At 40.6% G+C, this 72,089-nt stretch overlaps 1 long non-coding RNA gene across 1 annotated transcript; it reads left to right on the forward strand.

Moving 5' to 3' along the window:
* Positions 1-32,847: 32,847 nt before the first annotated feature.
* Positions 32,848-33,653, forward strand: LOC128743824 (uncharacterized). Its single transcript, XR_008412323.1, has 3 exons — positions 32,848-32,913; positions 32,974-33,541; positions 33,597-33,653. It is a non-coding gene; the product is annotated as an uncharacterized LOC128743824 (long non-coding RNA).
* The last annotated feature ends 38,436 nt before the right edge of the window (positions 33,654-72,089 follow it).

Below are 72,089 nucleotides of genomic sequence, written 5' to 3' on the forward strand. Positions count from 1 at the left end.
TCTCACACTTGACACAAGTTCATGTTTAGTGTGCATGAGACTGAACAACCTTTGGGGAGAGGGTGTGAACGCACTCCATCAAAGTACATCTTTTAATCGCTAGGGGGACATTAACTGGCAACTTTACTTAACGGTTACGTAACCGAACGGATGTGGCCAGATATGTCAAAATTCGACATTTTGTCAATTTGCGACCCATCTAATGATATTTAGCTTCCAAAGCTTGGCATCGGGTGGACACTTTCTTTCCGTCCTCGACCCTTCAGCAGTACAGAAGTGCGCGTCGGAAGTCCTAGCGTATTTAGTAGTGATAAAAGCTAAAACTAAATTAAAAAGTACAAACTAAAATTGGAAAGTGCTTAAAATTAGATTTAAAATATTATGGTTAAAACAAAGAAATTAAATCAAAAAGCTGAATACCGAAGTAAAAGTGAAACGAATACCTCGTGTAAGCAGGAAAAACAAATTAAAAAGATACAAGAAAAGGTCCGGGTAAGGGCCTTTTTTTGTATCGGAAACAACTTTCCGAGGTTTCTTCATAGCGCATGAACAACCCCCGGCTCTCCACGCGATTTGGTGAAAATAGAGTCAATTCCACTTGGTCGAATCTGACGGAAATCCACTTTGTATTATACTTAGCGACGGATAAAGAGACATTCGTTGATACGAATACCCTGGCACCATAGACATTGGCACCGTGAACAGTATTTCATCGGAGATAAGACTACGTCACGGGCATACAGCAGAGTGCTCAGGTTATTCGACGTTAACCTCTAATTTCAACGGTGAGCCTTGGTCGTGGAACACGTGGTATTATCTCCGACCTTCAATAACCTCAAAAGTGCGTCATGGTCGAACATCCCCGAGGATTGAATGGTGATCGACTCCCGGCTGTTAAGGAAATTTACGTGCTGGAACTGCGGGACTATCACCTGTATGCAGGCCCGTGAGCCGTGAGTGTTTAGGGTTAAGCCTAGAAATACTAAGTTCGAGATAGAACACATAAGTTTCCGGATATTTACCCTACCCAACGGTGTGAGTTAAATGTCAGCTTAGTGTGCGTATAGAATTGAGTTTATCCGAAAGTATTTTATTAATTTCGCATTACGCGTCCTACCGTGGAACGATAACTTGAATCTATCTCCATACGTACAACGTTGCAAGCTTCTTGACATCGATACATTAGCAACCAGGTGAAAACTGCTTCAGCGAATGTTTATTGTCTGCCAAATTAACGGGGAAAATGAGTCATGGGCAACTGCGTAAATGCACATTACTCTATGACGTCGTTCCCACCGTACCAACTATGGCCAAAATGGACCGTGGACTATGTGCTGCCGTGCTTTTAATTAAACTTTTATCACGACAAATATGCAGACGCTCCCACACGCTTGAGACTTTTATTAGGGGAAATGTGTATAATGTGCCCCCCCTAAGAATAAATGGATATATCTCCGTTATGCTTCCCCAAATTAACGTGACAACTACGAGTATATGTTGGTATTTAAGCTGACAACCAATTGCAATTGTTTATTTCATTTAGTATTGTGGAATAAATATGCTAGGAATTATTTAATAAAAGCACCTAAATGTTGTGTTTCTCGTTTGCGCGGAGTAAAATGCCCCACCTGCAGTATAATATGCCCAATGCGGTAATTTGAGTATTTCTACCAGTGACAGACCAACTCTATTTTGTATAAAGTAAAACTATAAATAAACCTAGTTTCAACCTTCTGGTGCACTTATTCTTTTCTGCATGGGGCACATTATACTGCAGCTGAGACATGCGCCGCGTAATTAAATTACCTGGAATTTGGACGTTGGTAATAAATTATTCCCACCACGGTTACTCTACAATACTAATTGAATTAAATAATGGCAATTAACTTGAACTTAGATCTTTTTACCTATGTTTATAGCCACATTTGCAAGGGGGGCAAATTGCACCACCTCAAGTGGGGCATATTGGCCTGCTTTTACTTATTTGAAAAAATATTAAATGCCAAAGCAAATCAAGCGTTTCATACCGTAATTTGTGGCAGAGATGTCTTTTTGAAGTTCACTTCACGCAATAAAATTGCAATAACGGGTAATTTACAGATTTTGACAAGAAAATAGCTTATGGAAACGACGTCAAAAGTTACATCGGATGCAGCTCAAAAACAAATTTATTTTTGTTTTGTTTTTACAGCATGTGACAACTGTCATACTTGCATAGTGGTCTGGTTCCATCAAATACTATGATTTCTGGGTGGTTTTGCATTTTAATTTTGCTTGTTTAGGGAAAAACGAAGGGAGGGCACGTTGGCCAGGGGGGGCACGTTATACACAATTCCCCTACCGCCATCACGATTGAATATTCTTTGCTCTCTGCATCACTGTTGCCTGCACATATTATTTTACGAATAACATCGTTTGGCGAACTACAGCTCCCGAATACGCCACAGTTTATGCGACCAAAATCATGTTTTGCATTTCATTTTGAAAATTAAAATTCGTGGACAAACAAACCTAATGTAGAACCAAGCATAGAACTACAGAATACAAAAGAAATCAAAATTCGGAAATAATAACTTATTGTCGTATTCCCACTAATGAGTTTCAGCAACACTGAAAGCGATACCGCGTTATATTTTTTAGTCAACGGTTGCTCGTCGCTTTCAGCCAATCAGAAATTGAGTCAATTTTGGGTCAACGCCGCGGTTGACACTTGGCACGTGCTGTCCTAGAATCAAACCACCAAAACAATAACAAAGAGCAGGGCGGCCAATTCATACAAGTTTCAACATATTTAGGGTTGCCAGTAGTTCAAATTAAAAACTAACCCCGTTAGTTTGCATGAGCAATCGTTCAAACGAACGGGGGTCCACTGTACAACGTATTTGAACTTAAATTCAATTCATGTTATGGATTGGACATTTATTTCTAAACACTTGATAAAACATAACTACAGGCGTCCCCCGAATAAGGCTATGGGTGGTGCTGTCTATCGGTCAACAAAACTGATTTTTGGTATATTGTTAGAGCCCGTTATAAGCTTGTTAACTATTAAAAATCAACTAAATTGATCAAAACGAAACTGAGAAAATGCATTGGGCGTGTAGCACCACCCACCGCCTTATTCGCTGGACTGCTGTAGTCTCACGCACATCCACTCTTGTCCGTCGCACATCCGTCTTGTTAGATATACTACTCCGCAACGTGATGGAATACTTTGACGAAACTTGCACCAGTTGTTCTTCATAAACGCGTAAGCAAACAAAGTTATGTCTAATGGTTCCAGTTCTTATCATTAGGGGCGTACCGGTGACGCGCGAGGGGCGTCCAAATTTACTTTTAACCAGGCTTTAGTCCCTAAGTTGAGCATTTCCTCTTACCAACGCAAATATGTAGAGATACCAGCAAAATTCACGTACTACCTAAATATACATTTCAAAGTTTCACAGAAACTAATTATGTGATCAAGTAATTTCTGTCTCGCTAGAACGGGGATTTAAAGTCCGTCCCCTATCTTTGCGTCGTCTACGTAACTAAAGGGCGTGATTTATCGATGCACTACTAGCAGGCCGTGAAACTTTTGGTGTTTTTGCAACACGTAGCAACGAAAACTGATAGTGTTTTGTGTTGCATTTTAGGTTGCCTGGAAGGACTCAGCATAAAAGGTAAAGCTGCGAAATTGAGATCTTAAATATCAAATATTCAATAAAATACTATTAATTAGAATAAAAGGTTATAAAACGATGGATTTCACTCTCACATCTATCTGATAGATGCAATGGAAGTATCAATTTCACACCTGAAATGCTCAAACGTGATTGGCTAGAAGCTCATGTAAATTGACTAAAATTGTTCAACTTGTAAAATTTCCAGCAGTTAGCTGTAAAGCTGTGATCACCACAGAATAGGCATACGTTTTGTGAATCGATTGGTATGCCACCCAGCAAAATTCGTACAGAACTGACTGAGTCATTGTCGTTCAAAATCTATCACTTTTTCGTGTCACGATCATTTTTATTTTCACAACATGCTACCCTATTAAAGTAAGACGTCAAAAAATAAAAATAAAAAACTGATTTTGTCCACCCTCAATTTATCATGGGGGGGGGGACAAAATCGGGCCATTACTGTATTTAAGTTAATTTAGAAGACATTAGGTCAAAAGATCAGATTTTTTCTGAATGACTGTGGGACATATTTAATGACATATTATTTGCTAAATTGATTCTGTAGTGAAGCTCGAGTTCTTGACGCACTGTTTATTTTATTGCAGTGCTCCTAGAAGTTTTTACAGCAGTTTGTTTTGAAATGTTTCCTCTTTCAGTGCTGGATAGATTAAATTTATATCAAAGAAATTATACTTGATTATTTTTGGACCCACTTCGAAAATGCAACGTGGTCAGCCTCAAAAATCGTGAAGACGTTAACTGTTATAACGATATCGGATATTCCCGTCCTATCCAGCACAAATTATTAAAAATATCAGCATTTTTATGACACATAATGCAAAACTAGTTATTCCCTAATAATTTAGTTTGTTGTCTTTCATACGCGATCAATCAAAGTGAGCTGAGATCTATTTAAATTCTTTTTATCATTAAAAAAGTCCTACCAGCCAAATTTCCTACGTTTTTTCGTGCGACGAAGAAGAAAATGTCGACTAATCGTTTTAATTTCCGTCATTCATAAATGAAAATAACTCATGGAAGGCATTATTGTTATTCTACAGCCAGGAAAACTTGCCTGACCTGCAGAAATTTTGTAGAATAACATTTGTCATGCCGTCCTACACAAATACATGCGCGTTAGCTTCGTAACACTGTTGTAATTTTTAGTTCGGACGATGAAAAATTTTGATGGACGGATTTTAAAACGGTACGACGAATTTTAGAAATAAAGTCAATTGCGTAATTTCATTAATATGCTTTAATAGTCGCTTTTCAGTGATTTAAAAGTTCACGGATCGGAAGGTAAGTGTGTTTTAGTCAAATCAGCACAAAAACTAGTGGAATATACATTAAATCCATCCAACAAATGAAGAAAATTTGAATGACTTTACTTATTACGACGGGAATTAGAAAAAAATCCATGTGATATAATTTGAATAAAAATGCGCAAAATAACAAATTTGTTCTAAAATTTCATTTCGTAACTGCAAACACGTGGTGTTTGGCAATAGATTTTAAAGCTTTCCATCATCACTTTCTGAAAATCGCAATGACAATAAAAACAAGTTGAAAAAGCCTACTTTTCCGATTCCTGATTACACTGGTTAGACGTGTACCGTCATACTTTAGCAACTCACAGCATAAACCAATCGCCCTCATCTAGATCCAGAAGATGTGGGTTTCAGACTTTTACGAAACATAAATGCACAAAACAGTCAACCATACACCACCGGCAGGCACCTAAAAAACCTATAGTTCACAATGGCACATTAAAAATGTAGATTATTTTTTACCAAGTACCTAATTCCCATTCAAGGATTATAATAATCATCATCAGCTAATGGTTCGAAAAAAAATCTACCGGACCATATATGAATGTGCAGTAACGCATTACTTCGCCGATGACGGGCTTCTCCTACGGTCGGCAAAGGAGAAGCCTCGATAAGACCTCTCCTGATCCGCTTTTTTTTCCTATACTCTTCTGCCCACAACGGATCGTGCATGGAGCAGAGATCACAATTTTCACGTATGTGATCCGCAAAATTTAAACACTTCTCAGAATGGATGCTGAGCCTTAGGAGAAGCCTATATGCTCTTTGTATTTCTCTGCTCTTTAATCCGTGGTTCAAGTCGGTCCTGTCTTGCATCTCTCTTCGGAATGATACACCCCGGGCCGTTTACGGCTAATCTTCCAACCTAATGATGCTCGACAAATGTGCCCTCGGACAGTTGAAAGCACGCCCTGGCCATAAAGCCGGTTAACCATGTGTAAACAAGCACAGTCCAAACGCATATGAATCAGCGGCGGAGGCCCCGGAAGACGGAATTTTAAAGCACCCGTTTAATGTCCTGTCCTCTTCTTTGGGCTGAATTTCGCCGACGGCGACCGATTTACGCATGCTGTAAAAACGAAAGACTTCATCTCTCGGCGGCTACGAACCTGCTGTGAGCAACCTTCAAATCGCGAAATGCTCCATATGGATCGGTTCGAATTCAGGTCTTCTTCGGGGATTCAGGTGCTGAAAGAGCATGAATCGTAATTTATTTATTTAAAATTAATTAAAATTTATTATTATTTTCTCGCGTTTTATGGTACACCGTTTTATCTACAGAGGCGAAATGTGAAGACTTTAAAGGCAGGCTGCAGTCAGCAGTTGCATGAGCAGCGTATAGTTTTATTGCACCGTATAGCGGACGACCGAGATTATTAATGAAATGATTGGATTTATTAGTATCACGTTATATATATTATTTTTCATTATGTTGGTGCGGATGAAAATTTGATTAGATTTTTCTAACGTTGCGAATACAACGAAGGGTTGGTTTTACCGTTTGTGAAATGTCTATTACTGCGACCATACGAGGGCACATTATTTTTTCCGGTAATTCGATTCGATCAAAGTATTTTAATATGTGAAACATTATTTATAGAACTATTTGTAGCAGGTTCAAAGGAAAAAAGCGTGTTTTTCGAGGTGAATACATAATTTTACAATTATTTTCTGAGATGAAGAATTTGATCATCGAGTAAAATTCCAACAACTTTTTACGGCCTTAGCTATATCGGCAGTCAATAAGGTAAACACCCGCAGTTAAAATGTTCTTCCTTTTTTCCTGTGGTAGTAATTCGCACCTCTTAGGAAATCAGATAAGTAATGTAATAATTTCGAGCAATTATTTCGATCGAAACGAGAGACTCCCAAGCAACAAGCGCAATTGAAGACATTCGATGGACGTAATCATACGTCGAAATTTATGATCAATCAGGCAGTAAAAGCTTAAATTATCATAATAATCACAATCACAGCGTAATAAAACAGATCGTATTTTTTACAATTTGGGGAAGAATTGTGTGCAGTTTTATATACATATTAATATTTATCGATAGATTATATTGTGCAACCAATCAACCAATCAATGGTAACTTTTCAACACTGCTAAAGATGTATTATTTTGTAATGCAGGAAATATTTGCTTTCACAGTTAGACTATCCCTTCCAAGAATATAATATAGTTAAATTTCGAATTTATTTGCTTTCACCATTTGCAATTATTAGTAAAAGCTGTCAAGTAGGGGAAATATAAAAAATGAAATTAACTGGCTCACATCACATGAATTATTAATGTTATTTAAATTCAGAATGAGGAAATCATTGAGTCAAGTAAATAAATATATTTCTATTGGAGAATGCTCAAGAAATTGGCTAGTCATAGTTACATTTGAAAATTTGTGCAGATGCTTGCTGTATTGATTTTTAGTTTAAACTAACGACTTCTAATTATTCGGTATTCTGTGTTTTGTATCGCAAACTCAAACACTTTTATCTCAGGCCCTATATGCATAACAACAATACTGTCATTTTTATAACTTCTCGTAAATACACTAACCGACCGACACACAGGTAAGGATAATAAATAGTTAGCTTACATAATAGCGATGATGCAAAAAATGAAATGCGGAATACAGAAAAACACTTAAACGATATCACAGTAGACCAAAATACTGATCGGTAAAATTGTAAAATCACCATACACCTTCTTCATTTCAATTACAGTCGTTGTCATTCTTCGGAATTGATAAAAGTACCGTTGTCCTCTCGATAATTAAAATAATTGCTTCAAATTTTAGCAATCGAGGTTAGAAAAGATTAAGAAAAAAGCATCTTTTACAAGTTTACTATAACTATTTCACATTTCGAGAATTTAGCTGAATTACGCTAGAAATTGGATTCTGCATCGTGAGCTTACATTATGGTCATTAGTTTTCAAAAATCATTCCTGAAATTGGCAGTTAATTGGTTTCTTCAAACTTTTCCCTAAGCTCAAATGTTTTCTTTTTCTCAAACGACCGCACCATAAGCACTAAAATCAATCACATCCGAAGAAATGATACACCCAGATTGTAATCGATCACCGATGGCGGTCAAAACTCCAACGGATCTCCCTCGCCAGCCAAGTGTGTTCGAGCGAAAATAACAATTTCACAGTTCGAAAATCAATTGTCACGCTGTTTATAAGTGAGCAAAAAAAACGAGTTTTGCCGCGACGAACTGACTCAAACGCATTAAATTTTAAGCTTTTCCAGAAATGATCCAGCAGAAGTTTCATTTTTGTTGTTCTGCTCCTCGCCTCGAAATAACCATTTATCCCTCCAACACACACCGACCGGAGTGATGCTGGGACGCTAAGCGACGATCGATAGCACTGAAAGATTCTTGCTCAAATCAGCAAGAACTGTTTATATCTGGTGACATGAGCCACTGTGGGTAGATAATAGTCAAAATTTGTGATGGACTTTTCCGCCTTCAGATCTTTATAAATTTACTTTAAAATTAAATAAGATTCAGAAACTAAAACTGACCCTAAATTACCGGATTTTACTTGTTTTTTGTGACCGTCAAGCGCCCACTGTGGATCAGCTTTTGCCGACTGACTGGCTGGCAATCCTAGAACAATGCCCAGGCTTCAGGGTAATTTTTCATCTCTCCCGGTGCGTTTTGCGTTCACGTTCCGAGACACATTGGCGGCATTCTACATACAGAACACACCTTCACTGCCATTGCCGATCGTAACATACGTGCATGAATGCATGTGTGGTGGATGGTGGAAAGCCGACGACGCATCAGCACTTTTTTTCGAGATCCATTCATTGGCAAGCAAAAGTGGAACGAAATCTTCAAATCCTCTTAAGTTATTCCGAAATGCAAACTGAACTAATTTGGATATCTAAATTCATCATGATGCTGTGCTCGACTCGGCTGGGTCGGCGAGATGACTCGACCGATCCGAGCCAAGATCATCGAGGATCATGCGAGCGCATTGATGAAGTTTCCGCCGGGATTTGCTTTTTTCCGTGCATTCCTAGAACAAAAATGGTTTCAAGGTTTACGGATTAATCGAAAATCTTGGGAATACATGACTGAGCACAAATGGACTTCAAACGAGCGGTAAACGATTAAGATGTGAGCTACAGTTTGCCATTGCGGTTTTTTTTGTTGTTTTTAGTTGTTGACCTTATCAAGTTTTTGAAAAAAATAAAATGTAGATTATTTCCTGCACTGCCGTTAGACACATTGTTATATATATCAAAATGTGGTGACAATTGAATTCAAATTTATTTTACAAATTTAAAAAAAAATAAGACTCGTTATAAAATCATAAATTAAGAACTTAACGTACTTTGATCAACCCTACTAGGAGTGCTCACCTAGTAATTCCTAGCGGTACCAAAATCATCATCACCATCATCAAAAATCATCATCCGTCGTGTATTTACGAAGTTACATGCCCATTTGTAACGATGTATCAGAGGAAATGAAGATGGAACGCAAAACTTTGAATGCGTGTTTTCTGTCAAAACTGTGTTCTCAAGTCAGTGACCAATATTTCTCGAAAACGACTCGACTAAGACTCGAACTTAAATTTTTTGCGCAAGCTTTCTAAGGACACTATCTAGCAATTAAGCAATAGTTTTTCTTCACCGATAAACATGTTTTATTTTATAGCAAAATTCATGCCAACATATCGATTTTTGTGTATAAGAAGACGCCATTTTGTCAAAAATTATTATTTCGTTTATTCCCTCAAACAATTGTAAAATAATATATTATATTGCCGATTTTTTTTGCATTTTTGGAATTCCAATGATTCAGTGCTTACCACAAGACGCCTTATTTTAGAAGTGTTCCAAGCGAGTAAATATAACATTTGAATACATTTGAAAGTTACCGTAACGTAAGAGAATTTTAACCATTTACAAGTTTGCCTCTAGAAAAACTCAAAAAAATTAATGTTTTTAGGTCCTGTTTCAATCCACCTGCCATTATCGTCAGCATTGAGTCGGGGTGACTCGTGCTGTTTCAACATCCGTCTAGCTTCAACTCGTTCTTGAGGCACTCGACACCAATTTCTCAAACAACGCAGAAACACGAGTCGCTTGCTATCTAGTGAGTCAATCCATCTTGTACGTTGGGCCCCTCTGTTTCTGTGTTGCCGGTGGGATTGTTGAAAAGAATCGTTTTCGTCCCACTGTCGTCTGGCATTCTCACGATATGTTCGGCCCACCGTAGCCTACCAACTTTTGCCATATGTACGATGGGAATGTTTCCGCAAGGCCTGTAGCTTGTGATGCCTATGCATACGGGGTCCACTCCCCGCAGCACCTCACGCTTGTACACGGCAATAGCGTGTATGTCCTCCATGAGCAGCGCCACAGCTTCAAGTCCATAAAGAACTAACCGTCTAATGAGCGTTTTGTATATTGTCAGTTTCGTCATGGCGGCGTATGCTTCTTGGTCTCAGCGTTTTGCGAAGAACAAAACAGGTCCGATTTCTTGCTTGAAAGCGCCAGTGGCGCGTCACTGGATCTCCTTACTACGGCTGTTACGTGTGGTCTCTAACGATCCCAAATACACGAGCTCATCTACTACTTCTGGTTCGTCGCCGTCAACTATTACCGTTCATGTGAGCCTCTTCTTTGCATTTGGTCTTCGACGCATTTATTTTTAACCCAATCCTCATAAGCTCCGCTTTCAGTCTGGCGTTGATTGCCTACGCCATCAGAAAGATCCTGGCAATGGCTATATCAAAGTCATCTGCGAAGCTAAGGAGTTGGCTACCTTTGGTGGAAATCGAACCTCTCTTTTCGATGCCCGCTCGTCGGATCGCCCTCTCAAACGTTGAATAGTGACGTTGAATAGCATGCTAGGATAACCCGTCCTTTTCTCTCAAGCCTCGCCGCGTCTTGAAGGGACTCGACAGTGTCTCCAAGAAGCGCACTAAACACATCACTCGATCCAATGTAGCTCTGATCAGTCGCGTTTGTTTGTCCGGAAAACTGTGTTATTGCCTTATCTATCATAGCTGGTCTAAATCGACTGTATTATATGCTGCTTTGAAATTAGCAAAGATGTGATGAGTGGGCACTGGGCACGTTTTACTTCGTACATTTCCGCAAGTTATGCCGGACGATAAAAATTTGGTACGTAGTTACGCGAGCCCTTATGAAACCCGCTATCGGTGTGCTATAGGTGACAGTCAGCGTATCAGAATCTGGGAGAGTATTTTGTAGGTAGCGTTTACCAGCAGTCAAGCCGATCACCCTTTTTGTAGATAGGACAAACCACTCCTTCCACCGATTCCTCCGGTAGCTTCGCCTCCTCCGAAATCTTGGAAATAATCCAGCATAGAGGCGTTGCCAGCATTTTTCGACCATGTTTATATAGCTCTACTGAAAGGCGGTTCCTACCGGCGGCTTTGTTGGTTTTAGGCTGGCACTGGTCATTTTGTTAAATGAACGGTACCAATCAACGGCGTCAAAGTTTAGCGATTTAGTATATAAGTTTAGTCGATAAGTGTAGTCTGTAAGTAAAATTTGCCAATTAGTTTCGTTTTGTTTATCTGGCTCTTGTTTATTGTTAGTAGTTTATTTTGCTTTGTTATTTGAACATTTATTGTATTTTTATTTAACATAGAATAAGCTTACTTTATTTTTTACTATTTTTTTACTTTCTCGGCGACAATCCGCTTATCGAATCAATGCCGAATTCAGGAGCCGTCTCCACATTACTCGGTCTTGGGCTGCCACTCTCCAGTCGCCCCTAACACCCGCTGTTCTAGCATCCTTGTCAACAGCGCTCATCCAACGGGTGCGGGGTCTGCCTCGAAGTCGTCGGCCTCTGTCGGGTTCTCTGCTAAATATTGTTTTCGCTGGTCTCTCATTCGGCATCCTTGCTACGTGGCCAGCCCACTGTAGCCTGCCGTATTTTAGTCGCTTCACAATATCCACATCTTTGTACACTTGGTATATTTCATGATTCATGCGCCTGCGCCACACTCCTTCGTCTAATATGCCGCCAAGAATTGATCGCAGGATCTTACGCTCGAAAACGCCAAGAGCTCGTCGGTCGCTCTCTTTCAACGTCCACGCTTCGTGACCGTAGAGTACCACCGGGAGAATTAGCGTCTTATAGAGCGCGAGTTTTGAACGGAGTTGTAGGCTGCGGGACCTCAGCTGGCTACGTAGTCCGTAGAAGGCCCTGTTGGCAGCCGCTATCCGCCTTTTTACTTCATGGCTCACATCGTTGTCACATGTCACTAACGTACCAAGGTAAACAAATTCGTCGACCACTTCAAAAGTATCTCCATCTATCACCACCGCAGTTCCAACACCCGTAGGGCTACCACGCTCTCTACCAGCCACCATATACTTTGTTTTGGTAGAATTTATGATAAGCCCTATCCTCGCAGCTTCCTCCTTAAGATGCGTGTACGCTTCTTCCACAGCTCTACGGTTAACACCAATGATATCGATGTCGTCCGCGAACCCTAGGAGCATATGAGATTTCGTGATGATGGTACCGCTTCTCTGCACGCCGGCCCTTCGAATAGCACCTTCCAATGCAATGTTGAACAGCAAGTTCGATAGTCCGTCACCTTGCTTCAAACCATCTAACGTCACAAACGAGTCCGAAGTCTCACCCGCTATCCTGACGCTTGATTTTGAACCATCAAGGATAGCACGTATCCGCCTAATCAGCATTGTTGGAAAACCATGTTCAAGCATAATCTGCCTCAGCTCGTTTCGTTTAACTGAATCGTACGCCGCCTTGAAGTCTATAAACAGATGATGAGTCTGCAAGTTGAATTCCCGGAATTTATCGAGGATCTGTCGCAAGGTGAATATTTAGTCCGTCGTGGAGCGTCCCTCTCGAAAACCGCATTGGTATTGGTCAACAAAGGTTTCCTGTAACGGCCTCAGTCTGAGAAACAGGATGCGGGAGAGAATTTTGTATGCAGAATTGAGGAGAGTAATACCTCGATAATTGCTTCATTCGAGTCGATGGCCCTTTTTGTAAATTGGGCATATGAGACCTTCCAACCAGTCCGTAGGTAATTCCTCCTCAGGCCATACCTTTAGTATAACCTGATGGATTGCACAATACAGCCGTTCGCTCCCGACTTTCAAAAGTTCGGCGGGGATGCCGTCCTTTCCAGCTGCTTTGCCGTTTTTCAGCTCTCTCGCTGCTTTCCTAACCTCGTCCAAAGTTGGTGGATCCACAGCTTGTCTATCATCCTCAATCGTTATCCTGTTTCTGTTGACCGTTCCATCTTGTTCACCATTCAACAATGCATCGAAATATTGTTTCCAACATCTAGCCACCTCCGATCTTTCGGTAATCAGGTTCCCCTCCTTGTCGTTGCACATGACAGGGGTTATCACGGTCCGGTTCCTGATTCCGTTGATCGTATTAAAGATGCTTCTTGTATCGTGCCTCTCGAAGCAATTCTCCGCCTCCGCAAGAACGCGATCCCAGTGCTGACGTTTCTTACGACGGTGAAGTCTCTTTTCGGCATCTCCAGCATCTTGGTATCTCTCTCTGCTCTGGCGTGTCACAGTTGCAGCCAAAATGTGACTTCTGGCTCGATTCTTCTCATCAGTCACTTGCTGGCACTCTGCGTCAAACCACTCACTGGAAGTGGTTGCAGCAGTAGTACCCAAAACTTCTCGCGCTGTAGTACTGATTGCGTCGTGGATGTGTCTCCACTGTTCGTTTAGGTTCTCTCCGAGAGGTTCACCGATCCGCTCATCAGTCTTCCGAGAGTACTCTGCAGCAACTCCCTCCGCTGATAACCGCCGAATGTTCAGTCGTATCTTCCTCGTTGGCTTCGATTTGAATACGTTGGACAACCGGGCGCGGATCTTGCATACTACGAGATAGTGGCCCGAGTCAACGTTTGCGTCCCCGGACGTCTGCGACATCAGAAAAGTGGGCGCGAAAGAACGGGGCAAAAGAACTCTTCACGTCCGACCTGTGCATTTGTATCCCCGATGACTATCTTTATGTCATGTCTTGGGCACTCTCTATATGTTCTGTCGAGAAAGTCATAGAACGCCTCTTTTACGTCATCGGGCATGTCGTTCGTCGGTGCGTACACATTTATCAGACTGTAGTTAAAGAATTTGCCCTTAATTCTCAACACGCATAGACAGTCATTGATGGGCCTCCACCTAATGACACGCTTCATTTGTTTTCCATGTAATACGAATCCGACTCCATGCTCTGCTTTATCGCCGCCACTGTAGTAGATGTGATACTTGAATGTCGTGCCCGCAATAGGATCTACTGCGCGGAATTCGCGTTCTCCCGTCTTCGGCCACCGAACTTCCTGGATGGCTGCAACCTCGACCTTCATCTTCTGCAGCTCTCTTGCCAGGATACCCGCGCGTGCCGGTTCAAGTAGAGCCCTGACATTCCAAGTACCAAGTTTCCAATAATCGTTGTCCTTTTTCTTTTGCCTGGTTCCATGCCGATTATCCCGTTTTAGTTCCTTTCCTGAATTTCTCCTACCGAAAGTTTTTTAAGCATACTGCCTTACTGGGGCTGCGATGCCTAGTCTCGCGGACAGGGCTGCTGTCTTGGGTATAGCTGGCGAGACACAGCGTTTCATAAGTCAGCCGTCCGCTCCGGATCAGTCGCTGTTGTATGCCACCCCTAACCTGGGATACAGCCGCATACCTGGTACGAGAACGGCGATTCACCGTGCAGTGGAATCGCCGTCGCGAGCCGCCTCTAACGTGGAGTCAGACGCTCACGGCTGGCAAAGCTGTTCTTTTTGCCAACACACTCAGCAGATGCATGAATGCCTCCTTCCCTGTCGGTATACGACCTTAGCTTCCACCGGGGTTGGTTACCTGATCTCCTCCAAGGTTGCTCGTATTCCGGCTGGTACCACGAGGAGGTAGGGAGAGGAGTTGCTGGATAAGAGGCTAATGACCACTGCGGGGTCTATTTTATAACTGCAGGTACGCGAGGTACCGATGTTACGCATTACCCAGCCATTTACCAGCCGAGAATAAGCTTACTAACCCTTCAAAGCTCATCCAACAATTAAGCGACGAAAAATTTGCGAAAAATCGATTTATGTGAGCGTTACGATTTAATAACCTAAGGTGACCCTGTCTACATTGATGACTCAGAAACTCAAAAGAGCCCTTTGCGCCCACCCCGGAACATCCAGACCAGGTGTTGGGGCTTAGCATGAAGGCTCTAAAGGCTCCGTAAATCATTCGCCGAGTCAGGGACAGTCTTACCTATTAAATGGTAACGCCCTTAAAACACGTTCCCTACTAGCACAGTTGTTATAAACTAGCTGTGGTAACCGCTGTGATTAACGACTAATTTCAGTCATAAATAGGTTGCAGCAACCAGAAATGACAGAAGAGTGCTACTTGGGTTTGTAACGGAAATACCGCAACGTAAAAGACGGCAAAAAGTCCGCACTAAATTAATAACCCCGTAATAGTTCCCGATCGTACAGCCAATTTTATATCACTTTGGACTGCACGAAAAAGTGGTATCCGGTGGTGATTACGGAGGGAGACGGAGAGTGAGAGGTAGAGGTAGAGAGGAGACAGGAGAGAAGCGAGTCTGTTCGGGATGATCGATTGAAGGAAAGATCGGCTCCAGAGAGTAGGACGAAAGCCGTTATCACGTATGGAGGGGCTAATTAATTTCCCCGTCGAGTATTGAAAAATCTCTTGCGAAGTGTAGCTTCGCGAATCCGTCACGAAACCTAGCAGTGTGTACGGCTGCGCGAGTGGTGACATAGTCCTCGAAGAGCAACCAATCGAGTGCCCAGGAGTTTTTCCTTCTTATATCACCGAGAAGATCTCGGAATACTACCCAGCTGTATGCTGTACCAGCATCGTTCAGCAACAAAGTCCAGCGCTTCGTAGTAGCCAATTCTAGCCGTTATGTGTGCGACAAAAAAAACACCTTTAGCAGGGCGACAAGGGTACCCGGGTACCCAAAATTGATATTGTTATAACATCAACAATTTTAAACCGATTTCGACGAAATAGGTGTCATTTGAATCGTTTATTTATCTAGTTTTGAATCATTTGGCCATTTGGCCACTAAAAGACATACGGAGCCCGAAAATCCGGAATTCCGACAGAGTGTCCGCTGTGAGGAAGAGAAATGATTGTATTGCAGCAAAATCAGTCATGCGGATATAAAAACTCTAAAGATTCGTACAATGTACTATTTCATATAATGAGATGAATCAGGTTGGCCATTCCGAAGTAGGTTCCTGTGGGGTCATGGGTGGCCAGTCCAGGATTGGAGGTAAAACCTAGCAATATGGGTATCAAAGTTCTTGGAATTAGTTCGGTAGGTGATATTTTTTACATTTCGATGTACTTTGATTGGTTATTTCGAAAATGGTTTCTACGGGGTCACAGATGATACCGCAGGATTCAAGATAATGCTTAGCATTATCAGAACCGTTCAAAACGTAGAACCATCCGTTATACATTTGGTACCAGTTCCGAAATTATTAATCAGTACTAAACTGGCCATATCCGTTCAAAACATCTAAAAGATCCGCTAAACCAATTCTAATATTGGATTAGGCACCCAACTGGCCATCTGTAATCCTACAGGGACCCAATTCTGGAATGGCCAATGCGATCTAAAGTCACCAATTTATATAATAAGATGAAAAAAGGGTCCACAATGTCAAGTTCAAAACTAATAGCTTTACTGAAGGCTGATATTCTTTCAAAACAAGCGGCTTTCCACGTTTTACCGGACGTTGCTCCGGAATTACCGATTCCCGGGAACTACATGTCATTTGATGGCCAAATGCTTTATCTAATCAAAACTAGATAAATGTACGAATCAAATGCCACTGGTTTCAGCCAAATCGGTTCAAGATACCCAAAGTTATGAGCATTGCAAATCATGGGTACCCGGGTACCCTTGTCGCCCTCCTACGTAATAAAAAAATTCAAGTGACTCTCATTGCTAAACCCCTTTATGGATATGCACCAAAAAAACCTCAATTACTTAAGATCAACGAGTTTTACGATGTTGCAAAATTTCAATGACGTATGTTTTAAATTGAATGAGTTATAACTATTTTAAAACTGAAAAGGTACCCGGGTACCCTGTCGCACACATAACGGCTAGTGGTTTAGGCGGAAACCACATACCACTCAACCAAACCTGTGGAGTGTTGAGCACGTGGGCGGTGTCGTTAATTATTCCGGCCACAATTGGCACCGTACGGTGCGCCATAAGCGTCCTGTCAACGTCCTGAGCGAGCCTACAGCCATCTACAGTCATTACGGTCATCACGGTTATCTCTTCAGGTACGTTCGTCTCCTCTCCCTTCGTTCGTCGGTCATCAATAGGTCCCAACATTTGACGTCAGGAGCTGCATCGTTAGATTGGAGAAATAAATCTGAATGCCTGAATTTTCCTTCTTTTTCTTTTATACAAAAGAGTCAGATTTCTCTTTAAAACCTTCTCTGGCGCTTTTGATTGGTCCGCTTCGTTCTTGGTAAGTAGTCGAGTTGCGCGAGTCCTCCGAAGGTCGGTTGCCGACCCAGAGATAAACTTACATTGAGCTAGCTGGGTTGAGTATTCGGAACCAAAACTTATAAGCCAAATCGGGTTGGCTCGTTTGACTTCTTGGATATCAAGTCCCAAGTAACACACAAAACAAGTTAGAAAATAATCTTCTTGGAAAGTAGTCATTTAAGTGTACTATAAACGTACTTTGAAAACATGTGTCGTTATTATTAAGGCTTTGAGATGTTTTGTGATAACATGAATTTATTTGAGAGCTCATATCAATGTTTGTTTTTGTCAGCATGTCAACACGAAGTTTTTATTATGTCTCCATTACTAAATTTAAACTACTGGAAGAGCAAGTTGCAGCTTATGCTATAATAACGTTTTAAAATGGTATGAAATAACCTGATACATACTTCTTTCAATTGTTGTTGCATTAGACTTCAATTTTTTGCGCTTTTCTGGTAATAGAGAAGTTCTGATGTATGTAATGTTATACTATTCTATAACAAGCTGTGTTGCTTGGGGTGCTGGAACGTTACTATATTCCATCTGTTCCATCTGTTCCATCTCCATCTGTTAACCACCTCGCCCACGTTTGTGATCAGATTCCCTTGCTCGACACTACAGATATCAGGTTTTAGTATATAGCCCTCACGAGATTGGTTCATATTCACTTATTGGTCCATATTCGCCGATTCGGCAGAACAAAGAAATGAAACCAAAGATATTCACTACTGACGGTTACTGGCTGCGGCTTTTATCTGTCACCAGGATATATTCTAGTGAACAGCCCTGATATCGTTGGCTAAGCTGCGTTGCCATGAGTCTCTGGGTCTGCCTCTTATTCGTTTTCTTTAGGGATTCCAGTCGAGTGCTTCTCTGCAGACCTCATCTCTACTAAGTGTGTCCGATCCACTTCCACCTACGTTCACGAATTTCTGTTGCGATCGATGGAGTTCCTCATTGGATACCCAGCTGTCAGGCCACCAGGCACGAATAATAAATCACAGGCAGCGATAAATACCTGCAGTTGTTCATTATCTCCGCTGAGACGCACCATGTTTCATAGGCGTGCAGCAATACGGATTTAACATTTGAGTTGAAAAGTTGGGTTTTTGTATGTAGAGTGATCTGGTTTGTGCGCCAAATGTTTCGCCGTCCTGCAAAGGCATCCCTGGCCTTGGTACCACCACCGGGAATTGTCTTCTTACTAAGATTTTGAGAGGCTTTCACCTGCTCAACCTGTTGTTCTGCTACTGTGAAGTTGGCAAGAATGTCAGTGTTCACTACCGTAGACTTAGTCTTTGTTACGTGGACTGTGACCTGCTGCCTTGGAGCTCCACGAAAGGTCAGTGCGTGCGAGTAAGATAATGTCCCGATGTCCCGATGAGAGAGTTATGGATTTTCCAAATGCTTGCGCAACATCATTTCGCGACGCTGCTTTTCGGCTGACGCCATTTATTCCAATTTTCGAAAAACTGACAGCGATAAAAATACAGTGTAAATAATACACTCTAAAATACTTTTACCCAAATTTTCAAGAGAAATTACCCAATGGGTAATTTTCTACAGCGTTCTTTCCGTGATGCAATTTGATGTGTGACACTTTTTACCATTAAAGCGGTGTGAAATATCGTACAACAGACGGATATTACCATTGGGGACGACGGTTTTTCCTTGTTTGGCAAGCTCGATTAATAGCCTTCTCCATCTCCAGTTCGGCATAACGTTGACGGGCAGCTGTCTTAGCCGATCTGGTTCGCGCACGTTTAATGTCGGCTTTCGCTCGTCGATCTTCCTCCAGGTTCCATCCGTAATTCACTTTCTATGCTCGGTACGCGGTTTGACGAGTGTTGGCCACACTGGCCATCATGAACGCACCTTTCGTTAATCATGTAACGTAATTGACAGTACACTGAGAGGTATGCGTCACAAATCGGTGAGTAAACAATAACAAAGAAAAACTAAGTGTAAAACAGCAAAAGGAATTTACTACGATTAGTTTGTGAATAGTTAAACTAGGTCTATTTAATTACTATTTAATACCTGAAACTTACGACTAAGCTAAAAAGGTATCCTATTGTTAAATCTAAAAGCTGTCCTTATCACTACTGGAGACGGTAAACTAAAATTAATTAAATCAACTTATCTGTAACTTAGACTATTCTTGCGAATTAGGTTATAGCTGCCACTTACAGTAACAACACCAGCAACGTATAGCGCTGGCACCGAATACTGATCAGAAAAGCTTAAACGACTGAGATTATAAGTAAAGGGAACTAAACGTAAGTCTTTAAAAACTAAATATTATTAATTTAAATCTCAATTAAAAACTTATAACCTAAGACGAATGAATCGGTAAAATTGCATTTGTTATATTTATGCCCTATAGGAAAATTATATTCACCTGTAACTGGAACGTTTGTTTTATTTACCCCCGGTCGGAGAATAATAATTTTGGAAGTCCTTTCCCGTTGAAACCCACTTTTCAACATCATATAATTTTCGTTTATCGAAGCAGCGATCGGTCATAGTAAAATGCCGCGAAGTGATAATGAATTCAATGCGGTGAGAGGCGGTGTGTCAAATAAAAGTTTGCTTAGTGGTGGTATTGCTACTGGTGATGTTGATAGTAATTCGAATGCGGTAATGCTGGAGGCAACAGTGGAAGAAAATGCTTGTAAAACATGTCATGATCCTGAACCTGAGTTGGCTCAATCTGATGTTCGTCCTGGTCCAACGATGTTAACAATGCCATCAAGTTGTCATCAGCAGCTGCCTTCCGATAAAGCGCCTGTTCAACAGAATGAGCAGTCGTTACCCACAATAGAATTACCGATGATCGATGTAGTGGAGACGCTGTCTGGAATGTCTATTTCTTCGTCGCACAAATCTGCAAATGTCCGTGCCAAGCTGCAACTACTGAGGCTGCAGGAAGAGCAAGCATTCCAGCATCAGCAAGAGGAACGCCGAAAACTCGCAGAAGAGAAGGCAGCCCAGAACCACAAGGAGTATCTTAACAACAAATACAGAATCCTCGAAGACCTAGTGAGTGAGGAAGGCTCGAGTCGGTGTTCCAACGTCTCTAACCGTCGGATCGAAGAGTGGGTCGAGGAAACTAACCCGAAGCTCTCGGAGACAGTTGAGCCCGCTCCTGTGGAACCGGCTCGGAAAGAAGACGATCTGACCACAAACCAGCATGAACAGTTACAAATACACGTAGACCCGCAGCAGCAACAAACGCAACAAGTGCAAACCGAGCAGATACGGCGACAACAAGAGAAGTATTTGAAGAGAGAGCGTCAATTTCGGAAGTATCAACAGCAACAGCGGCAGGAACAAGCTCGACAAGAGAATCTTCTGCGAAAGCAAAAAGAAGAGCTGGAGAAGAAAGCAGAAACCATCAGTCGGATGCTGGAACAGCAGTCGGAGCTAGAACGAAGACTGCGCGAACAACAACAACTTATTACGAATCAGTCCAACCAGATGCAAAAACCGCAGCCCATTCTCCCGGTGCATCTGGAAACAGACGGGTCGTATCGAGTGTCGTTACGCGGGCAGCCTGGACGATTTATCCCAGATGCCGTGCCACAATCGACACAATTTCATCCCAAAGTGCTGGGTCAACATCAGGAGACGATACCGAACCCAGACGGCAATATTGCCGGGAGGTCTTCTGCAAATCCGTTGATCTTGGCAGATCAATTTCAGCTAACTTGCTCTCAAATCGCAGCCCGACAAGCAGTCTTGAATGATTTGCCAACGTTTTCTGGTGATCCAGAAGAATGGCCCATATTCATCTCTATGTACAATCGAACGACCTCGATGTGCGGATTTACGGAGGATGAAAATATAATTCGTCTACAGAAAAGTCTAAAAGGTCGAGCCTATGATGCCGTTAAGAGTCGGCTGATGCATTCTGCAAACGTCTCTGGCATACTAGCAACTCTGAAAATGTTATTTGATCAGCCCGAGGTGATTATACAATCACTAATCGGAAAGGTGAGCTCTTTAGCGCCAATCCGAGAAGATAAGTTGGAGTCGTTGGTAGATTTTGCGGTGAACGTCCAGAACTTCTGCGCCACCGTAGACGCATGTGGGTTGCAGGAATACATGTATAATTTTACTCTTCTGCATCAGCTGGTCGACAAGTTACCGCCTTCGCTCAAACTTAACTGGGCACAGCACCGTCGAACGCTGACAACTATCAACCTGGCGACCTTCAGCGCATGGGTTTATGCTTTAGCGGAGGCCGTAAGCGCCGTCGTTTCTCTACCGAAAATACACGACGGGAAATCCGCTCAGAACGAAGCATGGGAATTGAAAGAGGACGCCCTTCCTAAAACATTCCACTCTAAGAAGAACTATAGTAGCGAATCTGAACCAACTGCGGCAGCTATGACTATGTTCCAGGAATCCTGTCCTATCTGCAAGGAAGGCTGTAAGTCTGCTGAGGAATGTCAACGCTTTCTAAAGTTGTCTAGAGAATCACGATGGTCCGTTGTAAGGGAGTTCGGATTTTGCCGCACATGTCTCCGTACGCATACCGGGTACTGCAATGCCAAACCATGTGGTAGAAACGGGTGCACTTTACGGCACCACGAGCTGCTGCACAATGATTCGAGGGAACAGCCGCAATTCAATGTAACTACGACCGTACGCGAGCAGTCTCCACAGCCTAGCACAAGCACGTACGGATGCAGACACCACTGATTACGCGAAGTAGCCGATTATTCTCCTTCAAAAACACCCTGCCACCACCATGATTGTAGCACATTACCACCAATGCCACCGCAAATAATACCACCAGAACCACGAAACCAACCAAACAGTGGAAATTTCGTTTCGCACATCTAAGCGCATCACGATCCAGTGAAGCTCGTCTTACCGCCTTCCCAGGACCGCTCACGCAACCTGCACCGTAATTGCTCACCGAAGGAGGGGGTCATTAGCACCAAGAACAGCAGAGACGCTCAAATTCGCCCCCCAATCAGGCCCAATTAAACGACCGGTGCGACGTTGAGTAAGCCAACTTAGAGTTGGCGTACTCTGGGGGGAGTGTTGGCCACACTGGCCATCATGAACGCACCTTTCGTTAATCATGTAGCGTAATTGACAGTACACTGAGAGGTATGCGTCACAAATCGGTGAGTAAACAATAACAAAGAAAAACTAAGTGTAAAACAGCAAAAGGAATTTACTACGATTAGTTTGTGAATAGTTAAACTAGGTCTATTTAATTACTATTTAATACCTGAAACTTACGACTAAGCTAAAAAGGTATCCTATTGTTAAATCTAAAAGCTGTCCTTATCACTACTGGAGACGGTAAACTAAAATTAATTAAATCAACTTATCTGTAACTTAGACTATTCTTGCGAATTAGGTTATAGCTGCCACTTACAGTAACAACACCAGCAACGTATAGCGCTGGCACCGAATACTGATCAGAAAAGCTTAAACGACTGAGATTATAAGTAAAGGGAACTAAACGTAAGTCTTTAAAAACTAAATATTATTAATTTAAATCTCAATTAAAAACTTATAACCTAAGACGAATGAATCGGTAAAATTGCATTTGTTATATTTATGCCCTATAGGAAAATTATATTCACCTGTAACTGGAACGTTTGTTTTATTTACCCCCGGTCGGAGAATAATAATTTTGGAAGTCCTTTCCCGTTGAAACCCACTTTTCAACAACGAGGGTTCCGTCATTGGTCGTGATGAAGGTGTTTCCAACGGTTCCATCTGATGGTAACTCCGAGACTCTGGATTTAGATTATTGACCAAAGGCCCTTTTCACCTTGGAATTCTCCAATCGGTGGACATTGTAACGACGCCCAACTTTCTCTTTCCGTCACTGGACACGCGTGATGGGCAAACGTATCTCAGCGATTCTTCGTTTATTTTTCGTTTATCGGTTCCCACCCCATCGCGGCCGCCTGTGCCCCTGGGCGTTTTAACCTCGTATGGCAGAATAGAGCAGAACTTGCCCAGATAATGTCTTCTGTTCACCAGTACTCGACCAGCGAACCTCGCTTAGCCCCAGGATTTTAAGCTTCAGGCGACTAGCTTCCCTTGCAAGTTATGTCTCGTACTGATTCTCGATGAGATGGACCCCCAAGATAAGCGGGAGCTTATCTATGCCTAAGTGCGTCATACATATTTTCGTGGTTGGTGCATCACTGACAAAGATGGGTCAGTTTTAATCAACTCGGCTAAAATGAAGTCTATTCTTGGTGCTCTGTTGGATTTCATACTTTTGATCTCTCTCCTCTCTCTCTCTCCTCTCTCTCTCTCTCTCCTCTCTCTCTCACTCTTTCTCTCGATTGGCATTTTCGTCTTCTATACCTGAGTAGAGCGAGACTTGCCCGGACGATATCTTGTATTCGCCAGTAGCCAACCAACGGACCCAGGGTTTCAAGTTTCAGGTGGCAGGGATGGAAAATCAGCGAATTTGATTAAATCTGTGAGTTATCGCCACACGCATAGATCACGATGCGTACAGTACATGAAAAACAGTAAATCTTTAGCAGTGATCACAAGATTTTGTTCTCTAAACAGTCTTAGCAGTCGATAACAGTGTTACGTCTTACGTCTTAGGTTTATCGTAATCTGTACTGTTCGCGACAAAGTATTTGTCGCTTACCAGTAGTGATATGAATCTGAATCTGATCGCTCCTATGATCTTAATCGCTAGAAGCGATGTTTTTCCATCCATGTTCAGGTAGCTAGCTTCCCTTGTAAGTAGAGCTTGCCCACAGATTAAAATCAAAGATAGAGCCAACTCTTGAAAACTTGCTGTACCCCGGTCACAGCACTGTTCCGTAGAAGCATTGCAAAGGTATTCGCAGTTCAGATCATACGCTCCTAAAATAGCAGGACAATCGATTCTTCCCTGCAAAATATCAGCAGCAAATAAAGCCTTTGCGATGTTCCTTCACACCTGAATTTTTTCCAAATGGATCAATTGGTGGCATTGAATCTCGTAACTCGACAATCGGAACGGATCTCGCCATAGTAAATGACGGAGTACAGTGCAAAGGGTAGGAAGCGTCGTTGAATCGACTTAACCCTGGCCATCCCGTTTTGGTAATATGGATGCCAGACAATGAAAACGTATTCGAGAGGCGAACGGATGAGTGAACAGTATAATGCCTTGAGACAATTCACGCTAGAGAAACCCTTAGCGGTGCTGAATCCTAAAATTCTGGATGCTTTATCCACAATGTGAGAAACGTGACGTCTAGACGATAACGGACTGCCCAAAATAACACCAAGATCCTTTTTATGGCCATGGAGCTTGTAGTTAAAAATCACCATGGGGCTTGTAGTTAAAAATCACTGATTGACGGATTCCGGCGAATAAATCTGAGCACTTTTATATCAGCAATGCATCTTGAAAGCGAAAAGGTTTTCATTTTTTGAATTCGACCTCAGAAGTTCAGTTAGGATATGAAAAGCAGGCTCATTAAAGCTCAATAACATGGGTCGCCGCCGAACTCTCGCGGCCTGCAGTTGTCTCGCTCTGAATCAGTTATAAAGGATTTACAGCAGGCTTGCTTCTAAAAAAAGCCTGACACACCGCTTTGATGCTCGTTTTTTCCAGAATATGCCATAATTGCTTACCAAAAGCCTAAGGCTCTAACAATTTTTTCAGCAATTTAAAACAATGTTTAAAGTTGCAATTTAGATCCGTAAAAATCTCCGCAAAATTGATGTAGTCGTTAGCTAGAAAGATCTATGCAATCTTAAAGGCATAAAATCTGTGCGGCTGATTATAGTTTATAATCAGATTCAGATTTTCTCACAAAAGAGGAATTCCAGATAATGATTCGCCAATTCGTTCAGTATTAAATAGCATTTAACACCACACACATAATTTGATAGTACCTATGTTGCAGCAATAGCTGTGAAAGAGAGTGGGAATTCATAGTAAAAATCTTACTAATATTTCCATTTAAGTGCTGACATTCCACTGGGTAATCATCTCTTGAGACCACTTTTGTCAAAACCTCTATACAGCTTGTAAACATCCACCTGAACATACATGGGTAAACGAGCATGAATCGGTGATTCTACATCAGGCGTGCTGACCGCCACCGAAGGGCGCAGCGGAAAAAAAAATCCTCCTTACCGAACCCAACAACTCAAGTAGAGTCTACCATACCAAGAACACGCGTGTCTATGCGTCACTCGAGCCCGAAACATGACGCCCGGTTTGTTTCCGCCACCATCACCACTACCACACCCTTCGCCGTACACATTTGAAACAGAAATATAATTTGTCATAAAAATGACCTGAAGTGATTTGTAAACAGTATCGCCCGCAACTTGTAGGTACAGAACATATGCGCGTTCTCGATGTGTACACAACAAATTTTGATGTTCGCCCTTTTTTCCGGTTGTCTACCATTGCCCCTCGGGAACAGATCGATGGCTTTCTCGGGTCCAAGGTGACATACAAACCGTCCGTTTTGAAGGGGAAATGTGGTTTGTCCAGTGGTTTTGGCCTGATACGAATGTTGTGGTGGTACTGGTGTAATGTAACAATTCTTAATTTGTTGATTAAAACTCAATTTTTTCTCAAATGTTGAACATATTTTACAGAATATTAAGACTTTTAATTTTTTTTAAACAAAAAGAATACAAAATTTATCTTTGTTTCATATTCAAAACTGTGCTCAAATTTTTTTTGTCATCATTATTTTCAAAGTTATTGGCATCTATCTATATAGAAAGGACACGAGACTTATTGTTTTAATAATATAAACATAATTTACCTTATTAGCCGGCCGTATCTGACAAAGTGTTACTCATCATCGGGGCTATGTCCAGCTAATGATGTTGAAAGATCAGTTTCAATTCAATTTTGTTAGTGAGGCATCGTCCTCATTCATTAGATTGCTTAGCTGTGAGAATTTATGCACCATTGGATAGATAAATGTCTAAAACTTCTGTAATGTAATTCTGTAATGAGCTATGCAATTCTTTTTAAATCTTTTACAACTTATAGCACAATACGACGCCTGATCTTTTAAGCCTTTGGTAGACCTCAAAATGAATTACAGTGCCTTTCAATAAGAGAAATGAATCCTACGAAACGAGCAATTAAAACGGTTCAATTGCAACTTTTTTAGTACCACTTCATTTCCAAGGTGTCAAACAGTTGCATCCTTTCTATTACTTCCTCTGCAGCAACGTTGTTATATCATGTGTCTTGAAGGAATATTTCCAAATTATCCCTTATCCTGCTGTTGCTACCGAAGCTATGCACCATCTGCGATCAATTAAATGCTCATCTCTTTCTATTCTCTTACTCCTTCTCGGGCCAACTCCGATCGAGAATAGCATTTGTTTGAGGAACGTTCCGGTATTGCCGGTATAGGCTATACACAAACTGCAGCCAGGAATCGTAGTCTATTGTGTGAAAAAATTACAGATAATCATCTAAATTACCACGAAATGATAATGTTTTGATCCTTCTGTCGAAAATTACTCACCCAAGCTGACGCTGCCACCGGCACCGCTCAGAAACTCAGAAACTTAGTTACAGTAAGAATTGCCCCGAAATTGGATTGCAGTGCAAACCGGACCACAAAACCCGGAAACTGAGGTAGGTACTGTGAGAAGAAGTTTGTGGTTTCTGCGGCGAACGGAAAGGCATCGGATTCCCTAGCGGCGGCTGACTAAGAACAATGTCGAGTCAGGCTTACTAAATCTGGAGGTTCTAATTAACTGAATCAATTTAATTGGGACCGTCGACAGATGAATGGCACCAATCGCAATCGCAGCTCACTGGTGCAGTTCAAATCAACAATTTAATTTCTTTAACTGAGAATGTCCTGTTACAATAACAACTTTCGTCAGTCGGTTTTGTAGTGCGGCAACCGGTCTAAAACTCTTAACTTGAGTTAAATTTCGATGCTTGTTCACAGATGACCGCCCGGAGTACTTCTTATGTCATTGGACATAATCTTTCCCGCAACGCAGGAAGCATTCCAACATTGTATTTCATGCCCTCGTCCCTAAAACATACCCTGTTGCTAATTGAAGGATACAGTTTCTTTTCCCATGTTTGTTCACCGTGAAAGCAAGTAACACAGTCTTCTTGGGTCAACTAATATGTCCAGCTGTGTCTGTCAAGGGCTCAGTACCCTTCGGACACTTTAGCACTCTCCCGTAGCTACGCGCATAGGTACGCAGGCAATAAACGTCAAGAGCTAGGCGAGAGCGAAAACATCGAGGACACAGTTCGTTATGCCTCTAGAAACGTGTCAGCTTTCTTATGATGTGCAAACATTACACCAAATGAGCGTCAGAACCTTTCGCAGCGTGATGAGACTGGGAGTCGAGGGCGACTTATTTCATACATATTTATCAAACGATACTTGTATGTACTTCTTCCTTCACACGCATGTAGCATCAGTGGACTGGTCAAAAATTTATTTTATCTTTAGCCTCTCAACAATCGTGTTGGCTGTTCAAACTAACAAAACAGCAATAAATTCTTAAATTCAAAACCGTTAACATTACAACAAAAATTTCTTAATTGCCATTCCAACAATTAATATTAGTAAACATGCTCACAGTTTGAAAAAAAAAACTGAAGCAAAACATTTTCCACCACCCTTGCCAGGTTTGTTTTTGTCGTTCTGGCCGGTTGCCAGCCAACCTAAAAGCTATCCACCGCCGCTATGCCGCCGAATCGAACGGAGAAACCGGGCGGTTTATGGTCCGAGTAATTCGTTTCCAGCTGCGAAAGAAACTGAGGACAGAAATCGGACACCTAATGTGTCAGGGTGGGTAACATGACCGCTAATGTTACGTGGTCTAGGACAAACAATTATTATACTAGATGGATAATGCGGCAGCAAGAGATAAATATTCCCGCAATTAAATGGCGATATGCCAATTCCGAGCCATTCGCGTTCGTACGTTCATTCGTGTGAAAAACTCCCATAAAACATAAGAAATAAAATTAAAAATGCCCAATAAAAATCGTTAAAATGGAATTGCTTGAGAGATCTATAATTAGATTCTTCTAGTGGCGGTTCCCATAGGTTATCAACCAATCGATCAACTACATCAAGCACACTAAGATGAATCGAAATCAGTTTCGCGGAGCCCAGTTTGAAGCGAGTGATATGTACTTTAGCTAAATTTAAGTTATAATGATGGAATTGTCTAGTCTTTTGGAATAGTTTGCGAAAGATCTGATGTTCCTGTTGACAAAACTAAATAATAAAATAAAACTAAAAGTAACGGGCTACATCTTGACATTTCGAATAAAATGTTGTATTCTGTTAACAAGCGAAGCTTGATTCTCCAGATACAAATGCCAAACAAGTTATGGTATTCTGTAACCTTCACATTTTTCGATTGTTTCAAAAAACTTTATTTTATTTGCTGTTTTATGAAGCTTATCCAACGGCGCTCTAGTGATTGAACAATTTTCTATAAAAAAAACTAGCCAAACCAGTTACTAGCTGCTGCTTGTTTAGTAGCGGTATATAACCCAGTGGTAATGCATTCATGTCGTTTGAATCAAATAATTTGAGCTTATGCTCTGTTACAGCTCCAATTATTCCTCATAGTTGAAGAATGTTTACCTTGATATCGCACATTTAACATTCTTTGCTTTGTTCAGCATTTCACTCAATCTCGAAATATGACACTGATTGAACAAACCTGCCGTCATATGTTCGAATCTCGACTGGGAGAGACGGTTAAAGTCACTAGGATGCTAGCAATAGCCCTGCAATTGTCCTGTACACTAAAAGTTAACTGCGAAGGCTGTCGAACATTAAAGCAGAAATCCAAATTTCATCGAAATGTAGTACCAAAACTTTGCTTTTTTGTGTTTTAACGAATCTATGCATTTATCTTTGTTCTTTTTAGTTTTTCTTCTTCATTCTCATTTGTTTTCAATTCATCTTCAACTTCCGGTTGCATCTCTATTTGCTAGTATTTTCCTTTCAACCCTATATCATTTTTTTTTTCATAGATTTGCTCATTATCGATAATCAAACAGGAAGAGTGTTTAAAAAAATGTTTTAATAGAATTAAAGAACACTGCGTTTACTGCCAACTGGTTGAATTTGGTCAGTACTTTTATGAGCACTTTTAAGCGTCCAATTCACCTAGGTAACGCTCTGCTTCTCTTTCACCTGTCGAGACGTGGGCCGATCCAGACCCAGCTAGTATTTTTATATATAAGGTACCCCGGGGCAAGTGGGAATACGGGTAAGTGGGAACGGAGCTCATGACTCGCTTCAGTCTGATTTTCTTCTACTGAATCTTCCTAGAAATGAAAGATACAAGCCCAAAGCATGCATTAAAATTATAGTTTAATTATAATTGGCTTTCCAAACACCAAAATTGCACATTTAATTTGGCAGTCATTTTCAATTTGCGCACCTTTCTAAAAATGTTGGTTTGGTCCCAGGCGTTCGAAGAAGTACGTGTTCTCTGGCAATAGGTAAACATAAAATAGTGTATCAATAAGTTACACACGATTACTAGTTGTATAATTTGACATACGGCATTAAATATACGAGTCGAAATAAAGCCGGTATTTCAGAACACCCGGGGCAAGTCGGACCTATTAAAAATAAAGTTTTTCAGCACAAATTTTCTAATCTTAATAGGGGGAAGTCCCTCAGCGCCGGACAGCTCCCAATACCGGACAATTCTGACTTTCATAGTGCAAATGGTGCATCTTAGCCGTCAATATGATAAAATCAATGAAAAGGACAAGAAATAAGCATGTGTGATTTTATAGGTCAGAGTCATTCACGAAAACAGAGATTTGTTTATTTTTATCTACCGCTGATCGAATTGTTATGCTTCGGCTAATTTTGGGATCAGCATTACAGTATTATTCGGCCGCATAAAATTTCACTTTTCATGTAAAAAATATCTTTCATTGAATATTTTCCAAGCTCCGTAGTTCATTTTTCTACAAAGATATTCAATTCGTTAAAAAATATAAACTCAATAATTTCCGTCACCCAGTACCGGACACCGAGCCATTCTTCAATACCGGACAGCAAAATGCTTTGCTTGGTTCAGTCAAATTCTTAAAGGAAATCAAGATTTTGCAAAAAGAGATTGAGAAGAAAGAACATTACTTGTGCCGAACCAGCCTTCTAAAATATGAAAAAAAAAATTAAGGAAACCAGTCGATGATCAATTTTTCGAAGAAAACAGAAGGACTTCGATGTAGTACGTAAAAAACTATTGATTTTTATGCGAAGCAATTTTTCAAACATCTTTAGTCAACAATTATGCAAGCAATACGAGATTTTGACATGTATTTTTCAGAACTAAATGCCCTGAATTGGATTATTTTATGATTTCTTTCAAGTGTCCGGTACTGGGAGACACAGTTTTTAAGTAATGATTGGCTTCTAAAATGGTTCATTAATGATGCAAGTACGTGTAACCTATTTTTATTGGAAAATAGTCTTCAAAATTACTCTTCCAGTTAATAAAAACTGAAGTAATGCCAAATGTTGATTTTATATATGTCAAAATCCTTAGGTGTCCGGTACTGGGGCACTACCCTACATTTTTTAGATGTACTACAGCACATTTTCAGTTCAATTACATAACATTTTTATTGGTAAAACTTTAAAATAAAACGGAAAATGGCCAAACCAAGGGGACCCAAAAAAGAAGTCAATTAAAATGGCTTATGTTATGACGAAGTAAACAGTTTGGGCCTATTCTGGCGATACAGAACCGATGTTATGTGAATCTGGGAAGGCAAAGTTGATATAATTAAGCTAATCTGCTACTTGAAGTGGAAACATAAAGCGTTATAGCGTAACTATTTGTTATGATAGTTTCACCACTGACGAACTGACATGACACTTAGAAGAAAATCCTTTAAAAACCACACTAGCACCCTCTGTTATGCATGTTGCGGAGTAGCTTGCATTTGTAGGGTTTTATGCTTGTGAGATCTGCTTACTGGAGTGGAATCACCCGACATAGGGAAAGAATGGATATCCCGAGATATCAGCAGCCGCAGATAGCACGACTTACCTTTACATCACTTTGCAATACAATGGCGGGCGATAGTGACAGCTGCTTCGGTCGTTTGGCGCCACCCGAGATATCAGCAGCCGCAGATAGCACGACTTACCTTTACATCACTTTGCAATACAATGGCGGGCGATAGTGACAGCTGCTTCGGTCGTTTGGCGCCAACGAGGGATAACCCTGCGATACGTCAATAAGCCTTTCCAGCACTGCTGTCAAATGCGAGGGGTATAACCCCTAGCATAAAATGCCAATGTGATATATATATTGGTGGACACCTCACATCCCCCTCCTTCTCTAATAAAACAGCAACTCCCCTTCACGCGTAATACGTGTTACTATCCTAATCTTGAGGGGCTCTGTAGCCGCAAGGTTACCGAGTCTGCTTTGACAAGCGAATGGTCATGGGTTCGAATCTTAGTAGAATCAGGCCATTCGATGTCAAAGTGACTTTAGCATGGGTTTATTCTCAGGCCCCTCATCGCCCTTCCTTCATGCTGAGTTCTATATTATCCCGATATGGCCTATTGACAGTGCAAAAATGAGACCCTTATAGTAAAAATGCACTGGTTTGCTACGCCAGGGATGACTATAATTGGGGACTGTGCGCTGTCATGTGGAACGAGGTGGGTAAAGTAGAGTAAAGTATTGAAAGAAGGGTACCCAATTACACACAAGCACGCATAAAAAAAAATTCAATAAGCATATCGCTCACTCAATAGCGACTATAGCCAAAATAAATGCAGTGCGGGTTATACAACAAACACCCGGGCGATATCACAATAGATCTAACCATAATGGTCGCAGTGATGAGTCCATACAGGAAAAAAAAATCCTAATCTTCATTACTGTAACTAGCAAGAAAAAAAAAATCCGCCCAGGAGTATACATGAATACTATACGCGTATTCCGTGCGCACACATAACGGACGTGTGCTTGGCATACAATCATCATTTATTGGGCATATCTTGCAAAAAATCTTTGTGTGATGCAATGCATAGGACACATAGAAACAATATAAAAATTTTCCTCAGTGTATAGTTACATCATTAAAACTTTTTATAGTAATCACTGATTACAACGCCTCGCCGGAAGGAAGAACCCCTTGTAACAATGCGATTGTACTTGGTACTAGCAGCATGGATTTCAGATGTGCGGATTTGTTCGAGATTCGCCTATACTGCCCATGGATGCATATATGCTTAGATGCATTCGACGCATCTGCTGCAGAATGAGGAAAGTAAACAAACATAACAACACGAACATAGACCGCAAATTGCAAACCATGACAGCGACTGGATGAAGCTTAAGGTTACAGGCATTACAGGACGGTAATTAGATTTCATATAAAGTATGCTTTCCAAAATATTAAAATGGTGTTATTTTTACAGTTACTTTAGTTTATAAAATCGCGTTTTGCGAAGCATGCTGCAACAATCAGCACTGCGACGCCGTTTGTCCAAATCTAACAAGAGATGTGTGCCGCGTCCCAGGAGGTCAGCTTGTTGACCTGTACGTAAAGAAACAACATGAAAAAAACAGTCAATCTTCAAATCCCTTGAAGTGTCGCCCGTTTAAAATCGTTACCACTAGCTTTTGTGGAGTTTGTTGCCATCGCTGTCCGCGCGAAAAAGAGGCATCCGTGCATTCCTAATTGACGAACAAGTTTCGGCAAGTTTATGAAACACAGCAACCCAACAAAATTATTAATCAGGCTTCTGCTACCAAAAGCAAGTAAACTGTTGGATCGAAAAGCTTGTACAAAATTGAAGTGTCACCGTGTAAATATTAATTTATAGGAATTTTCAAACAGCTAAGAGCTGTTGCTGGAAAGCTCATTTGAATGGCTGCCAAAGCAATAAATGAAACATCAGTTGAAACTGAGCTTCCTAAATAAATATAGCGAGTTTATCAGTTACTTTAAATTTTTGCTTGTTTCCCACGCTGTTTTCTTAAAAAGTAAAGCTCTGATCCTACATCTCTTAACAGAGTTTATAATATTTTGTAACTGCAGGCCGACGGGAAATGCTGGGCATGGAAAGGTTTTTTCCTTAGGTTGACGGACATCAATTAAATTTCGAAAAGCTTCGGTTTTTGAACAAGAAATCCGTTTTAATCTAATTCATTTCCTAAGAATGCAATTTTTTTCAAAAAAGATACATATCCTACAGTACTGTGAGTAAGCAATATATTTTCCGCTAATTCGTCCACCTGTTTTGTTTCGTCTATATTAGGTAATTTATTTATTGCTAATGACTGTCCTGACAGGTTGGATGCATGATACCATTAGGTTGCTCGATTGCATCTAGGACGACGATACGAGCCTGACTGCTTCGTTCACCGATAGTAAACTCGTTTCGGTTGCCACATTTTACAAACTATGGCGAACTACTCTCTTTAATAGATCAAGAGATCGATTGATGAAATCAGCGACTAAGGTCGCTCTTATCTTAGATGCTCTATGAATGCTCTCCTGCCCTTTGGAAGAACCTGACTTTGCCCAAGCAGCTGTATTATAATTAAGCACCTGTGATAGCCACCCATATAACCGCATAACCACACTTGCCTCCAGCCGAATATGGCAGCTCGACTGATACGTTCGCCGCCTGTATCCCATTCGGAAAATCGTTCAAGCTCCGCCGCACTAGCGTGCCTGCCTGCAAAAGCGAAATGATGCTTGATGGCGGCCCAGGTGATCTTGCAATGACAACCCAAACTTGTCACAACTTGGTAGTGATGATATAAACGATCCAGTTTTCTATTTCAGTAAACTCCGGTACTCAAAGACACCTCTCAACATTCTTCACGCCCTTTACCGCCCTCACAATCCTCAGATACGCCACCATTGTCGCGAAACAGTGTGCAAAATATCCTCGATCGCTATCCTAGTCTTTACCTAACCGGTCTCTTTAAATTAGGTGGCTGCCTGGACCTGAGCCTTTTTCAACCTCTAGGTGGCTATCGCGTATCGCCGCTCACGATACTAGGCTAGGCGGATGTCCCGTCTCGCCTTTTTCATAATTCAAAGCGGACGTCCCGTCTCGCCTCCTTCACATTTCCAGGCAGATGTTCCGTCTCGCCTCTGTCATATTTCTAGACGGATGTCCCGTCTCGCCTTTTTCATAATTTTAGGCGGATGTTCCGTCTCGCCATTTTTTATTCTAGGCGGATGTCCCGTCTCGCCTCTTTCATAATTCTAGGCGGATGTCCCGTCTCGCCATTTTTCATTCTAGGCGGATATCCCGTCTCGCCTCTTTCATAATTCTAGGCGGATGTCCCGTCTCGCCATTTTTTATTCTAGGCGGATGTCCCGTCTCGCCTCTTTCATAATTCTAGGCGGATGTCCCGTCTCGCCTGTAATTCTAAGCCGGTTGTCCCAACACGCTTGTTTCCTGTACAGGAACAGTCTTACTAAATATATCGTTCTATATACCTACCACATTGTATTCAACACTTTTCCTCCCCCTATATCGAGTGATTCCACATATTCTATAAGTTATTTGATTATGCGAGCAGGTGGGTCCTGTCACGGTCGCCAAATGTGAGATCTGCTTACTGGAGTGGAATCACCCGACATAGGGAAAGAATGGATATCCCGAGATATCAGCAGCCGCAGATAGCACGACTTACCTTTACATCACTTTGCAATACAATGGCGGGCGATAGTGACAGCTGCTTCGGTCGTTTGGCGCCAACGAGGGATAACCCTGCGTTACGTCAATAAGCCTTTCCAGCACTGCTGTCAAATGCGAGGGGTACAACCCCTAGCATAAAATGCCAATGTGATATATATATTGGTGGACACCTCACAATGCTGTAGGGTTTTTACACTGAAAACTCGGAGCAACACTCGCGCGCCACCGTGTGGTCATGTTGTGAAACATGCTTTTTTGAAAACTGAGTGGTTTTTTATTGGACGATGAAATTAACGCGTGTGTCGCGTCTGTTTGTCTGTGGTTTCACGTTTAGCTCTGTCGCATTGTGCATGGTAGAACAAACAGATTATAATCGTATTTACCAACTATAAAAGAATGGTTAGTCATAAATTACGTCTCGCAAGAATTAGATACAGGTACATATTCAACTAACGGGTGGCAACTAAAATTTTGAAATTTTTTTCTCAAGTTATCAAAAAAAGACAAAGATACATGAAGAAGATATGAATTACCGAAAATCTCTTGATTCTACCAATCAACTGTTTGTAATTCGTGGCTCTCCAGTTATTTTTGTACACCAAGGAACTCAAAATACCGAAGAAATATTCAATTGGGCGCACTGAGACAGGTTTTACGGGTTGTGGGTTTTGGGTAAAAATGGAATTGAATGCGAATGAAGCTCTATCCGGCCAAAACATGTATTGTCTATCTGCATGATGTTTTTGAAGAAATTTTCTTCAAACGTTCGTCTGGTGCATCTTAATTGGTAACCAAACCAGAGGGCTTGTTGTTGAAGAAACGAGAAAGAGAACGATGTCCTTCTGCGTCCATAATTTTGGCTGGTCTTCCACCTTTCTTGCGAATAGTTGTTGGGTATCTTAGGATATGTAAAACAGTCGAAACCGCAACATATTGGCTTTTTAAATGTTGTACCGTATGCTTTTTGACAAAATTTCTGTTGCAGTTCGTAGAAGTGTACAACGCGCTCCCGAAATGCTTCTTGTTTCGACGCCATTTTTAGCAAAACTGGGCAAGCATAAACCAAATAAAAAATATTAACAAAAAGAAGAGAGAGAGAGCTAACACATACATACTCCCATTTCTCTCTGAGCTCGTTTGTTGTTGAGCATAAGGGCCGCAAAAAAATTCCAAAATTTTAGTTGCTACCCGTTACATTGCATTACAATACTTTATTATATATATATATTTATATTCGTTATGAAGCCCGTCGTGTGTTAATCTGATTTTGTTACGGCAGATTTGGATGAACCATTAATAGAAACATTCTCTTTGAGTGCTTTTTTCAAGCCTTTAACGTTGCTATACATTAACATACACAATTTTCTGTTATTATGAGCATTTTAATCAAATTTGAATAGACGTCCCACTTGCCCCGATAAATTAGGCAAGTGGGACCTATCACCATGATTTTAAAAATTCTCCTTAGATTCATTGCACGAAATCGATAGTCCTTTTTTGTAATTGAACCTTCGAAGTGATACCACTGAAGGGTATCTGTGCTGCAAGAATTTTAAAATAATCACAGGTTTAGATTACACAATCGAATGAACCCTAACTATGCAATTTTTAGGTCCCACTTGCCCCGGGGTACCTAATATAAAAGTTGAAAATCAGCATTACGTACAGATATGTATGCTAATAAATCGTATTTGATGTGCAAAACTGGCATATCCGTACTATTTTGGAGACGATATAGGGTAACAAACCGGCGAGGACGCCAGCAGCCATCAAAGTGGTGAGGGAGCGGGTTCGTCGAAAAATGAACCGCTCGATCCGGAAGTCCGCTGTTTACTTGGATGTGTCGATTGGGACTGCCCACACCATCATGGCGAAGGATCTGGGATGCAAGTTGTACAAGAAACGCAAGGTTCACGGGGTAACGGAGGCTACAACTGTGTGCGCCGACATTGGCCAGCATCCCCCGTCCCACATAAACATCTCGCGGTTCCAGAACGCTGCGTCGGTGATGGTTTGGGGGGCCGTATCCAAGCGTGGGAAGCTTCGACTTGTGTTTGTCGAGAAAAACGTGTAAATCAACGCCGCGTACTATAAGACCGAGGTTATGGAGAAGGTTGTGGCCCCGGCACTTCGTGACCTCTACGGGAAAGATCATTACGTCTTTCAACAGAACGGCGCACCGGCCCACACGGCGAATATCGTCCAAGCGTGGTGTCGGGAGAATTTGACTGATAAGACTTTGTGGCCTCCCAGCTCCCCGGATCTTAATCCCCTGGCCTTTTATGTATGGTCGTATATGCTGGCCAAGCAGAGCGAACATAAAGTGAGCAGGAGCACTATGCACCAATTTAAGAAGCTCATTTCCAAAACCCGGGGCGAGATGCCCATGGATCAGGTGCGTGCAGCGCGTAATTCTTTTGAGAAACATCTTAAGCTGGCCATAAAGCACAAAGGGGGGGGGGGGGGGGGGGCGCTTCCACCAAATATGCCATAAAGGTTCTCAATAAACACTGCTTCAATAAAAATTGACTCAGAAAAGAATAACTTGCATTTTCATTTTTTAAACACATTTTTAAAGTGTATTCCAACTTATTGAACACCCTGTATATCGGTGTACATACCGTTTCAAAACGTAGGGCCGAAGATAGAGCATTGCGGACTTCCGCCGTAATGTTCATCGTCTTCCACCCCTCAGAGGTTTCGTTAACAAGCGTCTGGCTCTGAAAGTAACTGTTAAGTATTCTGCATAGGTATTCCGAGACAAGCAACCTATGCAATGGCCGCCCAGCCCATATGGCAATACTAAATGAGTTAGGTTTTGGTTTATGATCGACCATTATAACGGTGCAAAAATGACCCCCCTTCGTTTCTGTATGGACGACTTCTCGGCTCGCTCGACTACCGTTCGAATAGCATCCACCGTACACTTTCCTTTCCGAACCCCGAACCCTACACGATAGCTTCTAGCTTATCCAGGCGCAACTCCCTGGCTGTCGCAGGTCCTTTGAGTTTTACTATCACAATGCGATATGTGTAACAGTTATGGCACAGTTCCTTGAAGCAATTACGTTTCTTCAGATTTATATCACGTTTTATTGCAGCCCTGGCCACTCTGAACGCCGTGCTACGCTGTTCCCGATCTGCTGCAGTTCTGGCTCTTTGGACGCGTCTTTTGGCTCTGAAACAACTAGCACGAAGGTTGTGCTATTTGTCTCATTCCACCAATCAACTGGGCGTCGCTCGTTTCTCGGATCGTGTTTTCTGGGCATGGTAACATCACATGCCCTGTCAACTCGTTCGCATTCAAGATCAATCTTTCCCCGTCCATCCGGAGTTCCTCGACGAAAAGATACCTGTCAAAGGCCGTCGTCTTCTACCTCCGTTCGTAAATTCTAGCTCTCTGTTTTACGAAAAGTGCTAACGGTACCTTCGTTAAACGATGCAACTTCCAGCTTAGCCAGGGCTTTTAACAGACTGTACCTTCTGGTGTTAGTGCATCTGCTACCCCACTCCACAGCCCAAGTATTGAGGTCTCCAGTAAAGATAATCGACATCCGCTCGATGTTTTTTCGGTCAGCGCATTCAGCATCTGGTAAAACTGCTCCATGGGCCATCTCGGGGGTGCGTAACAGCTGCATACGAAGATCCCGTTAATTTTGACAATCACGAAACCTTCGTAACCTTCGTGATGGCGTGGAAATCACCTTCTCAATGGGGAACTTGCCTATTACATGTATTGGAGCCATTGCTGCTTTATCAGCTGCCCGGCTACCGTTATCGGAAGGAGTTCGGTACGACTCTGCAGTTCTTGCGACGTCGCACAACGACTCCGCTGTCAACTGTCACAGCAGTTGTGGTGCTATGTCACAATGATTGAGATTGATCTGGGTCACCTCCATCACTGCTGACCCGCCTTCGCCTTCTTATACGCTAGGTATTGGAAGCCTTCCATCGTGTAGTCATTTCTCTCTGCATTGTTGCAGAGAATACACCTCGGCGGCTTTGCGCAGTTGCTTACAAAATGGCCGTTCTCGCTGCATTTCCAACACGATCTGGATCTATCCGGCGGTTCATAGTTACCCGCCCGACATATTTTACTGATGCAGAAAAGTCCCTTGAAACAGAAAAGATTTTCGGGAAGATTCCCAAATTTAGTGAAAAAATATTGAAAGATAAAAAAGTTACGGCCTTTTTAGCAAATTTTGAACCTGTTGATAGTTATGACTTCACGAATTCTAAGGTGATAAACAGGCAGTGTATAACAGAAAATTTGTTTAATTGTGGATGTTTCTTTGTATGGATTACAAACTGTAGGGAGAGACGTCATTATTGCATAGAAATGGCACTTACGTCAAATAGTTTTTCCATTATTGCCGCAATCTTTTCAAACAAAATATGTTTATTTTTATGTGTATTTTGTGTATCATATAGTAAAGCATGTGTACGAAAGAGTAGATTTTGGTGAAATTGGTTTTTACGTCAACTATGCATCCATAGGCAGTGTTGCAGGAACATTTTTTCATCCGAAAACAAAATTTTACAATCACCGAATCGAAGATCATCTTTCAAAATATTCTTCGTTGACTACTAAATTCCCAGTTCCTTGACGATCTTACGCCCAGACTGATCTGGTTTCCGTCGAATTCGCATTCTTACTCGTTTGATAGTTTTCGGTGTCCTTATAGTGCGTTTACGGTCAAGTTTGGGGAGTATTTTTCAAGAACCGGTTTCCTTGTATCGCTTGAAGCGTTTATTCCAGGTGGATTCAGCTTTTTTTAAATATCACAAGGTCAAAAAAATTTCAAAAAATCAGAGGGGTTGTGTACAAGACACGACCGCATACTGGTGACGCAGGACTACGTAAGTCTCTTTGTAGTGATAGTGGCATGTATTCATGCTTGTAATCATTCGATTCTTCATGTATACATGCTATATGCAACATATATACATGCTACATGCGTTGTATGTAACATTTATCAAAGTAGTAACATTGCATACGTTCAATTCTCAAAAGATTGTGCATTTGAAAACAATTTAACAAAATCAAGAACACAAACTATTGCTTTCCTGCTACCTTAAACCTTACTGGAATTAAAGATTGTTTTTATTATCCATGGTTTCCCACGTTGAAGGGATTTTACCAATTCAATCCTATTTTATCAACAGCACATCTTTTCACTACACTTCTAATGAAACGGCAAGCATGCGTATTCATACAGAGTCGTATTATAACCGAACACTACAGCTGTAGCACATTTTTCCAACACAGATATCAAGTTCGCCGAGGTTTAATCGTCTCGCAGTAAAGAATTTGCGATCAGTTGGGACGACGAGCTTGTGTCATTTTTTCTGGCACACTTCCCTAACACAGACATCAAATTGGACTAGGCTTAATCGCGTTCGTAAGAAATCTGTTGGCAAGAGGGGCTTTGTTACTCTCTCTGGCGTACTTCCCAAGCAAGGACATCAAAATGGTCTAGGTTGAACCGCGGTGTTAAGAAATCTTGTTGAAATGAGGAAACTTGGTCACTTGTTTTGGCTTACTTCCCAAGCACAGATATCAAATTGGTATAGGTTTAGATCATCGTAAAGAATCTTCCAACCAATCACGAAGCGAGAACTCTGGTAAAACATAGGTTCATTATTTTCAATTTTTCAATAGTTCAACATCAAGAATCCATACTTTTCTTCATTTGGGTCAATTTTTAGAAGATTTTCCGATCGATTGGTGTAAGAATATTGAAAATCGATCGCTCAAAACCTTTCATTTTTCGTGACGCTCGCATTTTTCGATTTTTTGGAATGACACCCTATCTCAAAACTTGCCGTAAGACGTAGTCCTACGTCAAAACAAACTTAAATGGACAAATTCCCTTTTTGCGTCCATGATTATCACGACTCTTAAAAGAATGAAAATTCAAAACAAACTTATAAAAGCTGTATTGACATTTGAATACACTCTAAACAAAAAATATGCAAACATCTGTGATTTTTAATTACACATAGTTTTAATTAAACACCTCCAAAAAACACTGACATTTATTACTGCTCACCCTGTACACTAACAGTTTCCTTGCATAACTTAATATTCACTCGATATTATTTATTGATAGTTAAACAACTATCCATCCGTTAAAGTGTCAAATGTGTCGCATTTTGAGCTGAATTTGACCATTGGGAAGAAAATAATTATCGAACCATCACATTTCAACCAAAGGTTAAAAAACGGCCAAACGGTTCACAGCCTTTAACTCATAAATGAAAAATTGATCGATTAGGTTCGATTCCCTGAAAATCGAAACAGCTTCGGCAGTAAATCAAATTTTCACTCGGTTTCCAACGGTGACCGCGTAGAGTTCGATGACGCCCTCGGGTGCAACGGTTGGCCGGAAGAGGCAAAACCGCACTCAACCAACCAAACGATTCAAACGAACCATCTAACCAACATCTCTTCACACACGCACGAGTATCAATAATACAAAAGCCGGTGGCCAATTATTTTATTCTGCATACATTAGTAAACTAATTAACCTGACTAAATTCACGGTACACGTGCGCGCATTATGGAACTGCGGGCTGGAAGAAAATTGGCTTTTATGCTGCTGCGCTGACTGACTGATTGACGGATGATGATGGGTCGGTGGTGGTGGTGAGGACGGATGGCAGGTTTACATGAAACGGGTCACCACTCCGAAGGGAATTTACTCTGACTGCATGCACCAGGAACGAACGCGCAGACAGACAGGAACAGGGCAGTCATTCGGTTGAAAAAGCATCCGGTACTCCCGCCGACTACCCAGGTGATATGTTCAACACTCCGTGATATGCGATGGAAAGCATTCCATACGGCGGGAGACAAAGCGTTGCTTGGTGTTGTCTCTATAGCAACCGGCATGGGTGGCTTGCCGTTTTGTTGGTAATGGAAACTGGAATGATATGTTTGATCAAATTTCAGGCAATTAGCTTACGATTAAGAAATGAGCTTGAAAATTTACGATTGCTAATACAAGACATAAAACGAGGCTTGACAGGAAATGTATTTAGGTTTGACATGTTGCATTTGGAACATTTCTCAGGGTTAGTGGATAAAAAAATCAGTGTGAATCCGTTTCAGTACAACAGTGCTGCACAGCGTTTTCCCAAGAATCCAACAGTGAACCAAAATAAAAATGTACTTGTAGATAGTTCAATCAATCCAAATTAACATCCATTGGTCACACACGGTTGAAAAAAATCTGTTTCGTTTCTATTTGAAAGTACTCAGCCACCTGCTGGTTTCTAGGTCTAATGTCCCAACAGTGTACAAGAATCAGTTGAGCCTGGCTGGCTCTAACGAAAGAATGTGCGTCAAAACACGATTTACGATGCCCCGTCAAGGAGCCTCACGAATTATCGTTTCTAGCGCAGTCTACGCTGAGCGGGCAATCGTTAAGCGTTGACGTGTTAATTTAGACATGCTGCTCGAACCACAAATACTGATGCTGATGTGTTAATTTCGCTGCTTCTGATCAGTAAGAGTATGTAACCGTTCAGAAATGATCTAATGCGCTTATTGGAGTGCTCAGGGATGGAGGTATAACAAGAACAAAAAATAGATTTCACGCCAACTCATCAATCGAATTGGCAGCACCCTCTCAAAGTTTAATTGAAGTTTACCAGTAAGAGAGTTATAATTATGCAAATATTTTCAACATGATTAAGAATCGCAACTGATAACACCGCTGAACACGAAGCTGATAGCTTCAATTTTTTGGACATTTGGATATTTTCTGAGAAAAACAAAAACTGAATTTAAATTTTTTTCAAAAATTAATATCGTTATATGACAAATTTTTCTGAAGCCTCCAATATATCTAGTATTTCATTTAGTGTACCTACCAAACTAGATAATCATATTAGATCAAATATTTTTTTTGTCACTAAACAACTCTACATTTACCACACTTAATATATTAAACTGAATAGTTTTGCACCAGCTAGATTGTTGATGTGTGCGAAAAGTGGGTATTAAACGTCCGTTTTCACGAGCCCGAATGGGTCGTTTTTCTATTTTAGTATAAGCAGGTTTGCCAAACCTGTCGAAAGTTAGTTTACGCGTTTTTAATTTTATCGATACTCAGCGCTATTCGAATGTTTCGAGAGGTTCATTATGTTCGAATAACAAACATTTAAACCAACCAATTTCGCATGAATTTTGATTAGTTGGTCGTTCAAAACAGCTTTTCAAAATATCTAGTCCCGGAAAATCATCAATAGTATTAATATTGATAGCGAAAGGGATTTGCAAGGTATTCTCCACCGAATGATTTTAATTCGCATTTAATTACTTGCTCGCAATCGGATTGTCATTGACATCAAGCGTAACAAACAGCTGCCTCTAGTCTGCGGTAGGGAAAGTAACTGCCATCGACCTGCTGGGAAAACAGTATGCGGCATTAGGTAGGTGTACCCTGAAGCGTAGAAAAACAACGCCAAATCCGCTCAGCGAAACCGAGAATTGCGCAACTTTGAATTGACAAATTTTATAATTGCACGCAAATGAAATAGATCTAACGAATGGAACCCCATGTAATCGTCGTCGTCGGAAAGGAAGAGAGGAGGCAAATTTGAACTGAAAAACGCAGCTTTTCCGTCACGCACGCACTGCTGGTAGCGGAAAAATGTGGAAGCCAAAATATTCTTGTGTTTTCTGCACTGCTTTGCTCGCCATTGCGCTCGTCTGTGCGGTTCATGCGTTTTATTTCACTATGGTTTCAAAGTACGCAGAGGTCGGGGTGGCGGGAATCAATTACGGTATAATTTAATGTATATATGTTTATACTGTACCCATTGCCAAGCGAACGAGGAAAACTGTTTCATCAAGAATTAATTTAATCTGCTATAATTTGTTATGATGAGATGTGAAATGGCCCTTATCAGCCTATGTTTTAAATTGGTAATATGTGATAATAAACATGGCAATGAAAAATTAATGAATTTAGTGGTGATTCCATTTGGTTCTGTGGTAAACAGTATCAGTTGGCCAGCTCTTCCACGCGGTAGTTGAGATTGGGTTCGAATGCAGATCAGATTTAAGATTTCATTGGGCTCGGTTAATATGCAAAAGATACCGTAAAACGATTTCAAAATTTTCTAAACTAACAATCAGACAGCTTTTGAATGAAGCACATTTTTAGAAAAAATAGTTAATTTTTAATGCTTGGAATTAGCGGTTTTAATACTACTGCGTAATGAGATCAAGTTTGCAGTTTGTAGTTTTTCTTTCCATGCATAACTTATTATATTATCAGTTACATATGCATGTAACTGCATGTATGCATGTAGCAAACATAGCTCTGGCTCTCTCAAACTCCCACCTGGCGCCTCCACGCAGATCTAAGTCAAATGATGACGGTTGATGGCCTTACCCGGAAATGCTTCATGTACTTACTGAAGCAGCTATGCTAGGAGGTGCGAACTAGAGCGCCTGTTCTCCAGGAGAGGGCGGCTCATACAGCGTCTGTCTCGTAACGGGCGGCTGAATATGGAATGCTGTATCCCGCAAGCTATACCTAAGATGGCAGACCCATCAGCGGGATGTAGGTATCGCGACCCCGGTGAGGTAGTATACCAAAAACTCAATTACCACGAACAACGAACAAAGAAATTCAGGACGGAACAATCGGTATAGGACACGGCAAGGGACAAGGAAACGATTAAGGGATAACGATTGGAAACTTGGTACCTGGAATGTCCGAACTCTCCATGAACCGGCGCGGGCTGGCTTGCTTGCTCGAGAGCTGCATCAACTCGGAGTGGAGATCGCTGCTATTCAGGAAGTTCGGTGGCCAAATTCCGGAGAAAGGGAGTTCCGTGCAGTAGACCCTATTGCAGGCACTTCTTTCAAGTACCACATCTACTACAGTGGCGGTAAGAAAGCAGAACATGGAGTCGGTTTCGTAGTGTTGGGAAAACAAAAGCAACGAGTTATCCGGTGGAGGCCCGTAGATGACCGTATATGCGTGTTGAGGATTAAGGGCAAATTCTTCAACTATAGCCTAATCAACTTATACGCACCGACAAATGATAAATTCGATGATGCTAAAGACGAGTTTTACGACAAGCTTGAGAGGACCTGTGGAGAGTGCCCAAAATACGACGTGAAAATCATCATCGGAGATGCAAACGCGCAGATCGGGAGGGAGGAATTCTTCCGTCCAGTTATTGGAAGACATAGCCTGCATCTGTCGACCAATGATAACGGTGAGGCTCATAAATTTTGCCGCGGCCAGAGGGATGGCCATCTGTAGCACCTATTTTCCACGTTTGAATATTCGGAAACACACATGGAGGCATCCAAATGGAGACTCTAGCTCTAAGATCGATCATGTCTAGATTGACGGTCGACACTTTTCGGATGTTATCGATGTACGGTCTTTTCGTGGACCAAATATCGACTCTGACCACTATCTCGCACTGAAAGGACGCTGCGTTTCAACATCCAGCGGTTAACGGCAGACAGCGTAGCAGTGGAGTACGCCAGGAAGCTTGACCAGTGAATTGCAGAACAGCAGGTAGAAGAAGAAGATATACATGGGCTGTGGAGGAACATCCATGGTGCCATCCAAACAGCAGCGAGAGAGGTGGTAGGCACGACGCGTGGAAGACAGCGTAACAGCTGGTTTGATGCCGAATGCCAAAGAGTGACAGACGAAAAGAACCAGGCCAGGAGTCGCATGCTCACTGCGGCAAGGCGTCAAAACAGAGCTAGAGCTGCGCCCATCGTCTATACAAACGCGAGTACGAGGAGCACATACTCGCCGGCGCAGAGGAGCGATACGCCAGCAACGACACACGGAGTTTCTATAAAACGGTGAGATGCAGGAATTTTGCCATGCCTGTGATGTGCAATGATAGTGCTGGCAACCTGCTTACCGTCAAAACGGCGGTAGCAGCCAGGTGAAAGGAGCACTTTCAGACACTATTGAATGAAGAGGTAAATGCGGAGATCAGCAGGGACAGGATAAAAATTGTAAGCGATGGTCAAGCTGTGGAGCCACCAACACAGGAGGAGGTTAAGAAGGCAATCAGTGAGCTAAAAAACGGTAAGGCTGCTGGGAAGGACGGTATCCCGGCTGAACTTCTAAAAGCGGGGAGCGAGCGGCTGTACGAAGCAATCCACCGGATCATTGTCAGGATCTGGGAGGAAGAACAAATGCCGGAGGAATGGTTGGATGGCCTCATTTGCCCAATTTTCAAAAAGGGACATCGAATGGAGTGTAAAAACTATCGAGGAATTACATTGCTCAATTCTGCCTACAAGGTGCTTTCCCGTATCCTGTTCTGTAGACTGAGACCGTTAGCGTAGTCCTTCGTTGGCGAGTACCATGCTGGTTTTCGTTAGGGTCGCTCTTCATGACGGATCAGATGTTTACCCTGCGCCAGTTGCTAGACAAGTGGCGTATGATTCAGTTAAACGAAATGAGCTGTGGCAGATAATGCTAGAACATGGTTTTCCGACGAAACTAGTTACGCTGATTCGTACGACGCTAGACGGATCCAAATCATGCGTTGGAATAGCGGGTGAGACCTCAGCTGCTTTCGTGACGTTGGATGGACTGGAGTAAGGAGATGCACTCTCTAACCTGCTATTCAACATTGCCTTGGAAGGTGCATTACGAGGAGCAAACGTGGAAAGGAATGGAACTATCATCACGAAATCTCACATGCTTCTTGGTTTTGCGGATGACGTCGATATCATCGGAATCAACCGTAGAGCAGTGAAAGAGGCCTTCAGGCCCTTTAAAAGGGAAGCTGCGAGATTGGGACTTACCATTAATACCGCCAAAACGAAGTACATGGTTGCTGGTAGGGAACGTCCCAAGCAACAATATGGGTTTTATTACACTCTTATGATGGAATTTAAGACCAAAATTGGTCTTGAAAACTACCATAAGAGTACAATAAAACTCACTTTGTTGCTCGGGGTGGGAGCTCAAGTGGTGTTGGTGCCGAGGTGGAGTTAGATGGGGAACGATATGAAGTAGTGGAGGAATTTATATACCTTGGTACACTCGTGACATGTGACAACGATGTAAGCCGTGAAGTGAAACGACGAGTTGCAGCCGCGAATCGGGCTTTCTACGGATTACGTAGCCAGCTGAAGTCCCGTAGTTTGCAAATTCGCACAAAACTGGCGCTCTACAGAACACTAATCCTCCCGGTGGCCCTTTACGGACACGAATCATGCACGCTAAAGGAAGCTGATCGGCGAGTGCTTGAGGTTTTTGAGCGCAAAATTCTGCGATCTATACTTGGTGGCAAAACGGAAAATGGATTGTGGCGCAGACGCATGAATCACGAGCTGTACCAAGTATACAAATATGCTGATATAGTGAAGGTAGTGCAATGTGGCAGGCTGCGGTGGGCTGGACACGTGGCCAGGATGCCCGATGAAAGAGTAGCCAAAACTATTTTCAGCAGAGAACCAGGAAGAGGCCGTAGACTCCGCGGCAGACCCCGCACCCGGTGGGTGTGTGCTGTCGAAGACGATGCACGTTCAGCTGGTGTTCGTGGGGATTGGAGAACGGCAGCCCAGGACCGATCGCACAGGAAGTGCGATGGTCAAACTCCGGAGAAAGGGAGTTCTGCGCAGCAGACCCTATTGCCTACATGCACTTCTTGCAAGTACCACATCTACTACAATGGCGGTAGAAAGATAGAGCATGACGTCGGTTTTATAGTGTTGGGAAAGTAACAGAAACGAGTTATCCGGTGGAGGCCCGTAGATGACCGTATATGTGTAATGAGAATTAAGGGCAAATTCTTCAACTACAGCCTAATCAACGTACATGTACCGACGAATAAGTTCTATGACAGGCTTGAGGGGACCTATGGAGAGTGCCGAAAGGATGACGCGACAATCATCATCGGAGATGCATTGCGCAGATCGGGAGAGAGGAGTTCTTCTGCCCTAGCATTGGAAGACATAGCATTCATTCATTTGCTGATGATGGCCGAAGGCAAACAGTAGACAGAAACGTCACACCAAATCAACAGTTTTTGATGTTCACCGAAAAGAATCAACAAGTTCTAATAATATTTCCTTCATTTGTCGACCAATGATAACAGTCTGATTCTCATAAACTTCATCGCGGTCAAAGGAATGGCCATCTTTTCACATCTGAGTATCTATCAGTGGAAGTGATCAAAGTGGCCCTCTGCACATTGCCATTTTTCTGAGACTGAAATCTAAACATCAAAAGCGGAGAGCGGGAAACCCCTTCATATTAATTCTATGGAGCGGCAATTGTAGCTTGACACCCAGCATCGAGGGGCCCATCAGTATGGGGGTACTATCAAATCATAAGTGAGAAGTGAAGTGTATTGGTTAATTTGTTAAAAAAGTCAACAGATTTCTGGATCCTAATGACTAATAAAAACTACTAGCTAATGTTCTAAAGTGAGATTTCAACACGTTGCGGCTAACGCCGAAGTCAAAACAGGATACAAAACGGTTAAAATTGCTTTGTAAGCCAGTTATAGTGCTAAAGGTGCTGTAGCTGGTTCTTCTGTGCGGTATACGTAGAAATGAATTGTTCGTGTTAAGCGAGGTGGAGCTGAAATGTCGATTCTTTCAAGTATCCAAGAGCAGTCGATCCGAGACGTCAAAACATCTGATATTAAAACAGCTTTGTTTACGTCCCGACGTCTTTGCAGAGAGTCCAGGTTGATTAGTCTGCAACGCTGTTCGTAACTTGGTAGTCTGATCGGGTCGTTCCATGGCAGCCGTCGGAGCGCAAAGCGAATGAACCTCCGCTGTACTGCCTCGATTCGGGTGACGCCATTTTGATAATACACTCAAGTCTTTTTTTACACGGTTTGTTTTTTTCGATTACTCAAGAACGGTGTAACTTAGGGACCATTTACAAACTACGTGACGAATGTCGGGCCGCTCCCAAATGTATTGAGAAATAGATGAATGGTCCCTGTGTTGCCCCGTTCTTAATGATCGAAAAAACAAACCGTGTAAAAAAAGTACTTGAGTGTACGGGCTCCATTCGGGTGCGCAGTATTCAAAATTAGAACGAACTAACGCACAGTAGAGTGATTTCAAGCAGTATATATCATTGAAGCTTTTGGCGATACGCATGATGAATCCTAAATTCCTGCAGGCCTTGTCGACAACGAAGGAAACGTGTTGTTTGAAGGTCAGTTTGGAGTCGAGTAGTACACCGAGATCTTTGACGCAATCGTAAATGACGTCGTAAAGATATGCTTGACAGTCGGTATTCGAAGATTATCGGATTCAGCTTTCTGGAGAACGTAATCACTTCACATTTATCGGGGATCAATGTTAGACGATTGTTTTTACACCATTCGGTAAATATCGACAGCTGGTCCTGGAGTGCGAGAGTATCAGACGAGTCATTTACTTTTGCGAACAATTTTAAGTCGTCGGCAAACGCAAGCCGAGGACCTTTGAGCGTTATATTGACGTCTTTAAAATAGATAAGGAAAACCAAAGGACCGAGATGGCTACCTTGCGGAATTCCAGAGAAGGCGGTGAAAGCCTGCGAAATGGAGCCGTCGATAGATACATTAATGAGACGATTCGACAGATACGATTTAAACCATTGGAGCAGCGGCCCTTCAAAGCCGAGTTTATCCAGTTTAGCGATAGCGATTTAATGATTCAGCTTATCAAAGGCAGCAGAGAGGTCCGTGTAGATGACGTCTGTCTGAGAACGGTCGTCGAAGCAGTCCATTATGTGGGAAGTGAGTGTTAGTAGATTGGTGGTCGTTGAGCGCTTGGGCATGAATCCGTGTTGTTCATCGGTCAAATACTGCTGGACGAACGAGGAAATTGGTGCGATCACGACGAGCTCGAAGAGTTTTGATAATGCACGTAAGGCGGAGATTCCTCTGTAATTGTCCACGTTTCTTTTATTACCATTCTTATGAACTGGAAACATATAAGCGGATTTCCAGACAGAAGGAAATATTCCTGAGCTAATCGATAAGCTAAACAGACGACGGATCGGGGCTACCAAGGCTTCAATACAGTTCTTCAAAAAGATTGAAGGTATGCGGTCCGGTCCACCGGAGAAAGAGCTTTTTAGCTTCAGAGCGGCCAGCCTAATCATAGCATCGTCAATAGTCAGGTTATTGAGAGAGTCGCCGAGACTGGGAACGCTTTCTAGTGCAGTCGATACTTCTGTGTCAGACAGCCTTTCGTTAACAAAGACACTGGAGAATTTCCGTGAGAATAGTTGACAAACCATATCCATATCAGTAGCAGTGTCGTTTCCAAAGAACATTGCTGACGGAAGATCGTTGTCTTTTCGTTGAGCATTCACATATTTCCAGAATGACTTAGGGCTACGTTTCAATCTGCGCTGGACGTGACTCTGCGATCAATCTGCGATTGGTGACACCGGGTTGGATTAAAGCAGCTGATATAGTTTAATTAAAACCGTCCAGTTAGTTTCGAGGTACGATGCTGGTCTAACAAGCTAGTCGTCGTATGTTCGAATCTTGGATAGACGGTGCTGCTAGATAGAGTCAGTAGGATTATTGCACTAACCCCGTAACTGTCCTGTACTCTAATAGCCAGCAGCGAAGTCTGTCGATAAACAAGGGTCAAGTCTTAGAAAAATGTTTAAGCCCAAGGCTTTGGTTCTTAGTGTAATTATACAGTTGAATTATGTTTCGAAAATGGTATAACAAGGGTTCCTTTTATCACCAGGTTAATTAAATAGGGATTTTTGACCAAATTTGAATATGGGTTTCACTTGCCCCAGGAAATCAAGTAAGTATTACCTATCGTCTCAGTTTTGAAAAGATTCGTTTCATGTACAGTCAGTCCACAATCATGGTTCACACACAATTGTGGGTCAATTGAGATTTAGCTGCTAATTAGCGTTTAAATAGCACCTAATGATTGATCAAATTATTAGTGCCACTTACGAGTAACAATTTTATCAATCACTTCGTATAACATTCACGCATTAATCAGCAGAAAAAGCTAAAATGACCCATAATTGTGTGTGACCTATGATTGTGGACTGACTGTAAATCGATTATTTTCTACAATTTAGGATCCAAAGGCAAAAACTATTTGTTCAACATATAATATAATACAGTGGCAGAGGAAAACTGACGTATTGACTGCTACTATTATATGGAATACAGCTGATATACGCTACGAACGTAGCAGCCTAGTTTTTACGTCAAACTATGCGAATAATCAAAACGACTAATTATTCGCAAAAACTGGCGTAGGCGTTCTTCAGATAAAATAAACTTGCATTAAATTATAAAACCTTGTCAGCCCATTGCTTATGAATAATCTTTATTGAAATGACAGATTATTTAGTTGAAAATGTTAACAGATAAGGTTATTTATCTTAAAACAATATAAACGCGTTTTCCCAACAACGATGGTGATGGTTGTTACGTCAACTATGCATCCATGGGCAGTTTATACTTTTTATAAATGCCGATTTTTTTAGTAATTTTTCACGATAATTGAATCTAACAATCCAAAACTGTTAGTCTATAATTGAATCACAGACGGTTCTTAGTTCGGTCACTCGCTACAGTATACATACCCTCGTTGGACGTAAGCATGTTCCCTAACGCTAAACTGTAATAACTAAAGCATGTCACGATAAATCCGGTCTCAATCCGTAAAAGGAGTTCACCTTGATCGGTGCCCCGTTGAAGTAAGAAATTCCTGAGGTAAAATAAATATCATGCTCACATTATTGACAAGTTAATCATAATAATAACATAAATGGTACTGAAGAGTGAGAAATCCCACCCGGCTCTACATCTTCGCCACCCGCGCCGTGCCAGCCGGCCGGCCGGTACGGTCAAACGATGTGGAAGCATTGTCCGCCACCATAGCGCGCTGATGCTTCGCTCTCGCGGCATTTCACAGAAAGAAAGGTCTCGAAAAGATGCGGCTCTCGTAATTTGACCGATTGCTCCCATATTTTAATATACACCGCTTTAGTTTGACATTATGCCTGTTCACGATCGTAGCGATTTACACCTTTGGTTGGCATCATGTCCAAGTGGTTGACTGTGGATTGAAGGAAACCTAGCGGTTACCTGTTAGTTCCTAGCCGGTGTTTTCCGCTTGAGAAATAAGCAGACAAATCGATGCTTATCATCGTCACGAGCTTTCGGATTGATCTCGATTATGTATGATTATGTATGATAGGTGAAATTCGATATTTGTATTAGGAATTTGCATTCTTTGCTAGTAAATTCCGATAACTATCTAAAAAACCAAGTAACACATAAAAAATGTTATTGAATAAAGTTCGAGAATTTTTACGAATTGTTACGACGAGACATTACGGTGCAAAGGTGATACTGAAACATCTGTTTTCGTAGCTCCACTAACAAGGCTCACCTTGAAGCTTGCCCGCGGTTACACCGGATTGAAATTTATACGCATTCAAACTGTTCCGAGAGACGATTGTTACGTTTATATCAGCATCATCATTAACGTCAAACTTTTTGCACTTTTGTTGGGCTGAAGGGATGAAGACGATGCCGACAAAGATGCTGGCTGGCTGGCTGGCTGGATGCCTTCTAGCACTATAACATTTCAGTACATACATATGGCTGTATTATGGTGGGATGCAATGCACCTTATACTATTCGCACGCGCTCGTGTGTATCGTTTGAAGTTACGAGGAGACTTTTGTGTAGGTATGACTCAAGAGCAAGTGAGTCGTCGCCGTCATCTTCATTGCGCGCTGGCTGGCGTTGTTACGTGCAAACTTCCCACAGCAGACATCCGATGCGACGGGTGGAAAAGTTCTGCTTATTTCAGGTTACCGGCGTTTGCCTGGCCTGTCGTCATCAATTTGTCGTACAACGCAGGCGAAAAAACAGGAATGAGAAAACGGTTTACTATATGGCGCAGAGTAGCCTCCGGATGCAATATACTTACTGGTACCGCAATCAACGCAAAACACGAAAAGCAGAGGGTTCATCAGCTGAAAATATTTGTTAAATGGAATTGCCTTTTGGCCTTCGGGATCAGGACGTGTGAATATTGTCGCAGAATTTCCTTGCCCTTCTGAGGTTATGCAACTTTGTTGCTTTAGGAGATGACCTTTATGGATCAAAACTGCTCTATTTGATGAACCAATGGAAAAGTTTGAAGACAACTTTCATTATCATCAACTTAAAATTTTCTCAGTCTGATTTCACATATGACCAGACTTGTTTTATATTTTTTAAACATTTTAAGTGAGCTTCAGCTCAAGCTGGTGATAGCTTCAAACTAGTCAGGCACAAGTTGTAATATTAACTCAATTACTTAGAGAACATGCGTTACCTTGTAGAAATTATTGTTCAATTTTAATTCTTTTCTAATCGAGGCTTCTTGTCTGTTGCCTAATATTTAATAGCGAAAAACAAAAGAGCAATGCAATTGCTTTAGCCACTTTAGTTGAATTTAATGATTAATTACTTCATTGTTGTAAGACAGTTTTTATTTGTAAGTGACGTTGTCAAGACGTGATCTAATGAGCTAATTAGCGCCTGTTCGTGGTTTAGTAAATGGATAATTACGAAAATATATTTACCTCTACAAATAGGGCCTGGTACTGCTTCGTCGTTATTGTCTATTTCCGTTCCATCCAATACAAACTACTACAAATACCCACATTTTTTATGACAAAAAAGCAAAGCCTTGGGCATAACCGTCTTTAGACATCACCCTTCTTTATTGACAGACTTCGCGGCCGGCTGTTAGAGTACAGCACAGTTACGGGGCTAGTGCAACAATCCTACTGACTCCATCTAGCACCACCGCATAGCCAAGATTCGAACATATGGCGACTGGCTTATTAGGCCAGCGTCGTACCTCGAAGCTAATTGGGCATTTTTAATGACACATAATGTAGAATTATGAATTAGTGAACCTTCTAGTGCTTAGTCGTCTTCTTGAATGAATTGTTTTGAACCGGTGCTGAATATTTATTTATTTATTAATATTTTTCAATGGGGCTTTCAACCAGTGCACAGTGGGCAAAATCGACCAAAAAACCGGAACCTTTTGTTGCCGCTGTTTTTAAGCGGAAAAAGTGACTTTTCTTATATAAAAAATCACGAGAAAACGATTGATGATAGTCTCAACGCGCGGAAATTACGGTAAGTAGCCCATTTTACCCCATTCACCCCTATTTTTTAACAGTTTTGAAAGAATCATACACAAATTTTCTCTAATTTGAGATTCTATGTTTCCAACCATAGAATCTCAAATTAGAGAAAATTTGTGTATGATTCTTTCAAAACTGTTAAAAAATAGGGGTGAATGGGGTAAAATGGGCTACTTACCGTCATTTCCTTCGTCGATCACGAAGAAGAATGTTAATAAAAAGGTAGGGTATGTTGCTGCTTCGTCGTAATTGCCTATTCCCGTCGTATCCAACACAAATTATGAAAAATATCCCCGATTTTTATGACACACAATCCAAAATTAGGTATTCCCTAATATTTTAGATTGTTGCCTCTCATACGCGATCAATCAAAGTGAGCTGAGTGAGCTGAGTGTAAATGCTTTTTTTCATTAAATAATTCTTAGCAGTCAAATTTCCAACGTTTTTTCGTGCGACGAAGAAGAAATTGTCGACTAATCGTTTTAATTTCCGTCATTCATAAAATGAAATTAACACTCACGCAACGCATTTTCGTTATTCTGCAGCGAGGAAAGCTTGCATGACCTGCAGAAATTTTGCAGAATAACATTTGTCATGCCGTCCTGCACAAATACATGCGCGCTAGCTTCGTAAACATTAATGTGATTTTTAGTTCGGAAGATGAAAAATTTTGATGGACGGATTTTAAAACGGTACCCCGAATTTTAGACATAAAGTCAGTTGCGTAATTTCAATCAAATGCTTTATTAATCGCTTTTTAGTGAATTCAAAAGGCACGGATCGGAAGCTAAGTGTGTTTGAATCAAATCAGCAACACAGCTTTTGGAGTATTCATTAAATCCACCTAAGAAATGATGAAAATTAGAGTGCCTTTCCTTACTACGACGGGAATTAGAAATAAACCCTATATGAACAATTTTATTTTAATGCAACATAATCTACAAGTGTGTTTTGCCCTATTTTACTCAAGGGGTCTGTACTACAGGTAAAACGACAATTCGATATTTTTACAAGAGATTTTCAAAAAGGCATGCCTGTTGGGAAGGTTCAAAAACTTAGAAGATCGAACGACAATCAAGTTTTTCACAAAAATGTCATGTAAAGGAATGTTTTGCCTTGTTTTACCCTACAACGTTTACAGAAATCTCGCGTAACTTTTTAAAAGGACCTAAGTAACATTGAGAGACTCTGTTTGGCGTCCCTCTCTTCTGATTATTACGGTGACATAAATGCATTCCAACAAAAAATTTCTTCACGCTTAGCTAGATAGTGACCACAGAACAGAAGTGGAAGTTCGAACAATCGTTCGAGCAAAACCTGGCATCTACGGTCTGGTCTAAAACTCTACCAATAAGTAAGAACTTTGACGACTTCTTGTTTTGAGTGTACTTGTCATTCAAAATCTCGTCTAAACGAAATTCCTCAACTCGTCTAAATATTTCAGCTTTACTTCGCACATAGGAGTATTTGATGCAAAATGTTGGCCATAAGTCCAAAATGGAAAATGCATGATTTTATCTAAATATCGTTTCTATTATCACAATAGAGCACAAGTCACGTGAGTTGTGCTCTTGCCGGATTGATTGATATTTTGATTGACTGTTATTTTGGATAGCAGTTTTCAAGACGCATCCTATCGTTGGGTATATAAACCTGAAAATCTGAATGAAATATTATTTGTTTAACATAAGTGAGCATTTTCTTCGTAAAGAAGAATATTTTTCAATAATTTTATCCAGCTTTTTACGAGTCGTAATGGCGAACCGTATTATCTGTGTTAGTGTGTTCGTAATATTGGGATAGCGTTTTTGACATTTCGTAATTACATCGCACGTTTTCTTTCCGCACGTTCACGTTAAAACTAAAGGAACGTGCGGAAAGAAAACGTGCGATGTATTTAGAAAATGTCAAAAATGCTATCTAAATATTACGAACGCCGTCCGCCATTATAGCATGTAAAAAGCTGGATATGCATTTATGTATCCAGCTTCTTCGAGCCATAATGGCGACTGTCATTCGACTCAGTTCGACAAGAACAAAATATATTTGTCATTATGTTTACGTATATATGTATACACGCATGTACATATGCATATACAGGCATAGGCGTCACACACACAAACCAATTTTATGTCACATACACAAACCAGTTAGCACCGCCTAGTTAGCTTCGCGGTACGATGCTGGTCTAACAAGCCATCTCGGCTTGGCGGGGATTGCTAGTTAGAGTCAGTAGGATCGTTGCACTGGCCCCGTAATTTTCCTGTATTCTAACAGCCGGCTGCGAAGTCTGTCGATAAAGAAGGGTAATGTCTAGAGACGGTATAAATCCATGGCTTTGGCTTTTTACACAAACCAATTTAGATTCAATGGATTCGACCGCAATAAATTTTATGAAAAGCTCTGAGGTAACAAGTTTATATATTTTTGGATAGAACTAAGTGTAAATTGGATTATCTGAACAACCTTAAGCGAAACTGAAATAAACAGCAGCTTTCACATGCTTTTGTGTGCATTCGTATACGTTCGTGTGTTTTCGTGGATAAAAGTGACTCGCTATCGCCAGGTTCGCTAGTATCTGTAGAAAGTAGCATGTACGTGTTTGGATTTCCACTTCCACTTCTGTTCTGTGATAACATATTAAAGTAAACTTATAGTTGTATGGTACATTCATATTGTACCGGGGTGATGAATTTAAACAATCTAAATATACATTGTAAGCGGTCGGTACCATAAATACAATTGTCTTAGCATTATCAAAACATCAGCACTTAGTCCAGCTTTGAACCCGTTTGAACATCTCTTGAGATTATTTCCAAACTAAAATAAGAAATCATTTGATTTTTAATCAACATGACTTAAGTAGAAGTCTTGTAAAAATGGCCAGCAATTCACACAGGAATATTTGGAAATACGTTAATTTTATCCCAAACAGATTGGAACAGATTCTTTGCAAAAATACTGAACAATATTATCAAGAGAAAAAATTGTGCGCTGCTGTCCGAATACTTTTTTGGCTGATTGTTTCGTGTCAGAGCGCAAACCGCGAAGGCGAGTTTCTCAAAACTGTGTTTCCAAAGTCGATAAGCATGATTTCTCGAAAAAACCTAAACCGATCTACTTGAAACTTTTAAACAAGTTATATTTTCGATTTGATTTAATACAAGTTTTCCTGAAATATTTTCTAGAGATTAATCGAAGGTTAAAATTATTTTTTTTAGTCTGTTGCCGTAACATGTATTCAAATTTCCACGTTAATCAGTTAAAAGGTTTAGACCTCTCAACTGTGTATCCAGCTTTTTACGAGCCATAATGGCGAACGTGTTCGTAATATTTGAATAACATTTTTGACAGTTCCCCAATACATCGCACGTTTTCTTTCCGCGCGTTCACGGTAAAACTAAAGGAATGTACGGAAAGAAACCGTGCGATGTATTAGGGAAATGTCAAAAATGCTGTTTAAATATTACGAACGCGTCCGCCATTATGGCTCGTAAAAAGCTGGATAGTATAACCTCTTAACCTTCCTAATGCATTAAAAAAAAGATTTGAGCTTGCTCTTATTCTCATTTTAATTCGAATTTCGTTTTGTATTTTGAAATAATTCATTCATCATCAATCAATGGCATCAATTGATGTACCGCAGACTTCGAATCACATCAGCTTGATGAAATAAGACTAATAGAAGTAATGGAGACATCTTGGACCAACATGGCCACTTCAACATCGGTGCCGGAAGAACATCTGGTACCTGCCCAACAAACACTGAAGCTGAATTAAAATGCAACTGATATGGTCACAGCTGATTTAACTCTGAATACAGGTGGTAGAGGCTGAATAAATTTAAGCAAAGGTTTCTGTATTCTATAAATGATTAAGCAGTCAACGAATGCGCTGTAAATCAGCTGCTTCACACAATAGTGTCACAAGCAGATTAGGCGCATCTTCAACCTCTCCACAACCCGTCAATATTCTCAATAATTGTGCTATACTATAAAATAAAAACCTTTTTTCAGCTCTTAAACATCTAAGTCAAGCTTGCTAATAGCTGCTTTGAAGCTGTAATGTAGCTTAATAGAGGCTTTAGCGCGTTTTTAAATAACCAATTTGCGCAAAGCTGAAAACAAGGCGCACAGAGGCGATATAACGGCTTAAAAAGTGTTTTTCCGCCTCGAACAAAATAGGTTGTATAAGTTCTCCAATTTCGGCTGAATAAGTATTGTACAGTTGTTTACATAAATTTTATTCGATGCATATCCAGCTATGGCTGAATAATTATGGCTGCTAAAATGTTTATTCAGCGTATAAATGTTTCTTGGGTGATTCGCGACACATTGTTTAAATTTTGGGATAATTCATCTTACGGTACATCAAATCACATCATCTTGATAAAATGAGACTATTGAAAGTATAATAAAGACATTTTGAAAGTAAATGAGCACATCACTATCGGATCCGGAACATCCAGTACCTGGTTCAGGGGAAATCTTTGGATTTTGGTATAATGCATCAAGAGGCACATCAAATCATATCGCTTTGATCAAAAGACATTGATGGAAGTACAATGGAGACATTTTGGAACCAAATCCAAACAAAATCGTATGGCTCTGAAAACTACAATACATATATCAAACTAATAATGCGTTCTAGAAGCAACCATTACCATTGGAATAAAAACCATCTTATGATGCCAACCTAACAAGCCAGTCGTCCTATATTCGAATCTCGGCTGGGAGGTGCTGCTATAGTCAGTAGGATCGTTGCACTAACCCCGTAATTATCCTGTACTCTAATAACCGGCTGCGAAGTCTGTCGATAAAGAAGGGTCAAGTTCTCAAGACGAAGTTTATACCCATGGCTTTGCTTTGCTTTGTGCTGAATCATCCCGTTTTACGGTTCATTATAAATTAAATACCTTATGTACCCTTAAATCATCAATGGGCCACTAAATCCGGGTCCCGCGACTGACACTGGCGTGGTTATTTGACACCATTGTACTTCCATCAATTTCATTTTATCAAAGCGATGTGATTCGATGTTCCGCATGAAGCTTGAGCCTAACAGAAGGCACAAAAAATTATCCGCCGAACCAGGTACCGGATATTCCCAGAACCGATGCTTATGTGACCATTTGCCTTCAAAATGTCTTTATTATACTTTCAATAGTCTTATGGTATCAAGGTGATGTGATTTGATGTTCCGCAAGATGAATCATCCTAAAATTCAAAATTGCCCCCAAGTACCGGGTAGTTCCATTAGTGTTATTTTGCCAAGCCGATGTGATTTGATGTGCTGCAAAATGAATTTTCTCAAAATACAAAAATGTCCCCGGAGACAAGTGGTAGATGTTCCGCAGCCGACGCTGAAGCGGCCATTAGTCAACAAAATACTCCGAAATTTACCTTGGGTATCAGTTTTGGGTCATAACTTTCAAGCGAGGCAAAGAAAATGAAGTTCGGATTGAAAATGGATGAAAAAGAGCAAGCTCAAAATTTGGGTTGTTTTTGATGATGCTTTCGTTTAGATGGACCGATAATACAAATTAATTGGGGAATCAAATGACATGCATTGTACAACGGGAGCAAATCATTTGAATTTATAAGAAGCAATAAATTGAAATAGCTTACAGCAGACAACTATACAAAAACTTTTTAAATTAGGAATATCGTAAAAAAAAAAATTCATAACTACATATTTCATCACTTTACCCACTGTCCAGGCAAATTAGACAAGACACAGGGGGATTAAAATACCCAACTTTTGTTTTTGTTTTGGTTTGACTGAGCGAACTGACAGATTCAGTTGGTTCGACTAGTTGAATTTCATAACGGAGACAACAGCTAATAATAGTAAAATTGTAATAAAAATACAGTGTTTAATTGCTTCCTGTTTAATACTTCCAACCAGCAAGTGGGAGCAAAACCAAAACTGATAAATGCTATACGGACCATATGTAGAATCTGACAGCCTCACCAATCCCTAGTGGCGAGACTGGAGCATTTAGACGAGTTGGCAAGAATGCCAGAAAGAAATGTGTTATGAATTTTCAAAATGTATCATCGAGACAAGAATCAAAATCAACATGCGGCTTGTGATCTTAAACAAATTTTATGTAAGAATTGTTGATGTGCGACTGTATTGGTGGTTTTTATGCATCGGGAAACACTTTGCAACGAAAAAAAAACTCCAGATGCAAACAAATCGCGTATACGTATACGCGGCGATGTGTGCGTAATATTCTTGTCAGCAATCTCTATGCTAAACTTCCAACGATATGCGTAACTGGTGTAACGTATAAAACAGGAGTAAAATCAAAAGTCGCGTTGGTATAGATTTTGATTTTTATTATTGATCACCTGCGGCTAGCGGCAACTACATTAGCATGTTTGAGAGATGAAAAAACACCTAATTTTGATCACACGGTGGCAACTTTGACGTTTTCGAAAAAAATAGGTGAAGTCAACACATCTGGATCACTTTTTTTTTTAAATTTTTTTAATTCTATATTAGAGAGGTTTTCAGCCTGCGGCTGGTTCGCCTCTTGGATCACTTTTATGCTAGTGTGCGGCTAGTGTGCTTGTAAAAGAATGATTAATACGATATTTCCGTAGCAGCAAACTTAACTTTTGTAGCGGCATCATCTGTTTCTCGCCCGAAAAGTGAAGTTTTATGTTAGACGAATGTAAATTATTGTTACCAATGCACTGTTTTTGAGATTCCTAGAAAATTCTTCACTTCTATATAACTAAATTGATACATGCATGATTGAGTTTTTGTTGGTTTGGTCGCGTGAGCATAAAGATTATTAACACCTTTTTGCCATTTCCGTACAAGAATTTCATAGAATAGTTCTGGCAACTTTGCTTTGGGTCAGCTAGTCTAAAGTTGGAAAACTGTGTAGTAAATTTTCCGTGTAAAAAGCCACTTTCCACCGCCAGGTTCGCTAGTATCTGTAAAAGGTTGGAGTTACGAGTTTTGATTTTAACTTCCACTTCTGTTCTGTGTAGTGACGTTAGCAACCGATGCATGCAAAACTGGTGTTTTAAAGTGCATTTGCATTGTCGTGGGAGGTGAAAGAGAAGAGGAACAAAGAGAATCTCTCATTGTTACTTAGGTCCTTTTGAAAAGTAACGCGAGAAATCTGAGAATGTATTGATAGGTAGGATAGGTTGGTGGAATGACATTTGAATCTTTTGTTTGAGAAACCCCACAAACGCCATTTTTACGAAAATTGACTTTTTAACAGTTTTCGAATCTTTGAGGATATCTACACCTTCCCTCAAAATTCCAGACAAAGTTAGTTCCACGAACCCCTTTTATTGGGGTTGCAAATATCCGTTAGTTTGAGAAACCCCAAATATCCATGTTTCCGATAATCACCTAAAGCGGCGCTGCGATAGGTACAAAACTATCATTCAATATTTACGTGCAATGTTGTAAGCAGTATTCGCAACACAATTTAATAGTAAGGGTAAGCGGGGCAAGACCGCCCGCCTAAGTAAAACCACCTGTATAAAAAAAAGTTGTAGCTCAATTTCTAATTTATCTGCTTTAAATGAACAATTGATCTATTACCTACATATAAAAAATAAAAACATAAATATCTGTAATGATTTTCTATTTTTTATTGCGATTTGGAAACACGTCCAAAAAATAGAGTATTTTTTCCATGCGGGGTGAAACACGCCCACTAACGGGGTAAAACCGCCATAGCATATAACTTTAACAATATTCAACCGATTTGAATGAAACTGGTGGCATTGGATTCATGAATTTATCTAATTTAAACAAATTGAATCAGTTTGCTATCAAACAATACATAGTTCCCCGAGATTCGCAAGTTCGAAAGAGTGTCCGGCAACCACTCGTATTGGAAGAATATCAGTAATATAGGTACCGACAGTCTTGAAATTGATACCGTGTAGTTTCCTTAGACAACAAGATGGATCGGGTTAGGCATCCTGGAGTCAATCTTTAAGGACTAGAGAGGATCTAAGATAAAATATAACAATATGGGTATTAAAGTTCCTGCAATTGATCCGGTAGGTCATTTTTTGACATTTCAAATTGTTCTGATTGATAAAGCAGATACATATTACTTTTCCATTGCTAAGGTAATTTGCTATATTTTCATAAAAAATATGTTTATTCCATGTTATTTGTCCCAAGAGGGAGGAATTATTAAAAAAAAAGCTATATCCGAGAAAACAAGAAAATGTCCATAGCGCCCGCAGGGAAAATTGGCAATTTAGATTTTTCCAAACAGTCCACCAGCTATAAACTAAGCACATTTATATTGTTTTATGTAAATCTGAGATCCTTTGGTTCCAACTATGCAATTATTTTAAAAATCTCCTTATCGCACTAGCATTATACACGACGGTCTTGAGCCGTTCGTTGTGGGCGGTTTTACCCCCAAATGACCGATTTTCACATTTCACTATTTATTTCAACAAAACTGCATGAACAGTTACCTAATTTAGGTACTGTCGGATGAAGACAGGATCAGAGAAGCGATGTGGGTTGGATTTACTGAAAGTTTTAACGTTTTGAATAAAATAAACCCTAAGTTCTGCGGGAACAAAGTTATAAAAAACGAAACGTTTATAACGAAAAATCTATTTTTATTTATTTCTCCGATAGTTTATACGATATTGCTGTACAAGGTATTGTAAAATATTGCGTACGCATTCAGTAATATGACTGTCATCAACATTTAACACCAATTTGAGCAAGGCCCTGTAAAACCATGGTGGGCGGTTTTACCCCGGCGGGCGTTGTTACCCCGTTTACCCTTATATACATGTCTTCGGAATCGAAAAATTACGACTTGGACACAGTCAAAAAGAAGAAACATAGTGTTCGGCGAACTACAGAATACAAGGCGAACCTTATTAAAAGTAAATGAATGGCGTATAAAATCGCAAAGAAAAGGATGTTTTAGCTGAAAAAGTGAGGGCTGATTGTAAATGTAGATAAGCTTGGATTAGTTGGTCGACAAGATAAACGTAAATAAACCATTCTTGTAATCTAGATACAGATCTAGAAAACTGTAGCAATCTTGTTCCGGAAATCAACAGACTTAACTATCCATGCGTTTCTCACAAAATCAGTAACTCACCATTTACTATATAATGTTAATAATAGCACAATATATAAATAAAAGGTTTAATCTTCTATTTATCTTTTTTGTTAACTCGTTGCTTTTCCTAATGTGAGTAATCCGTCGAGCATTCCTGAGTAACTGTATAATCAATAGTTTATCCGTTCGAAATATTTAAGGTGTTGTTCACGTATCTACGTATTTCTTTTTGGTATAACGTAATTTGAGAACAGACTCTTATTACTTTAATTACTACTAGCAAAGTATCAAGGTTTTCTATTCGACATGAATTCGTGTTACTCTGGTCCATTGATGCAATTCAAAAACCGCCGTTATCCCATTTACCTTTTATTTTTAATAGGTAAATGCAAACTATGATTTTCGATTAAAAAAGTACACTTCAAAATTTTTAATAAATAATATTTAGCGCCCGTCCCCTCTTTTTCTTCTTAGCGATACGTACTAAATTAACATCCCCGTTGATATATGGTAGCAAATTACATACTATGCACATGGATAGATCACAAGTTTGAATAAAAATGGCCTAAAACTACTTAAGTGCACCGTCAATTTCTCGTTTGTTTGAGAAACCCCAAATATCCATCTACTTTAAAGCCTTGTAACTTTAGCTAGAATCGTTATTTTGATAAACAGATAAGTCTACATAATGTATTTTAGATACTTTCGTAGAACCTCATACCAAAAAATATAAGGATTGGTTCAAAATTTTGAGAAAATTGGTTTTTTGTTGTTTTCCAACAATAGTGTCGAGTGGACTTGTGGGGTTTCTCAAACAAACGATTCATTTGTCGTGCCGTCCTATACAAATATATGTACGCTCATTTCGTAAACATTGTTGTGATTTTTGGTTCGAACGATGGAAAATTTTGATCCAGGGATTTAAAAATGGTAGGGCACGGATGGCGATGGCATCTATTTTTTCGACCTATGGCCTAGTTCTAGTGGAAGAACAGGTGGTTTTGACGTTCTTTGAATAAAAAATAGTAGATTACTTACAGTCTTGAGAAAATAGTTATAACATATTAAAATTGTATGTCTGCAAAGTATTTTTATTTGCGAAAGAAGAGGCAAATAGGCTGAATTTAGAAACCTGCAGAAAATACCCTCCCGTACCCTACGACGAAAAAATAAAAAGCGACGAAAAAATAAAGTCGGTGGCGGTATTTCAATAAAAAGCATAATGATTGCTTTTTAGTGAAATAAAAGTACCCGGATCGGAAGGTGTTTGAGTCAAATCAGTACGAGCACTTTTGGATTATTCGATAAAATCCATCCAAGAAATGATGAAAATTGAATTGGTGTTCCTTACCAAGACCGGAATTAACACCAAACCCTACTGTTCGTCACAACAACTGACGGACTTTTGCGGATGAAACGTGTGTCTGCTTAAATCAAACTCAACCCTCTCCTGTGTGGGAACCTAATCTGTCTGGCATAATCTATACCTATAAAAAAGGATTGCTGTCTGTCTGTCCGTATGTTCCTTATAGAATCGAAAACTACTGAACCAATCGGCGTGAAAATTTGCATGTAGAGGTTTTTGGGGCCAGGAAAGGTTTTAGTGATGGTTAGAGACCCCCATTAAGAGGGGGGGGGGCTCCCATACAAATGAAACACAAATTTCTGCATAACTCGGGAACTAATCAAGCAAATAGAACAAAATTTGGCATGTGGGTGTTTTCGGTGACAAGAATTTATTCTATGGTAAATTGAGACCCCTCCCCTCTTTATAAGGGGAATTATAACTCCTCTCCCCTTTAAGAGGGGGGGCTTCCATACAAATTTCCTCATAACTCGAGAGCTAACAAGCAAATGGAACCAAATTTGACATGTAAGTGGTTTTGGAGGCAAGTTTTTTTCTATGGTGAACTGAGACCCCTCTCCTCTCTAGAAAGCGAGTTATGATCCATCTCCCCTTTAAGATGGTGGGCTTCCATACAAATGAAATGCGAATTTCCTCTTATCTTGAGAACTAATCAAGCAAATGGAACCAAATTTGGCATGTGGGAGTTTTAGATGGCAGAAATTTTTTCTATGCTGCATTACGACCCTTCCCCGTTTAATAGGGGGCCTCCCATACAAATGAAATACAAATTTCCTTATAATTTGAGTACTAATCAAGCCAATGGAACCAAATTTGGCATGTGGGAGTTTTAGATGGCAGAATTTTTTTCTGTGGTGTATTACGACCCCTTCCCCTTTTAAGAGGGGGGGCTCCCATACAAATGAAATACAAATTTCCTTATAATTTGAGTACTAATCAAGCCAATGGAACCAAATTTAGCATGTAGGAGATTTTTGAGTCTTGAATTTATTTTATGATAGTTAGAGACCTCTCATCCCTATGGTAGGGGGATATGGACTCTCATACAAATAAAACAGAAATTTGTGCGAATCTCAAAAACTAATCTAACTCGAGAAATGCGAAACTCTTCCATAAAACATTAGTCAATAACAAGACCACAAAAATTATCTATAGTAATACTAGATCATTCAGGACGAGACGGCCGCGAGTGTTGCCGGCGACCCGCCGTCGGAAGCGCCGCTCACTGTGGGGAGGCAACTCCCCGCAGAAATCACTACTGTCTAGGTTTATTTATTTTCCTAGGTCTACCTGGGTTTCCTGGAACGAGCGACAGCGAGTAAGGAGAGGATCGCGAAATGGTACTTTCCACAAAAAAGTTTTCCGTGAAATTGTACATTCCGCTTAAGGTTTTTCGCAATATGATATTCGGCGTAATGTTGTACAATCATGACGAATATTACTATCCGCTTTCTGGCTATGCAATGAGGGGACAGGGGAGTAGTTTTCTACTTTACTGTGAGGAAAAATTGCAAATTTGTATATTAAACTACCCATTCCAGGTAACTAATAAGCCTTAACGTAAGCAGCAAATCAGCGTATCTGCCATTTTATACTACACGTTATTGTATGTTAGTTTTTTGACTGCATAGGTGTTGTAAATTGGCATCCAAAATTGTATTCAAATTCTTCGTGTCGGTAATTAGCTGTAAATTAGCATTGTCAGCACTATAAGAAGGTCAGCACTATATTAGTAAAGTAGCTGTATATTTTGCCAAAATAGCATTTAAGTAGCATTTAGGGCGACTTAAATGCTTATTGGCCTATATTTCAATAGCATTGGTGATGCTTATTGGTTACCTGGGATGCTTTCATAGTTACGTAACTTCCAAAATTAATCATCTAAGGTTGAACTCCTCAGAAACTTGCAAAACTCGAGATTGTGACAAAGATCATCCGAGATTCATGATTTATGTACAACACAGGTTAATTTGTGGCATCACGAAGTTTGTCGGGTCAGCTAGTCTTATATATGAAAATGGATTTTTGTCTGTCTGTCTGTCGGTATGTTCCTTATAGAATCGAAAACTACTGAACCAATCGGCGTGAAAATTTGCATATAGGGGTTTTTGGGGCCAGCGAAGGTTCTTATGATGGTTAGAGACCCCTTCCCCCACTAAGAGGAGAGGCTCCCATACAAATGGAACACAAATTTCTGCATAACTCGAGAACTTTTCAAGCAAATGGAGCAAAATTTTACATGTGGGTGTTTTTGGAGACAAGAATTTTTTCTATGGTGAATTGAGACCCCTCCCACTTTTAGGAGGTGGGGCTCCCATACAAATGAAATACAAATTCCCTCATAACTCGAGAACGAATCAAGCAAATGGAACCTAATTTGGCATGTGGGGGGTTTTGGAGACAGGAATTTTTAATGATGGTTTGAGACCCTTCACCTTTGTGGTAAGGGGATAAGGACTCTCACACAAATAAAACAGAAATTTTTCCGTAACTCAAAACCTAATCGAACTCGTGAAATTTTTGACTCTTAGAGATCACCTCTATCTAGGTTTAAGAAATTTTCCGTGAAATGGTACATCCCGCGCAAGGTTTTTCGCGAAAATTTATTAAAACACCCATGAACTCCTCAGAAACTTGCAGAACTCGAGATTGCGACAAATGTCATCCGAGATTCACGATTTATGTACAACACAGTTTAATTTGTGGCAAGTTTGTCAGGTCAGCTAGTATAGGATAAAGAAGCAGGATTGAGTTCATTTCTCAGCATGAGGTGCTGGATAATTCCGTGGTAAATTTGCTACGGAGTCATCCAGTAATAAACGTTGATTCGAATACAAATCTTTATATTAATATAGCAAGTGGCTTTGACAGAATTCAGAGTCTTCACTTTGTGAATATTTTATTCCATCTGTTCCAAGCGGGTAAAGAATAGTTGGTTTACTTCCCAACGTATTGAAAAATGTTCAAGAAAATATGATGGGTTGCGCAAAAAACAAGCCCGAAACTTGGTGCGCGAAAGCAAACAAAAGTGTGTAGTCTACAATAACCTCTGACATCGCTGGATGTTATCAGCGTTGGTATCTACTCCGGCAAGTATGGCAGTGTCTCGGTCAATCCAAAACGATATGTCTTCGATTAACCACTGCCGTGTTCGGCATTATCCCACTCTTGCTGCCACCTTCTCACAGATTCTGGCCGTACTCTAACATGAATTATGATTCATTTGTTTATTTGCGCCACTCACTCTCCTCACTTTCAAAATAGTTATGTAGGAAGCGTCCCCGTAAATTGCTTTGGAAACCTCTCATGATGGAGCAGCTAAATAACCTCGACCTATCCGTCGACATTGTCTTACTCGCACAACGATGTACTGATAAAGAGCAAGTAATATGAACCCTCCAAGAACTCCTATATACCAGATGAACAGATGAACACCTTTCACTATCAATACAATGTCCAATAGTGGTACCAAGATGTCAGGATGTCCGGATCAATGGATCAGGATGTCCATGGTTGCGAATGCAGGTCTCTGTAACTCTAGCGCTTAAACCAAATCACTGTACCAAAACCCAAACATAAAATCTGTATTGTTCTACGCCCGCACAACGTGGTTGACTTGTCGGAGTTGACGGGTTGACGGAGACTAGGCAAAAATTGTCTGGTACCCTGACAACTGGATAACCAACAAAGAACTCCATCGTCGATGTCATCAAACTAGGCAAAAATTGTCTGGTACCCTGACAACTGAATAACCAACAAAAAACTCCATCGTCGATGTCATCAACGGCCAAAAGTGGATTGAACACTTCTTCAGGAAAGGAACGAACGAGATATGCAATGAAGCGAGGAATCCAGTCGAGGAATCCGCAAAGACAACGAAGAAGAAGCAGACCCAGCGGCATATAGCGACGCAGTTTAGCCAACAACATCTCAAAACCTCAGGAAAGAATAGTGTTGCCTTCAGGAAATGCAGCAGACGTTTCTCCAGATAGCTACTCATTTACATAAATTTCCTGGTTGACGATCCAGGTTACTTTGAAAATTTCGCTTTTCAAGCCACAAGTACAAATAGACTGCCAAACAAGATGTTTATCAAAGATCTTGGAGCGCTTCATATGGTTGAAAATGTTTGTCAATTTTACCCCTCTGTTGTGTCGTATAAAACTTTTGCCCAGAAAGCAGGTTTCAATCAGTCATGGCGTAGATTTCATCTTCCATCACTACGTAACCGAACTTCGACAGCATTGGCGTGTACAGCTTCTGGCATCGTATTTTGGTCGTATTGGTTTTGGGCGTTTTGTTGATTCGACAGTTCAGCTCTATGTTAGTTCGTTTCACAGTTGTATACGACACTTGTATACATCAGTTTATTTATGACAGAGGTTAGAGTTCCGTCTCAAAGTTCTAGTTATGTACTCCTTTTGTCATCACTGCGACGTCCGGCGATTCAATTTCCGATTTTTGCGTTACGCTAGCAAACTTTTAATACGTTGCTTCTCATGCTTGGACGCCATTTTGAGAACTGTGTAGCAAATGTCAGGCATCATTCTATATGAATACATTTGCAAGATGAGGAATGTTCAGCTGTTTTTATATGCACAATGTATTTTTACAGCGCTTAATAAAGAAAAATTATGATCATAACACTCTTTATGATGTTCGATGAAGTGTATTGTGCTGTCCCTAAGTATTCAAATCGAATTAAGATTGATGAGTATGATGATGAAACAAGCTGACTCTTAACGACGTCTTCTAGAGTGGCCACTGTTTTAACTATTAGGTATAAGTTGAATTTGAACTTATTCAAAACCATCCTTCATTCTATTTTATGTGAGGATCTTAGCACAAAATGTAGTCCCGTAGCGAACATGTTGAGCAAACTTCAGTCCTACGAGATTTTAGTACTATTTCAGAATATAAACGTTCGGATTCGTTCATGTTTTAATGTTGATAACATAGTAAAAGGTCTTATTAGATTCAAAATATTTATCAAAGGAAAGTAAAATTGATGTAAAAGGCAATTGTAAATTTTCTCAAAGTTTCCAGTAATCAAAGAATCTTTTCAATGTTATAAACACATATTTATTTCTTAGACATGTCTATGTGAAAAGTATTCCTTGGGTCTAATTTTATTTCAATGTAAGTCATCAACTTTGAAATATATCCATTACATGACTATTTCTAAATAAAAAATCGTTAGTTGTGACAACGGCAAAAAAACTTATGGCTCATTACAAGTAATAAAAAAACCATTTTAATAAAGATGATTCGAATACCTAATAATAATAACAAAATGCGATAATCATCGAAACAAACCTAAAATCGAAATAGCAACGACGATAATATCAATAGTAATGGTAAAAATATTATTGATCATCAGTGCAATAAGCAGCAGCGTCCTTACAGATTCGCTCGACTAAATTATCGCATTCGATCGTTACGACCAGCCTCTCAGCTTCCGATTCAGGAATTTCAATTAGCACCTCCTGATGTGATTTCCTTTTTAGAGTCTGCCAGAAAGTCCCTCATTATTGACCGCTATTATCAACGCCATTACCATTGCCACCGTTCTTCGAGCATTATCGCTCGCAAACCGCCAGCTTCGCTTCGGTGTAATTAAATTGAAATCAAACATTGAATGGAACCAAAAAATAATGACCCCACTATTAGCTCCCGCATCCTTGTCTTTTATTCTTTTCGTCACAGTTGCACTAAACTGCAGCCAGTCCGAACAGCAACAGCAGCATCAGAATGTTCGATCTGCACGATTAACATCGATTTCAATGCAGATAATGATGTCCCTTCTCAGCGTGCCTCCTGCCGATTCGATCCGATGCGCCCGCAATCCTCGTCCGTCGGTCAGGGATTCGTCCGGCAGTCCAGTCCAGTGCTTGGAATGATGAACTTCTCATCTTGCATGGTACCGATCTCGTTGATTGGCTCGCTACGCCATCATCAACGTCATGCTTCGACTAGCAGCACCGGACGGGGGTCTCAGATTGTAATGGTGCGTTAAAATTTTGCCACCACACTCCTTGGGATCCATTGTGGGAGGAAAGAGGTGTTTCTTATATTACGACGATGCGCATAGATTGTTCCCTCATGCGGTGTTTATGATGATTGCAATGCTTATTGTTTTCTGAGCTGCTCCCCATGTAATTTTCCAGTCTTTCGTCATCAAAAGTGAATAATAGAAACTGAGTCAAAATAGCTAATTCGATCAAACTTTTAATATGTCTTTTAGGACAAACGTCAAACCTTTTTGTTAGGCAACTTTTCAATTGACTATATTAAGGCTCAATCAAAACTCTAACTTTTACTTCAAATTAACAAGGCCCTGTACAATTAACTTGTTTGATGAATTGTAACTTTATCAAGACTATAATCATTTGACTGGTATATCTCAAACTGCAGAACAGGACAACTTGACAGGCAGAAGTCGAAAAATTTGCCATTTCCTGAAATTATCATGGACAATGAATCAGCGAAATAGGCCCAAACCAGTAATAAGAATTCAATTTGACTTTATAAAATTGCCAGTTTCTGTCAGATGCTGTGTTGATAAAAAAAAAAGTTTTCCAGCAGGACAGGCTACAATTTTAGGCACGATCTGATTGCATTGCTTGTTAAGAATCGTGATGGCATACTTACGCAATCTACAGAGACATTTTATCAATTTTAACTATTATTGAGTGAGAGGTTTTAATGAATAGTTTTGATAAAATGTTAAAAATTATTAAGTATTCAATTATAAAAATAACTACCGCTTTTTATTGCTAAAAAGCTTACAAACAAAATAAATAATTTGTACTGTTGGTTCGCTCGACTGACCATCGCGGAAACTTCAAATCGTCTGAAGCAACTCGAACTGGGTATAACCTTGTGCAACGAATCTGTGGTCATCGACCGTTTGCTGCGGTCAGAGTGTGCTGGCCGATTGACGTACGTATAATTAACGGAATTTCGTTTGATTGATCGACAGCTCGGAAATATTTCACAGTTCACACACGCTCCAACATGATGCGATAGAAAGCGGTAAGCTAAAAATTCTGTATAACGCAATGTAGCATGGTCATTAGATTGATACTGTACCAAGAAATCTTTATTAATCCACCTAGTGGTGCGATGCATCCTTTTCTTAACAACAATTATTATTTGACCAATTCTTACGTACTTATTTCAGTATTCACCTTACGTACATCGCTATAAAAAATGCACAAAAAATAATATTCTCAACCTGCTTATACCTATTTAACAA

The sequence above is a fragment of the Sabethes cyaneus genome, chromosome 3, assembly GCF_943734655.1.
Source record: "Sabethes cyaneus chromosome 3, idSabCyanKW18_F2, whole genome shotgun sequence".
Taxonomy (NCBI): Eukaryota; Metazoa; Arthropoda; class Insecta; order Diptera; family Culicidae; genus Sabethes; species Sabethes cyaneus.